At 36.6% G+C, this 52833-nt stretch overlaps 2 protein-coding genes and 2 long non-coding RNA genes across 5 annotated transcripts; 1 reads left to right on the top strand and 3 right to left on the bottom strand.

Moving 5' to 3' along the window:
* Positions 1-1062: 1062 nt before the first annotated feature.
* On the bottom strand, positions 1063-6785 carry LOC126370470 (trans-Golgi network integral membrane protein 2-like). 2 transcript variants are annotated; one of them, XM_050015341.1, is made up of 4 exons: positions 5586-6785; positions 5048-5194; positions 4228-4349; positions 1063-3395 (listed from the first exon to the last, which is right to left on the bottom strand). In XM_050015341.1, exons 1-4 carry the CDS (start codon positions 6640-6642, stop codon positions 3258-3260), a joined length of 1464 nt encoding a protein of 487 aa, XP_049871298.1. In that variant the 5' UTR covers positions 6643-6785; the 3' UTR covers positions 1063-3257. The 2 variants fall into 2 exon arrangements, with proteins under 2 accessions (XP_049871298.1, XP_049871297.1); XM_050015340.1 differs by having other exon boundaries at positions 4216-4349; positions 5586-6783.
* Positions 6786-7649: 864 nt separating this feature from the next.
* Positions 7650-9128, bottom strand: LOC126370490 (odorant receptor 94b-like). Its single transcript, XM_050015373.1, has 4 exons — positions 9097-9128; positions 8531-8638; positions 7942-8097; positions 7650-7830 (listed from the first exon to the last, which is right to left on the bottom strand). Exons 2-4 carry the CDS (start codon positions 8603-8605, stop codon positions 7780-7782), a joined length of 282 nt encoding a protein of 93 aa, XP_049871330.1. The 5' UTR covers positions 8606-8638; positions 9097-9128; the 3' UTR covers positions 7650-7779.
* A 26476-nt stretch (positions 9129-35604) lies between these two features.
* On the top strand, positions 35605-37935 carry LOC126370496 (uncharacterized). The gene is made up of 3 exons (XR_007566886.1): positions 35605-36680; positions 36772-36902; positions 37832-37935. It is a non-coding gene; the product is annotated as an uncharacterized LOC126370496 (long non-coding RNA).
* A 79-nt stretch (positions 37936-38014) lies between these two features.
* Positions 38015-40007, bottom strand: LOC126370495 (uncharacterized). The gene is made up of 3 exons (XR_007566885.1): positions 39360-40007; positions 38843-38965; positions 38015-38279 (listed from the first exon to the last, which is right to left on the bottom strand). It is a non-coding gene; the product is annotated as an uncharacterized LOC126370495 (long non-coding RNA).
* Positions 40008-52833: the final 12826 nt, after the last annotated feature.

Here is a 52833-nt window from a genome sequence, read left to right as displayed (position 1 = left end):
CCGCCTGTTTTTTACGCTTTATTTATCGCTACTTTATACTGAACACCTAATAAACGCCTTTTGACATATCAAATTCAGATGTGATTTTTGTTAACAAAACCTCGTAGACATGATAGTTTCAATTCGGATAAAAATTGTGATCTCAGTTTTTACCTGTATTAAAATTAATTTAAAGAAATTGAAGTTTTGTTGAAGAAAATCAGGGGGTTAAAAAGGCCACATCAAAGCAATTCACCTAAATAAGCAGTATTCCTATTTGAAATTTGTTTGCAATGCGCACTTACTTTTATATGCGCAAATGTCAAATTGCAATATTGCTTTCTTATGTGAATTGTTTTTATGTGGACTTTTTAACCCCCCTGCAGAAATGTTTTTTCAAAAATGCGCTTAGGTGACGAGGCTTTGACTAAGAGACGACGTTATGTCATAATATCATGTAATGTAATTATTTTGAAATTATGTTTCTCCTTGTGTTCAATAAAAGTATTATATTGTATTGTACCTTTTTAAAAGCCTTACGTTGTTGGTTGAAAATTAATTTGCTGCAACAATAACATTGGACAAAAACACACACACAACACACATTGCGGTTGCCTTGTTTGACATTACTGTTTAGCAATAAGGCCGCCTATTGTGCTTATTTTTATTCGTATGTATATGTCCTGTGTAGATGTTTTGTGTAATAAAGAATTATTGATTGACTGATTGGAAGAATTGGACAACAAGTGCAGAACACCCTTACTACTCAGTCGATTAATTAAATACCTATCAAAAACCATCACAATACCTATATTGCTATTTCACAACCAAACCATACGTGCGACTAAAACGAAGGTATTGTTAATTAACTTTACGACTTCTCATGCGCTAATAAAGGCGTCTAAGCCAAAACATCGTCAAAAGTCAGTGCTAATTCTAGTATTGTAGTTATTTACGAGTGGTAGTATAAACAAGAAATTATGAATTCATAAGACCCTACAACTTGGACATTTAAAAATATACCAATAATATACACTCAAAATATTAAGGCTGATTACATAAGGCAGACAGTGACGTCGAAATGAGATCGTAATCTACTTTATATTGATGGTTTGAAGGAACAATTAAATTAATAAGTTACCTTAGATAATGCTTAAGAACAAGTTTAAGTTAAAATAAGCAGTTTGAATTCTCGAAACAAAAAAAAATCACAGCTTTATCCAAAAAAATAAAGTACATCTTGATTAATATGAAATTTTATATAATTCCTATTACACCTAGTATTGTACTTGTTGCCGATTGTATAAGTGGTGTAGTTATTTCATTGAAATAAACAGAAGTGATTTTAGAGTCAATAATACCTCCTATAACTGGCAGTTAATAGGATCCATTAATAATAAATGACAACGGGCCGGCAGCGGCGAATCATATTTCCGCCAACAAACTAATGACTAGCAAGTATCTATAAAACTTGGAGTGTCAAAGTTTTATAAATGCTGCAGTCACAGCATATCGATTTTCTTAAGGTAGGTAGTATACATTTGGTGAAGATAGATCAATAAATGATATATTCATTTTGGATATTCGGCAATAATATTATCGTATTGGATCTGATGAAAGAAAGTTTAAACTGTTCTTCAAATATTGATCTCCAACATGTTTATCCTTGAATTAATAATTTTGAATATGAGGTAGGTGCCACGGACTCTTAAAAAGAAAAATGAGTCATAATACCAAGTGACAAGGCTTCTCTACTTAGTTAATTTACGCGTAATAAATTCAAGAAGAAAAGTCCCTAGATCAGTTCATTGTCCAAACTAAAGTATTCATAAGGGTCATATACTAAACTTTACAGACTAGATTTCATACAAAACTACAAATCTAAGAAGACATCACTACACCACTTATGTTCTTCAACTGTGGCAATCAAATTTATCCTTGAGGCTTCTTATGGTATGGAATTATTATTACAAAATGTTATGCAATAGATACTAAAGTTTAAAATAGTTGCACGCTTCCTCACGTTTGTGCCTTTTCTTAAAACAACATTACTTGTTTTGCGATTGTTCAATAGTTTTATTATTTATAAATTGTATGATGCAACAGTAATGCCCAGACTAAACCTGTAGTGTAATATGCATATAAACATTGGAAGCTGAGGTCATTCAGTTACCAACGCTTACGTATGCATACAATGATGTGTGTTGTGTCTAACGTCATTTTATAAACAACCACATATCAAGTTATTTTTTGAATATTTATAAACTTTTTGTTACGTACCTGTAGGTATAGAATGGAACAGCAATAATAATAGAACAACGCGGCCAGGTCAACGTAAGATTTCAAATTCGCAGATTCTCACCATATCTTTTTTGTTCTCAGATCATACTGGTGCCGGAAAAAACTGAATTTTATTTTGGTCCGGTAACACTAAATATAGTGCCGGTCTTTACTTACGACGAGTGTTTTAGAACTGAACACAGATAGTTTTAGAACTGTCTAACTGAATTAAAATTAAGTTTGTTATGCGCTGAAAAGTTATAATATCTCATACCTTATCAAACTTAATTAGTTTGACAGACAGACAAACAAAATTGAGTGCGCCCGAATAGACACTAATGTAACAGAACATAGTATAAAGAGAAAATCGAAAAAAATCTGACTCGAACGGGACTTGAAACCGTAGCTCTTGTCAAACCGGGACGAGTTTCACTAAGCAGGGGTAAGTGCTATAAAAAAAATATCATTTAGAACATAGTATTTATTACTAGGCAATCAGACTATCAGTGATCAATCTGACAGTTTGACCTTTAGCAGTGACTACAGTCAGCCATTTAACCTATTGCGCAACGCTTGGAGGCCTATCAGGTACGACAGACGTAGGACCGTAAGGTAGATTGAAAAATGCTTACAATAGGTATGATAAAAACGATAACCGCTCTTGCAGATTATACGTAATTAAAACATGAACAGACTTTATAAATACCTGGGCTATTTACTATTTCTTTGTTTCATTAAAACAATAGATCAATAGTAGGTACTATTGTCACTTTGACACGGGTGTACTAAAGTGGACGGCAGACGTGCATTTCTACTTTGTTACAGAACTTACAGATAAGTAACTTGTAGTAATGTAAAATATTTTTCTTTCGAATATAACTAATTAGTGTAAAACACTTCGGTTGAAAAACGCCTCCCTCGTAGTAATGCTATTGTCGTAAAATCTAATTCCATACCATAGGAGAGAAAGTTTTACCTACTAGCTAAGTTCAGTGGATTCAGTAAATGATTTTGCTTGGCGGCGCGCTTGAGTTTGTGCTCATGGCTTGTTCCAATGTATCGAGGCGGCGGTAGGCGTGCCCGCGACTGTTACGACGGCGTCCGGGCTGCCGGCCTTCTACTATCAATCCCAGGAACTGAAATAAAGATAACACAATTTACATGGGACAATAAACATAACACACTTTATGGATATGATCAGCTGATAACGCTACTGGCATGATTGACAATTTTATTTTATATTTCTGAGTCCTTCAATATAATGATAAATCAACGTAATAATGGTTTTAAAGACATTTTAAAAGGACATTGGGCTTTACTAGCCTTAAAATAAATACATCCCACTAACCAACTAAAATACAATAAAAGGAACTGTGACAATCATTACTTAAATTCTCGACTCAATGTCGAAGTCATTTTCAGGGAGAGCCCTAAAACTCACTGTCCAAGCTTTTTAACTAACTAATGATTCACAAAATAATAAATACGTGTACAAGATCCGCTAACCTTCAAAAATATATTAACGAAATTATAATTCAATATTCTTGTCTTCAAAGCACATTTCTGAGTGGTGAAATGCAGACCCGTACCATGACAGCGAACTAGATAGAAACAATTCAATGGAAAATATTACTTAATCAACGGAATAGTTCTATGCATGGCCAGGGATGAAAAGAAAACTTAGAACGGTTCTCGCTGCTTATGAACTGATTGTGTGACTCTGGTCTTCTCAGACAGAGGTATATTATAATGTAGAAGTGAACTAAGGTATTACGTTTAAATAAACCATTCTAATTCTATTTGCATAAAACATTTCTGCAGTAAACTATAACATACTCACATATTTTACGATAAACGTGAAATCCAAAATGTTTTATTACATATAAAATCTATTTTCACTCAACTATGACTAACAAAATACATTAAATTAGAAATATTTTTTATTGTATAACTAACCACTTTACTGACTTTGCTCTTGTTATGATAAAGCACATATAGCAGAACAACCAAGATGACCGCAGTTAAGAAGAATGGGAAGAAATGATCGTCGTCATCTGCAAACCCATCTGGGATTGTGTTCGGGTAGAACTCTGAAAGATAAAGAAACCAATTAGCAAAACACATACACAACATACCTAAATTAAAACGAGTCATTTCTTATTACCAAGGGGAGTTCAAAATAAGAAGTTTCATATTTTAAACAAACTTGTATGATAATGTGAATAAAGTTATTGTTCAACATTGGATGATAATTCTTTCACTTACACCTGAATAAACAATATTGTCTATAAGGTTGTCTTTCATTTAATAAACAAATAATGGTGCTAATTCCTGTAAATACCATCTAATTTTATTTTAAGTTATATCTGTCATTTTCTTATCCGCCGAAAAGGAAAGAGACGGGTAATTGACAAGCATAAAATTTATGGAACACACGTCAATTTTAAGCACAAATCTAAACCAACCGTCTAAAAATTTTACATCAGTCAATAATCCGACACATTAATTTACTCATTCTTCCTAAAATTAAGAGCTGTGAATCATCCGTCCCTTTCCTTTTCGACGGATACGAAAATGACGGATATAACCTAAAATAAAATTAGGCGGTGTCTGCAGGAATCGGGGCCATTGTGTGGTTATCTTGTCTATTCCAGAGATTTATGTCTTTCTAATAAAATTAAATCACCACAATGTAATCATGAAGTATCAAAGAAAATAAGTTAGTTTTATTCTTTTTACTTTGCTCTAGCATTGTAAACAAACACAAAAATAAAAGTGACATATTTACCTCTTTCCCCAGCAAAAGACATGGGAGTTTCAATCTTATTATTCTTAGTCTTGCTGACTGTATCGGGTTTGGTATCAACCTCTCCCAACATTGGATCGTCCCCATCTTCGCTTCCTTCAGGAAGGCCTTCCTTACCTTCTTCGGTATCTGTAAATATTATAAGTAGGTAGTAATATAATTTCTAAACTAAGTATAGTTATATAATAAAAAATAGTTTATATTTACTTTTTTTAGTTTTAAGTTATTGTTGGAATACTTTTGCAGTGCCCTTACAGGGTGTCACATGTTTGTACATTATTTACTTATAAGACCTGTAATACCATGTGACATGCAATAAATAAATAAATACATTTAAACACTAAGTAAGTACCTAATTCTATTTGAAAAGAGAGAAAATAAACCCAATTAACTAAATATAATGACTTCTATGATGTGTTAGAATAACTAAAGGAATATAAATTACAGTGCACACAGATTGTTTAGCAACATTAGTTAATTTTATTGAATGAAATGGAATACATAATAAAAAGCTACATACCCTGGTAGTCATCATCTATTTTATTTTTGGCTGCAACATCCTTAACATTTATTGCCGGTATTTTAGCTGGCTGATCATCCTCTTTTTCTTCCTCTTCATCTTTCAGCTCTGGATCAATTGCAGCAGCAGACGGTTTATCTAGACCCTCATTACTTAGCTCTACATTAGTTGGGGCAGATTCCAATGGTTTTAAATTCTTAGCCTTGTTAACTTCCACATCCGAGTTATCGGAGATCTGTTTATTATTTTCTATTTGCTTTATAGTAGATGATGGTTGCAGATTGTCGGGTTTCAGGATTGGTTCTTCAACTTTAACAGTATCATCCTGATTTTTCACTGACTTAGCAGTTTCCAGCTCTTTAGGGATTTTATTAGAAATGGATTCAACATTTGAAACTAAGGCAGGACTGACTTTACTCTCATTCCCTGGCACAATATCAGGTTGTGGCTTACCTTGAGTCTCAGGTGTAGGTTGATTAGACACTGTGGAATATACACTACTCACTGCTGATGGAACTCCTACTATTTTATTTTTCAGCATATCTGAACCCCATTTGTAGTACTTACAAAAGAAATTTGTATCTTGGCTCATAACGTCGTCGACGCCACATATTTTTACGCAAGTTATTTGGTTATTAAAAACTTTACTAGCAGTTCCGACATACTTTGGATACTCAGTTAAATTCAGGAAATTCCACTCTTTGGCGCCAGTACAGACGGTTCCAACCTCTACGGCCTCATTTATTTTATTCGTATAATCTTCGTTCAAAGGCAACTTTGAGACAGTAACTGCATCGCATAGTTGTTTGTTTATATCATAAAATATCAAGCATTCAAACTGTTTCTCATTGTACGGAGGTACGACAACTGTGCACTCTTCGAGATGAGCATTGATTTGAGATGATAAAAATGAATTTCCGCAATCTTTTGCAAGTGCAGTCAACGAGTCGAATAGTGAACCGTTATCTGTGCTTTGAGGAATAGTCAAGCCACGAATCACTCCTAAGCTTCCACTATACGTAATTAATAACGCTAATGCTAGAACGTTGCAATACATTTTGAAATACTGATTGCGTTCTAGATTATACAAATAATACACGATTAAGCTTCCTTGGAATCCTTGGACACACAGAATTCTGGTTTTGTTGGTTTTACGACTCGATTGCGATACTACGATTGACTGACAGTACTGACATTCACAACTGACGTTGACGTTTTTTTTTTTTTTTTTTTGGTTTGGTTTTCCCCGAAGGGTAAGGCAAAGGGAACTATGCCCATACAGCCATGTCTGACGTATTTTTTTTCTTGATGATTAATGAAATTATTATTATTATTATAAATGATGAAAGGTGATGATGATGAAACCTAAGCCCCCACCCTCGGAGTAGACTCCTACTCCGAACCCCAAACGAATTAACTCAAAAGTCCGCATAAACTTTTGAGTTATGAAGCGGCTTCCTGACACGAAGCGAAAATAGGCAGATACACTTTGTTTATTGAATACTCCAATATAATAACACTCGCGAATGTCTTCCGACTAACTTAATGCGATCATTAACCACAAAACACCACTTCGTATTAATTATTTAGATCATTCAATGAAGAAAGCAACTGTCCCGTTCCCGCCTCCCGCCAAAAAGCCTGACGTTGACGTTGTTGACAGCAATGTTGCCATGTATTTAAAAAACTACCAACACAATTTTTTAATTATTTTTTGGCCTGATTTCATAGATTTTTGTCTTAATTTTTAGGGTTCCTTACCAAGACGAGGCCTAGTTACTTATCCTACTCAAGTCGGCCTGTGTTCATAATTATGAACGTTATGGGTGAACCAGCTGCGAAGAAAATGCATAATAATTATATAAGATATTTTATTTGCATGTTAAAACAAAATGCTTAATGTAATGTTTAAACAAATTCATAAATAATTAATGATAGATCCAAGTAGTAAGCGCAACAATAATGTGTTGTCTAACTTCGAGTTTAAAAAAAATAAAGAGTCCGACATGCAATAAAAGTTTTTATTTTTTAGTCTACATTTTATTAAGCCAGTGATAACTTTGACAAAAATAAAATTCCATCTAGTAAATTATTTAATCTTCATTAAACTAAAACAGATAACAATGTATCGATTCTAAAGTGAGCCTAGACTTTACTGTCAAAAATATGCGGTTCAGTTTACTTTTCTCAGAAATTAGTGTGTATTCTTCAAAAACACAAAGAATGTATATGAACTGCGCATAACCTGTGAACACAAAATATAGAAAACATCTTTATTTATTTTTATTTTTTTTTTGAACCTACCATCGATAACATCATCATCAGCAATCGACGTTGGAAAAATTGCAACACTCACCGATATAAACGTGTTATTGGATAACGGTATGAAAGCTCCCGCCATGGGTTGTAAAGGTCTCTTGATTCTTTCCATGAAAATAATGAGATCTTTTCGATGTTTGACGGACAATTCAAGCCAATCCATTTTGTAGGCTGATTCTATGATACACGCGCTCTGTAGCAAAAACGAATTTAAGGTACTTAGGTAATTACAATAACTCATTTATTTTTTACTAATTGTAGCACTTAGAAAAAAATCGTAATAGTTCGACCGACGGATTTAATTGCTTACGGTCTTTCTACTTCTAGTGACTTCTATAAAGCAACCAAACTACAAAGTAACTAGATACCTGTGTTGGAGTGTACACTACAAATCACGCTATATGCTTGTGTTTCCTTGTCTTCTCTTACGGAAAAATCGAGGAAAAATCCTAGTATAAAATTCAAAAGCTACTTTGTCTCTCTAGTGGCTAAAATGCATTTCATACACTGTAGAAGTAACGCGGGAAATCAACCTTTTTGAACTGTAGTGCTGATTTTTTTTTTAATTATTTTAAGAGTAAAAAAGATTCTTATTTGATTTTCTTTTATTAGAGGTATAATATTACCTCCCAGTTCACCTCGTGACCGTAGTAGCAATATAGAAAGAGTTCTGTTATGATGCAGCTCATGTACATAAGCATTGATACTAACTCTATAGCAGAAGCTGGATCAATCTGAAATAAATATAATTATGGTCATGTACCTATACGAACATACATGAGTTGGTGTAGGTACTTAAATGCATTCGCACTCATGCCGTTTTGGCCACATACATTTAAATATTTTTTATCCGCATTTTTTCCTTAAATAATGATAATTAAATGACAGCGTTATTCGGATAAATACTTTTAAGAGCACCAAACTTCGGGTTCAAAACATTTCAACCACTTTACTACTTTTAAAATTTTTGAATTTTGATTTTTGAACGGAGGCCAAAGTTGGCGTTCGGAGAAAATTTGTAAGGAATAAATGTTATAAATGTCTCATAATTTCTAATATACATAAATATGTACCTAATATTAAATTTATGCTTTATTTTTATTGCTTTACGATTGTTTAATTAAGTATAATAAATATACGAAACGATAGATGGATAGGGTAATATTTGAAGAAAATCTACAATAAAACTCACGCTCACGGTCCTGTACGCCGTCGTGCAAATTATCCACCCACTTACTAAAAATTGGTACATTAAAACACCACTAAAAATATTCTGTTGAATGTTAGCAAAGCTGAAACACATTCGAATTAGTTACACATAAACATAACGTACGTAAACTCACACCCGCACTCCCTAATGGGGTGGGCAGAGCCACAAGTAATCTAAGATAACTTGCAGCCACTGTTGATACGATGTCGTAAGCTAGATATAATGAAGCTTAAGGTGATAAGGGATCAGCCTATCGCCCATAACATCAATAATTAGTTAGGCAAATGAAAAAGGTAAACTATACGACTCAAAATAGAAGTGTAAAAAGTTCCCTACTTTACAATCTCATCGTAATGTAACAATATTTTGTGGAAACGGTTCTCATACACTTCGCTGAACGGTATCGATAAACATTCTGCTTCTTCCTTACTGCTTTGTATTATATTCTCCAGTTCCAGTCTGAAATTTAAACAGATATTCTTTATAGTTTTAATCCCGTAGGGCCTAGCTCACTACATACCTACATAATGTTTTAAAGTTCACCTGAGGATAGACAGTTGTGTTTTGCATTGCGCCAGGAAAAACGATATAAAAGCGTCCATTGTAGTATTGTTAAAACCCAACCATGAATTGTGAATCCAAACGTAGATGACCACCGCATAAAAACTGTTTCAAATGGAACATTTCACTTTTACGTTTAAAGCTTTGCGCTTAGTACATTTTATTTGCTACTACTCTTATCTACTTTAAAATAGCCTCTAAAAAGCTCGTTTACCTACTCCTAGAATACAGATATCTACATGTAAATCGAGCAATGAGTAGGTACTATGCCAAGTACACTATAAATTCATGCCAAGTAGATTTATATAGCGAATAAACTCGTAGTTAATTTTACCTACTAATACCCGACTATATCAAAAGCACGATGACTAAAACTGGGTAAGTAATTAAAACATCAGCGAGGAAGCAAACGTTACAAAGTGCAAGTAAACCGCATATTACGGTAGTTATTAAGCGCCTAATTCGAGCGGACTTACTGCGGGCTCGTGTTGGCATCAAAGGGCAACCATATTTCAAATTCTACCGGTTGTCCCTGTGCGAACATTATAATCGGGTAGATCAACCAGAGCGCGGTTGTTGAGCAGGCAACACCGTTGAAAACTCTAAGAACTAGACGCGCCTGGTTGGCGGTCTGCAGGAGTAGGCGGTGATGTTCCTCGTGGTCTTTGTTGAACATTGGACCTGGGAACAATATTGCATAAAAAGCAGGAACAGGTTAATCCACTTTGATCACAGTATCTGTTTATAGAAATATTATTTTAAGAGTATCAGTTTAAAATGCTTTTATATGGTTAAACCAAGTCTTGAATCTTTAAATACTTTTAAACACTACATAGTAACTTTTAAGTTATCTGTGTTTCTGGTGTTACATTTATCACAGCTTTTATTAAAAGTTTTATTGAAATTTTAATTATAATTTTGTTCTGCCTGTACTTTAGTTACCGTAACGGATACTAAAAATGATAATCGGACACTTCGAAAACAAGTTAAGATATTTGCTCTAAGTGGGTATTGTAACTGTCCTTTATAGATATCTATACGGCCTATCATATTTTTAGGCCAAAAATTCGGGCGCATTCTGTGCATTAGTATATTAGAGAATGAATGATTATCAACTTCACCTACTTAGGTACAAAATTATTTGCAAAATATAATAGGTCATTATAAACTATTTTGAGGTATCTACATAGGTACGTCTTTTATATTAAAGTGGTTTTCCCTGTTACCTCTAACGACGTAGCGTTGTTGCTCGCAGGTGGATAGTGATGCACTATTTCATTAAAACTCACACTCATAAAATAAGGTTTTAGGAAGAAAATAAGTAATGTGAATGCGACATCGAGGTTGTAAACCCTGTATGAACATATTCATAAAAGGGTCGACAAAATGATAAAACTAGTGGAATATAAATTACTATGTTTCGTTCGAGAGGAAAATAACGTAAAAATAATGAAGATCTACAACTTTTCTTAACCTATTTTACAAATGGGCAAAGTAAGGACCTGTTTTATTTAATTTAGAGTTTCGCGTACCTAACTACGACAGAAAATATTTGATCATAAATGGGACTCATTAAACAAATTTATTCATCTACCTTTCATTGCGCTGAGAAGCAGTTCGACTTGGTCTGCTTTCTTCCAGAGCACTATTTCTTTGTAAATATAATCCGAATAGGTCAACAGCAAACACATCGTATATACCACTCTATTCAAATCACCTTTTACCTGAGGAAAAAAATCGGAATTATTTAGAAATGTTGGTAACAAAAAAGTAAGTACATTCATTGACGAATGATTAAATGAAATATTTTTTTCCATAATTTACGGTTTTCCAATATGTTACTTGCCGTCGTAAATACATCACTGTTTCATACTTATACATTTCATAGGTTGGTGTCGTAACCCCTAGATGAACACCTCTTTGCTGCCAATTAAATCCGCTGATTTTATGAACTACCTATCCCGCAACCAGGATAACAGGGTACTACTTACTTGATAAACCTTTATAATCTGTTGTATAATGTACAGGACGACGAGAAAGAAAACCGTGCGGCTATAAATTGTGTGAATTAATTTGTGCAGTTTCGGCGAATCTGTGCTAAGTTGATAAAAGCCACAGAAGCGTAAATTTTTTAAATGCGGCGCTAAGCTCAAATAAGAGAGCTTCTTCTCCATAGTAGGACTGAATGAAATCTACTCAAGAAGAGTCTATGTACTAAGTAGTATTAAAATGAAGTTATAAAACGCCACAGTGGCTCAAGAACTCTCATTATAATGCCTCAAATAAAAGCTTTGTATATATCTTATTTAATTTTCATCGACGAAAATTATTATTGTCACTTTGAAGTGACAATTACATACTAAAGGATAACGGTTTGTTTTTAATAAAATATTTTGAAGAGACATCATTTTGTTGTGAAATTTGTAAAATAGTAACTCATGTTTCATGACTAATAATTATTACAATCGTAACTCTTTCTTTATACGTCGAATAATAATGTAAACATATGCATGATAAAGTTTTATATTAGTTTAAGAGTATTTTTGTAGCTGCAGTAGTTAGGTATGTGAGTGGGTATGTATTTATTCACTTACCTACCAAGTTTATTTCATTCCAGCACCATCCGATTATGCGTCTAAAACAACAAAACCCTTCTAGCTTCCATAGTTGTGTGTTTTCAAGGTATAATAAATAATAAATCAGGTAACCCATTAAATAAGCAGTGTTTACATTTCAAACACGCCTACTGAAGACATTTTGTTATGACACCGGATAATTAGTATACATAATATCCCGCTACCCTACTATTAATGGAGTATACAGTTTGGCTTGAAATACATTATAACTGCTTATGTAACTATTAAGGTAAGTGCACGTTATGTTGGGGTTCAGCGGGCCGCATCGCAAACCTAGAGTAGGTACCGCAACAGCGGCGGGCGGCGGCGCAATAATGCGGCCCGCATTAGGTATATGAAATATTGCATTACAAGGGCTTGACATTATAATAATTATTTATGTACTAAAAGGACACACAATGAATATGAATTACAATCGATTTGCACAATAAATTATAATCGATTTGCAGCGACCCCGACACTAATCATAATCAGTAATCACACTGTGATGTGTCTGAGATTTGATTATAAATTATTTTTATTTAATAATCTTAATGATTTTTATATAAGTATATAAAAAAGAAATCATTTATTTCGGGTGTTTTCCCATAGCAATTGTTAGTAACAAAAGTCTTATATCTATGTAGTTACAATTAATTAATCAATTGGACGCGGGTCCAGTGCTGCATAATAGCGATATATATGTGATATACTCATATGCGAACATTTTTACAATTAAGTTCGTGTTTTGACTGATTTTCTATATAAACTTTAGACAAAAGCACTCAATCAGGTAATTTAAAATATAAGTACCTACCTATTAGTCTCTCTCTCTCTCTCTGTCTCTTATTATTTAAGAGCTGCGCTCTTGTCGGTGGAGTAATCGCCATTCCTCTCTTCTTCCTGCCAAATCCTTCACCTCCTGATTCGATACGACTTCCACCTTCTTTTTCATTTGTTTCTAAACCAGGTCTACCCCTAGTTTTTCCTTAAATTTTACCGTCCATGATGTTTTTTATAAGCGATTCATGTCGTGGCAGGTAGCCAATTCATATTTCCTTTCCGGATTTCAAGTCTCTATTATGTTTATTTTTTCTTCAACTCTTTCTAGCACTTTTTCATTTGAACCAATTCAGTCCAGCTTTTACCCTCCATCCTTCGCCAACACTATATCTCCAACGCTTCCAACCTCTATTTGTCTGTCTCTGTCATAGTCGCCGTGTCACTACCTATTGGAAGCAAATACACATTATTTCAAAAACTGTTTTAACATTGTTATATATATTCATTATGAATGATATGCGGGTCGTTTATTGATAGAGTTCAATGTATTGATAATCATGATGGTTTCTTCATTATGATTATCAATACATTGAACTCTATCAATAAACGATCCGCTTAATTATCATTCATAATGAATCAATCTTCCCCCTCTTAAGGGTTATCTAGCCTTATCTTCTCCTACTATGTTTTGTACATACATAGTTGATTATAAAAGAATATTAAATTTACATGTAGGTAGATCCCCTTGATACACCTACACTATTCGAGGTAGACTGCTCGGAGGAGGGATAAAGAGATGACGACGTAAAAGCTCTTCAAAACTTGCTAAGTATACGCAAACTGTGTAACTCAGCATATAATATGTAAGTGTAACAACAGATATTAAGGTGATAAAGGAAACGGGGGGAAGAAGCCTTAAGAGCTCGCCGGTTAAGGGGCAAACGCCGTGTTGCGTTACGTTGGCTGTAGGCCCGCCCGAACAGTCGTTAGTATGTGTTATTGCGCACTTAATTCTTTAAATGGCCTCGCGTTACTTGAAATGAACAACCCATTAAAACGTATCTGTATAAGTGCCAAGTTTTAATAACAGCCATATCGTGAGCCCTGCAGTTTGCAGAAATAAACATAAATAATACGTGAACAAGGGTTTGATTGCTTATGGGACTTTCCGTGAAAATAAACTTTATATATAAAACTATTCCTGTACATAAACTTCGTATCTGAATTTGAATGAATCCGTGATATCCCTGTTTTGGAGAACGCGTGACTTACATCGTAGTTTCACGGGTTCGAGTCCTGGTTTGGGCTATCTCTCTCTCTCTCTATTTAAGAGCTGCGCTCTTGTCGGTGGAGTAACCGCCATTCCTCTCTTCTTCTCGCCAAAACCTTCACCTCCCGATACGACACGACCTGCACCTTCTCTTTTATTTGTTTCATAAATGTTATCCTAGGTCTACCCCTTCCTCTCTTCTTCTTCTTGGTTCGGGCTATAAACCACTGAAATAGATTTTATGAATTTGAATCCATGATTGGATCATAGATAATTGATATCACGTGGTATCAAGAATGAGTTACTGTTAATGGCAAGAAGCTCGCCCCCTATTACATGGAACTTAAGCAGCGAGGAGTGGATGTATAATTATTATACTATACACCTCTGCCTACCCCTTCGGGGATACAGGCGTGATGTTATGTTGTGTTATAAACTTGGTTAGTGTTTAGCGTCCAAACTTCCTTTAAGACCGTGAAACTTGAATACAATAACGGTGTTCGAACGGATTCTGATAAAAGCAAGTAAGTATTAAAGCCGTTTAGTAATTTGCACCGTGCTGAAGTTACGAAGCAAAGATGAGCAGGAACAGTGAGAGTGGAGGCAAACGGCTAAATTATGTTTCAAGTTTGCCTCGCTTGTGCCATTTTATGGAGACCCGTGTCGCCGCCAGCGATATTTTTCCCATGTTATTGCTCCCGACTTTTGGATTAGCATAAATAACTGAAAATGTAAAAAGCTTTTAAAGAAAAATTAAGCATAATTCCGGAAATCGCTATTCCTGTTTGTTCTCATTCTGAAAGTCTTTTTTCTAATGCTTCGTGCCATGAAAGCTCCAAATTGTAACTTTTGTTTCTGTCATTGGAATTCATTAGGCGTAGTCGACGAAACTTTTGCTTTGAATCTCAATTAAAACGTCCATAGATATGCGATTGTTTCATTGAATTTCAATAAACATTAGGGGAGATAACAAATTGTTAAAGCGAGCAAACATGATACGAATTTTCTAATACTTATTATTATTATTTACGTACTTCCGCCACATCACAAGCTAGAATAGAAATTGCCTCAAACTCTGTAGTTTAGGCAGAACAATAGACTCGCGACAGTCGTATTTTCCATTTAAAAAGGCAAATAATTTGTGTTATCTTATGAACTGTGTTTGACATTCCGAGACCTTTTTTATCTCGATGGCAATTTGGAAGTGGTCGTCGAAACTCCTTTCAAAAGTCTCTAGTGGATGGAGACCGGATATTTTGCGGAAAAACTCGGTATCTTTGTTGTAGTGATTGTCTGTAAGGCGGCGTCGACGGCGGCGCCCCTCCCATTGTTATCGTCGCGTGAATTACGCAGGTAATGGGTCGCATTTACAGCGTACGTGCCCCGACATTCATTAAACTGGCTAATTAAAGCAGCGAGATTCCGACGAATCCGCCTTTTGAGGCGCTCTGCCGCCTCCTACATATTTCTTTCGGGGAAATTTTAAACGTCGGCATTCCTTGTTTCCCGGCTTTAATGAACAAGCTGGAACAGGCACGTCGCGAGGTATTGGCAATTCGACCACTTGAATATCGCTAATATGTTTTACAAGGTTAGAATTATCAGTATATTCTTTTTTCTACTTTAAGAACGAAGGAGGTTATGTCTACTTTATTTTATGCAGGTTAACCCTTGGGAGTTGTTTGGTTCCGGTTTGATTACATGAACCTGCTCTACTAAAAGTGTTCGGGAAGCTATGCTGTAAACTAAGTACCTACGTAGGTAAATATTAACTATGTATTATATTCCTTGGCCCACAACTTTCTGTTTCCTTTATCGATAATCAATCAATCAATAATACTTTATTGCACAGCGACATATACACAGGACATAAACATACGAATAAAAATAACCACAATAGGCGGCCTTATTGCTAAACAGCTATTTCTGCCAGGCAACCTTAGGGTGAAAGAAGTTTACGCATTGGAGCACGAGATGGTGCAATAAACATATATTATAATGATACTAACATATATTACTTTATATCTATTTAATTACAGGCCTAGTTAATTGCTAACTAATCATTATATGTAGTCCAAATTCACCATCTATCACAATGGTCTAACAGAAAGCTCAGTCAAGTGCGGCCACTTAGTTTATCTTGCGATCGGATGTACCTCTGACTACCCCATTTGGGAATATAGTGATATGTAGTCTTATGTTATGTAGTCTAAATTGTATTGAAGTCAAACGCGAACATTATCAAAATATATCCATGACGTTATTTAGACTAATCTTCAGTGCGAATGTAAATACATTGTTTTAAGTTTACGCGGTTATTATCATAATTCAAACACATAATAACGGGTTATTACCGCGTTTAAATGGGGATATGAGACTCCTGATATTTCGACACTGTCATCCCGTGATCATGGCACTTGCAACAGTGTCGAAATATCGGGAGTCTCATATCCCCATTTAAAAGCGGTAAGAACCCGTTATTATGTGTTTTAATTGCGAATGTAAATACATAGGTACGTAACGTAGGTACAGTAAAACATTGTAAATGCTGGCAATGCTACCAACAGAAGGAAGAACTACCGATCAATGAATCAAAAATGAATTTATGTAATGTCATTATTTTGTGTACAACGCGTCAATAGTAATAGACTAGACACGGAATAAAAGACACAGGATGGAAGTAACGGCCTCCGTGGTCCAATTGTTGAGTGCTCTGCTCACGATCCGGAGGTCCCGGGTTCAAATCTCGGTGGGGACAAATGACTTTGTTATCCCTAGTTTGGTTAGGACATTGCAGGCTAATCACCTGATTGTCCAGAAGAAAGATGATCCGTGATTCGGAAGGCACCTTAAGCCGTTGTCCCCGGTTACAACTTATTGATGTAAGTACGTAGTCGTTACTTAAGTCACGTCAGGGGCCTTTGGCGGCTCAATAATAACCCTGACACCAGGGTTGATGAGGTTGGTCATCCACCTCACAACTCACACAGGTAAATACTATTAGGTACTTATCAGCATTTGCCATTTGAATCCCTCCCTGCTGAGCAGTTCGGAGTGAGGTAATGCAGGTTTAGGCAGCCTACACGCGAGTGTTCTATCAAGCTTATTAGCTATTATGCAAACACGGAGTGCAGTAATTACGCGGTTTTCATTAGTTACCAGCTAATTACTTGCAGCTACGGGACTTCCTCGCTCATTATTCATGGTGTGTTGCTTCCGGTTGTTTATTTTAATAACAAAACTATTCGTCATTTTCTTTTACGGTGTACGCGTAGTCTGGGATGTAAAGGAATGCTTAGAACATAATTACCATGCCAATTATTATAATAATACTGTCCTTTCCGGAGATTACGCAGACGTTGTAGAGGTACAATTATTTTATTTTTAACCAATTTCATATTTATTCTATGACTAGCCTCGCGTTCAATTAGAGGTAACACGATTCCCCTTTTCTAATCTATCAATTTCTAGCTTCCTACCTTGAAAACTGCGAAAAGTCCCATATAAAATCTCATCCCCTCTTTGAAGGGTTGTTAATCACAAAAAGTCCGCATACCAACTTTTAGCTGTCTACCTTGAAAATTGCGGAATGCTCCATACAAACTTCCACTCCCTATTTTAGGGAAGTGGGCCCTTTCTATAGTCTCTGCTTACCCCGGTGGGAAATAGGCGTGAGTTTATGTATGTGTATGTATGTATGGACTTAGAAAGAGACAAAAAATAGCCTAGGTCACTGTCCATCCCTTCAACTATCTCCGTCCCATCAGTTTTGCCGTGAAAGACGGCCAAGCAAACAGACAGACTCACACATACACTTTCCTATTTCTAATATTAGTATGGGTTACGTAAGATATTGTTCGAAGTAGTCAACAACATAGTAAGTAAAATTATCTCTTGAAGCTTTGTAACTAGGTAGATACGTTTTCAGTCCGGTTCGTGAACTCGTAGCAGACGAAACCAAGTTAAACCACGAAACTTTCTGTTAGTTTACACACTGACTCGTTTACATAGCAATTTTGAATGCGCAAAGCTCAGACCAATAATTACCGCTGCCGTGCTCCCAGAGGATCAAATGTGCCTACACCGTCGCCTTTCATTTGCCCTGCCAAATTAAAGCTAGCAATCGGAGATATGTGACCGAGTTTGTTTTTACACTACAGTGAGATGGGATTTCTAACAGAACGAACAAAATGACTCAGGTTTTTTGCGTTTGTTCGAATAGGTATACATCTACTTTCGTGTTTTGGATGTTGAAAATTGATAGGTTGTGTTAGAATACGCGTGATTTCATTCGGTGGTATTTAAGTACCTTATTATATGAAAAATCTTAGTGATAAAGTAATCAAAAGGACGTGTATGTATGTGTGTGTGTGTGTGTGTGTGTGTGTGTGTATTTGAGTAAGTACCTATAAGAGTTTATGTGCTATTTACTTTAGTGATCTTGATATAAGACTTATTTTGATATTAGTAAAGAATCTCCGTGGTCCAGTGGTTGAGCGTTGGGCTCACGATCCGGAGGTCCCGGGTTCGAATCTCGGTGGGGATATATCACAAAAAATTACTTTGTGATCCCTAGTATGGTTCGGACATTACAGGCTGATCACCTGATTGTCCAAAAAGTAAGATGATCCGTGCTTCGGAAGTCACGTTAAGCCGTTGGTCCCAGTTACTAACTGATGTAAGTAAGTAGTCGTTACATGAGCCATGTCAGGGGCCTTTGGAGCCTCAATAGTAACCCTGACACCAGCGTTGATGAGGTTGGTACTCCACTTCACAACCCACACGATAGAAGATCTTGAATTCAGATTGTCAATTCTTAATATAGATACCTAAACATTAGACGCTAGAATAGCTTTTAGTCTAAAGAATATAAAAATAATTAAATCCTTGTACGTGTACCATATTAACATAATACGTATATTATAGTACATCAATACCCGACATGTATGGTCTAATAATGGTATTTTATTTTTGAAACAATCGAGGTAATAAGTATATCCAATACGCTAAAAATAAACGCTATGAACTTGCTAGAATTTAATTATCTTTTTCAATACAGCTCATTGAAATAAATAGGCCTATAATAAGATATTATCAAATTCATTTTTATTATAAGAACAATATAAAATTTCCCGTTTTTGTTTCTTAGACAGTAGGTATGTTTCAAGAATAGTGTTTCAGATATAATTTAAGAGGAATTTACCATCAATATGACAATACTGTCCTTTGTTTGGTAAGGACTTTTCAGGCTTGAATCACCTGATTGCGCGGCGGTTGGGGGCACGTTAAGCCGTTGGTCCCGGCTATTAGCTGTAAAAAACACACCTCCATCAACCCGCAGTGGAGCAGCATGAGGGGAGGCCTGTGCCCAGCAGTGGGACGTATATAGGCTGTTTATGTTATGTTATGTATGATAATACAAGTAAGTATATTATAAAGTATGTTACACCTGTATGCCTCAGGCCTCAAACCTACTGGTTTCTAAGCCAAAGATTTTTACTATTATCTGGAGATATTACATGTACTTTAATGCCAATAAGAGAGTACAGATCCATATTATACCACCTATATGTTCTGGACCCATCCCTATTGGTAGCTACGCCAGAGTACCTACTCGTCTCTACGTATTATTTGCAGTATTATGATTTTACATAATTAGGTACTTAGTGTATAAGTGACAGACAGAGTGAAACAAAAGAAACTTCGCCAATAAGGCATAACAAGCGGACCCGGACTGGCCATAGGGCAGATCCGGCAAATACCCGATGGGCCGGACGTCCAGAGGGCCTATCGCCGCCGGCTGGCTCGTCTAGCTGCTAGCTCGCTCGATCATCCATTGTTAATCAAATCAAATCAAATATACTTTATTGCACAGAACTAGAATTATCAAAATTAATTATTAGAATAATTATTAGAATTATTTATTATTTCATTGTTCTGCTATGATTATAAAAAATGCAAAAAATCCATTCACGTCGTACTGTTATTTTAGAAAATCTATTCAGTAAATAGTAGTCGTATTTTTTTATCAATAAATGATGAATGAAAATTCGGGTGGTTTAGGTACTTTCTAACGGTCCACCCCGGACACGGCACTCAAACTCGTAGAACAAATGTTGTTGTTTATGATGTCAGCTATCTATTCCTGCGAGGTTATTGATGTTTCAAAAATAACCCTGTATACTATATACAATTACTAAAACTAATAAATACAATGCCAATTATAGTTTATCGCAAATACAGTAGCAAATATATGTATCACAATCCTACGTAGAGGGGTCAATCGTCTCTCAAATGGCCTAGCCGGTTTCAGATGTCAGTCCAGGCCTGATTACAAGTAATAAGACGATACATTATACAATCTCTGTTACAATGTTACGTGTGTGTGTTGCTCCAACCCCACTGGCCACTAAGCCAAAGATTCGTCTCTATTATCTGAAGCTATTGCAGCGAAACAACGCAACGCTAAAACCTTCACCATTCGCGTGATTTAAAACACCGAGCTTAGATTTACTACGGTGTTTGTGGACACACGCTATTTGCTTTGTACCAATAGGTATGTAGGCACTACGCTTCTTTTTGACTTTTTATTTATTTTTAGGGTTCCATACCACAACAATGGAAAAACGGAATTGGGGATAAGCTCCCCCTGTGCTTTATGTAAAGAGTATACAAACAAACAAACAGAACCTAGATTCACTTTCTTGTGCATCCGTCTGTATGTTTGACTGCCTGTCTAGACCCTGGTTTTATTATTTATGTGTCCCTTCTGACATATTGGACTATTAATTATAGACGATGATGGTACCTAATGTGTATTGAGCTGGTTTTCCCTTCGCGGGTTGAAAGGTCAGACAGACAGTCGCTTCTGTATAAAAGCGGACCTGTCAAATCTTCAGGTTAGGTAAGCGGACCCTGTAGAGACGGGATAACGCTAGGCAGATGTTGTACACTTTCCATCATACTTGGATGGTTAATCATAAAATATGCATTCTTCGTACCAAAAGCATCTGCAAGTTATCTGCTGATTACTCGTGGCTCTGCCCATCCCATTAGGGATTACGGGTGTGAACTCATGTATACAAGGTGTTAGTGACATCGTAACAAAAAAAATGGAACGTCTATTTGATTGTACTAAAAACGATGGTGGGTGTTTTTCTTGTCGCAAATGCTTATTTAAGATTATGAGTTTTTACTGCGCCGCAATGTAAATCGAACAACATTATGAAAGTTGCTCATCAGATCTTTATTATAAAAAATCGGTTGCTGGGGTCAGTGTCTGTTTATTCCCAAGCTTATCATTTACTCAAAATCGTGGTATCAATTTATAATCTGTTCAACGAACTCTCAATCCTAATTCCAAAGAGGGTTTCGCAGTTGAAGATCCTACGACCAGACCGACTAGACTTTCAAGGCTTTTCAAAATAAGAATAGTACCACATGTAAAAAAATCACGTGGTTTCCAGGATTTTTGCCCGGTTAATGGCTATAGGTTCACCCCCTATTACATGGTAGTATATACTACTACTCGCCAGTAGTATGTATATGAGTAGGATGTATATACTATACACCTCTGTCTACCCGTTCGGGAATGCATACGTGATTCTATGTATGGTAAAAAAATAGGGGATTTATCTAAACAAGAGCAAGTGGACTTTTTCTCTCGCACCATATTGTGTATTATTTTAATTTTTTCGTGTTCCATGCACGCGATGAAAAGAGCATTGTAAATACGGGACGAGTTGCAACATTCACATCTGTTTGTTTTGGGAATAGTGAAAAATAACAGTTCATGAAGCAAATAAACGGAAGTGCGACATCACAGTTCGTATCCCAACTGGAGAAAAGTAATTTTTATTAGTTTCCCCGGTTTTATTGTGTGTTTTCAAAACTGTCACAGTTGTTTATCTTTTTCAGCTTTTTCAAAAGCTTTTTCAGGTTTAAAACAATTTTCCTTTTCAAAAATCTCAATATTGGGACAGTATACCTTTTGCTTTTGGTTTTAGTTTCACACAAGACCATTAACCCGGCCCCATGGGAGACAGAGTCACCTTTTCTACCCTCCACTGGGGCAATTCCTGTTCGGCGCGGGGGTGGGTGCCCCTTACTCAGTAGGCCGGCGTGAGATGGTGGCTGAGTTCGGATAGGTACCCAGACCTACGGAGTATAACGTAGAACCCTTGCCCAGGGATACAAGTGAAAACGTCAACGGTTACAGAGGCGGAGGCGGGAGCTATCGGTACGGCAATGCAAGACGGAAGGGGCGCGTCACAGGGACTGTAACCTGGGACCCGACAGAGTGCAGCAGTAACTGTCAGTAGTATTCGGAGGCAGAGGACTGGAGTCCTAGTAGGGCTTTGAAATAGACTACTCTGGGCGCCATCCCACTCGCGTCAGAGAGAGTACTGCGGGGCGGAAGGCAAGAGGGAAACCACTGCCCTATTTTCCCCTAAAAAGTGGCATGAAGAATGCTACACCGACAAGAGCGTGGCTCTTAAATTAGTGATGTGATGATTCAGTATACACTTTATACTACCCGATTATTGTAATCATTTTGACAGACAATGTCAAAAGAATATAAAAGTGTGCTTATTAATGTTACTATTTTAATAAGTTTACAACGGCTGTACGCACACTCAGTCCTTTACCTGTGTGGTATTTCCTGGAAATTATCCTATGACAACCCTATGACCGTCAATAAGTGCAATTTTATTCAAAACTTGTCAATAGTTTAGTAGCGAAGGTAATATAGACAGATATAGTTACATTCGCTTTTAATAATATTATTAATAGCTTACTCATCCTATGCACGATCAAATGCATATTTTAATGAATATCAAACTTTATTGCTCTTAATTTGAAACAGACCAACAGTGTCAGAAAAAGCAATAAAAAGTATATGTGAATTTTTAAATTTTCTTTTTATGGCAATGCAAATGTTTTTATTGGTTTGGCACTGGTGCATTTGTAAAGCGTAGTATAAATTCTCATAAAATATTTCGTTCATATTGCACTACCAGTACATAATTAAATAACATTTCATACAAATGGACTCGTTGATGTATTGTTGTTGTTACAGATATATGCTAGTATTTCATGCAGGGAGTAAAACTAGGATTATCATTATAATTTACAGAGTTGTAATAAACCGTTACCCACAACCCGTTCCAATACCGTTCCAATTGGAACAAAACGTGGAATGCCTAGATGTCATTTGACTTTTCTTACAAAAACCTATGATGGACTTACTCATAAGAACTATTAATTTGTAAAAACTATAAAAGTAACTAGGACTCGCGATGGTCGTGTTCGGAGAACGCTTGACTTATATTGTAATGTCACTGGTTCCAGACCCGGTTTAGGCTCTTAACCTCTAAATTTGAATTTATGCGTTTGAATTCGTGTTTCGAACATAGATAACTGATATCGCGTGGTTTCCACGATTTTTATTTATTTATTCATTTATAGTAAAGCTCTGCCAGTATGACGGCCCCACGTAGTAAATCCTATTATAATTTGATTGAACCATTATGATATCATTAGTATGACATACCTATTATTTAGTTCACAGGACTACACTCTGTTATAATGAAAAGCTCTGAGTGCTACTGGCTATTGTTCGAGCTTCGTTAAACGCTGCAGTAAATTCATTTTATACAGGTAGAATATTGTGTATGTTTATAATTAATTAAGTAGCTATATAATAAACGACACGGCAGTGACACAGCTCACCACACATCACACTGGTCTAACATGAAACTCGGTGAGGTGTGGGTTCTTGCGTACTGCTGACTATCCCACAATTGGAATATCATCGTGAACTTATAAATAAATAAAGTACTTACTTACCTTTGTAAAATATAATTACTTAATTAAGTAGATAAAAATCTACGTAAATTAGACACGTATTATAAAACAGAACGACGAGTTTAGTACAATCAATGATTATATTACAATAACATTTTACAATCGTCTCAATGCGCGGTAATAATTAGATCTGTCCAAATACGTAAGCTAGTGTTGTGACGTTCATTAGCATAGTGATGTGTCAGTCGATATTAGGTCGATATATCTTTTTCTATTCAACAGTATAATATGATAACTATTACTCTGCTCTACGCAAATGATTAACAATAATTGGTGAAAAAAAATATTTTTTTATTTTCAGACTCTGGACTCACATTAAAATGATACCTACCTTATAACTTCTGGCATAATATAATCAATATTTTTTAGACAATTTATTTTAAAACCTGGCAACTTTGACTCAATTTTTGTTCGCCAGGGTAGGAAGGTATTTAGGTATACTTATAACATATTGGCCCCGATTCCTGCAGACACCGCCTAATTTTATTTTAAGTTATATCCGTCATTTTCATATCCGTCGAAAATGAAAGGGACGGATGATTCACAGCTCTTAATTTTAGGAAGAATGAGTAAATGAATGAATAACCCGGGCGAATCAAAAGGTACGTTGCTGGTATGCAATCCGTTTGACCTGCTGTCTACTTACTATGTCGGGTTATTGACGGATGTAAAATTTTTAGACGGTTGGTTTAGATTTGTGCTTAAAATTGACGTGTGTTCCATAAATTTTATGCTTGTCGATTACCCGTCCCTTTCCTTTTCGGCGGATAAGAAAATGACAGATATAAGTTAAAATAAAATTAGATGGTATTTACAGGAATTAGCACCATTGACTGTTTATTTTTAACTACATACAAACTTTTATCGTGTGGGTGAGGTGGATTACCAACCTTATCAACCCTGTTTTCAGGGTTATTATTAAGCTGCCAAAGGCCCCTGACATGGTTCATGTAACGACTACTTACTTACATCAGTAAATACTTACAATAAAATGTAGATAAACACTCGTAAGAACGCGATATATCCCTACAAGACGTTGCGTGTCCTACATCCGTACGAAAATGTAATAGTTTTCGCTAATATATAAGTTGACTTGCGCAATTCGTTACCGGCGCAGTTATCTACGTTTTACTTTTGAATTATAAAACGCTATTGCCTCGGGGCCTTAAAATCCATCACGCACGGCGATCTTATTTAGATAAGTGGACTAGAACGGCTGTCGGAAGCCCACCCTGCTTACTTCACTTGACTGATTGCCGCTAATGAATGTCACGCTCTAATCTTTCCGTTAAACCCCCTTTTCCGAAAGCTATTCCACTAAAAACAATTTCAACTGAAACTCGACTAGGTTCTAAAGCTCCCAAGGAAATTCTGACAAAAATGCCTTTAAATTCGTTCTCTTTAGTTATAACAAACAGTTCTTCTTTTTTTCATAAATACAGGGTGTAAGTGACACCGTAACGAATACTGAGGGGGATGGTTTAGACCGTGATTCTGAGTTGATATCAAGTGGAATTTCTTGTCGGAAAATTCCTGAAATTTTTTGTATTTTTTTAATTGTTTTCAGTTCCATACTTTAGCGACCACCCACTTGATATCAACTCCGAATCATGGCCTGAATCATCCCTCAAAGTTTTCGTTACGATGTCACTAACATTCGGTATAATGTTGGCCGAAAAAGATCGCGTGATGATTTTGATAGGTGGCACTTCGCCGAACAGCGTGAAGAATATGGAGGGGAGGCCTTTGCACAGCAGTGGGATAATAGACAAAGCATAAACTAGAACTAGATAACTCTTTAATGAATATCGATTAGAATTATTTATTTATTTACCCACCAGTAGCCATATATTTTGAGTGCGGTCGTCGTGGGTAGTATGTAGGTGTAAATAGTTTTAAGGATGTTATTTTTCCCAATGGCTGAAATATACTTAGTCACCTAAGGATCCTCTTTGAAGAAGTTGAAAAACTTCTGTATAGTTTGAACAGTCCTTTCAAGAACTCGCATATAAGATCACCATTTGTAAGAACGTCATAATCGAGATTTCTAATCGGCGTATACGCGTGTGCCTCGTATTTGTAGGTAATTTCATTTTGCATACGTAAGCCTACAGTCGTACCGTAAAATTTAATACGCTTTACGATGTAAGTACTATGAATATGTACAGTACAAGGAAAATTCAGATTAAACGTGACTGGAACGTCCCGGGGCTGAGTCTTAAGGGTAATTCGCAATAACACGGGCGCTAATGACCCCGCATTCACAAGGGAGAATTCTCAGCTAACTGCGACATTAGGACCTTCTTATTTGGCTATTTCACTTCGTTAAAGGCCCTTTGTGGGTGTTGCGGAAAAATATCCAGTTTACATTAAGAAACTTAATAGAAACTGGACATGTTTGTAAAGCGTTTGTTAAACGCTAGGTTATGGCTGAGGAAATATTTTTGGCTTTTATTAATAATAAATGTCAGGTAAGTACAACCCACAGGGTCCATCAATCCATTAATCTTGATTTTTCTTATTTTAGTGACATCATGACAGAAGACAAAAAGATTTTATTACAAGAAAATCTGGTAAACCTGAAGCACCAAAACGCAAAATTAAATTACAAAAATATTTTTTTATTAAAAGTTGAATTACTTTGTGATTTGTTTAGGACATTACAGGCTGATCACCTGATTGTCCAAAAGTAAAATGATCCGTGCTTCGGAAGGCACGTTAAACCGTTGGTCCCGGTTACGACTTACTGATGTAAGTAGTCGTTACATGAGTCATGGCAGGGGCTTTTAGCGGCTCAATAGTAACCCTGACACCAGGGTTGATAAAGTTGGTTATCCACTTCACAACCCACACGAGAGAAGAAGAATAAGACCAAAAAGTTAGCAATTTATTAAGTACCTAATAATTAATAGAAGCCTGCTAAAATAAGAAACCATAAAATACATAACTTTTAAAACGCTTAACTCTTGCTTTAAGGTTGCAAATTCAAATCCTAGCACGGACCTAAACCAATAATTTTATTTTCGATTTAAGTATATAACAAATTCATGTAAGGATCGTAAATGATTATCACGTGCTCAAGAAAATATTATGAGAATACCCACGTTCCGGAAAAATACGTTTCGGAGGTGATGTGACCTGAACTGTATCTTAGAAAGTCAGATAGGCAATCGTTTCTGTAAAAATCGAATCTCCATGTTCTTTAGGTATGCGGACCATATGATAACGGGTAATCATGATAAATAAAAGATCATGATATGACATATCTACATGATTTCTCAAAATATACATATCTACATGGTTTCTTCAATAATACTTATCCAATTATTAATCGAAGCCTCTCCGCATTTTTATCCAATACCTAAGCATTTTTAAGCGGATTCAAATAAATATTGTAATTGGAACAGTAGTAGGTAACCCGGTTAAATTAATTAAAAGCAGTTTGAAATATAACCCCGTTTGTGTTCGGACCTAAGATAAATATCGTTAGCCCAATGAAGCAATAAATAATATTGTAATGTAGTTTTTGCAAGAGCTCAGATATATTATATCCTCGATTTCATTCCAGAGATATCCAGTTCTACTTTTTGTACTACTTAATGAGTTTTTGGAAAGCGACGTGGACACGTAATACTCTCATACACATACATAAGATCACGCCTATTTCCCATTCGGGTAGGCAGAGACCACCGAATTCCACTTACTATGATCCTGACTTGAGGAGCTCGGTGGCGCAGCGGTTAACGCGCTCGGTCTGCGATTGTTGAAGTAAAGCAACTTTCGTAAAGGCCGGTCATAGGATGGGTGACCACAAAAAAAAAAAAAGTTTTCATCTCGAGCTCCTCCGTGCTTCGGAAGGCACGTTAAGCCGTTGGTCCCGGCGGCATTAGCAGTCGTTAATAACCATAAATCCGCACTGGGCCCGCGTGGTGGCTTAAGACCCGATCTCCCTATCCATCCATAGGGAAGGCCCGTGCCCCAGCAGTGGGGACGTTAATGGGCTGGGGATGATGATGTAGCCTAGGCCTTCCTCTTCCGACTGTACAACTGACACCCGCATTACAGCTATAAAGGTGGGATTAAGAAACTAATCTCAGCCTCGAGACTGCCCTCAAGATCATGTCAATGTGACAGTTCTTATATAAAAACAGGGACCTGAGCATGATCTTGAGGGCAGTCTCAACTGAGATTAGTTTATTAATACCCCTTTAAAAATAAAAAACTCACTCAATAAGTAACGAAAACCGATGTATTTTTTTAAACTTGAATAAGTTGTAAATAAAGAACATGTACAGATGAATAAAATAAGCACAATATGCAGTCTTATTGCTCAACAGCAGTTTCTGCAACCTTAGGGTAAAAGAAGTTTATGCATTGGAGCGAGGGATTGTATTTCCTGCGTGTGTAAAGTTAAGTACTTATTTGTTACGTTATGTTGCTGGTTACTTCGGAACTAATCACTCAGCAAACCTCTACCCATTGTGAATCCTTAGTAATTCCAAATGATGGATTTATTGAACAAAAAAACTATTCGTATTGTAATCGAATTCAATGCAAAGTTCAAAAGCACTTTACTATAAACCCAACTCAAAATAGTTATGGTTACGGTTATAGATAAAACTTTATTGTGTTTAGCACTTTTCACTATCTACCCTGCAAAAGACATCGCGTCAACAATTACGCGCTTTGCTTTAGATTCGATTTCAATACTTCTTTGTTTAATAAATACGACTATACAAACTTTTCACCAGAAAAACATCTAGTGCTTTCAAAGTAATGAATTGGTTAATTATACTGTGATAAATCGTGGCTTTAAAACTCAAAGTGATGTATTAACTGTGCTTAATCAACTTCACTATTACGTTTCTCTGCTTGTTGTAAATTAATAGAGTACTTTTAAAAGTACCGTTGGATTTACATATATTACGTTTGTTTGTTGTTACTCTATAGGCATTTTGGAAAAGAGCAGTTATTGAAATTAGAACAAATAGTGAATGTTATCATCAGGGTCTGCATGACAAATTCGCCGCGCGCGGTTTAGTTCTTAAATTAATCCCGTCCTTTACTTTCAATAAGGATAAGAAAGAGACAGCGTTAGTTTTAGTACTGACAAGTTAAGATAAAGTTGGTGGTTACCCGAATCGGTACTATTAAGTCACGTAAAAAGGTATCAACGCCATTCATTTTAAGCTTTTAGTGCTCTCCACTTGTAACGCCAAGAGGTAATTGAATTCTATCCGAGGGAAATCTACAATACACCATACATAAAAAAGACATTTCAATCACGTACCTTTGCTGTATTTATTAGCGCTTGTAAAAACCTCGTAGTTATCCATTTCCCGGTATAGGTATAAAACTCCTTTGTGCTTTTGCAGTGCTGCAATCGTCGTAATCTCGTCGACCCACTTGACTAGGTACACGACCTAGTTACCCTTAAGCCTGACGCACACAGAGCCGAGAAAGCGGGACAAGCGAGCCTTTGCGGTTTGTACAATATTTAGCACAAGCTTTCCGTCCGCGTCTCAGTCCGCGTGGACTTCGGTTATCGCGCGCGACACGTCATGTGTCCATCCCCTTTTCATCCCTTTAGGGGGCGATTTCCGAGATGAAAATTATCCTATATTCTTCCCTAGGTCTCAAATCATTAATTGCAAACTATCTTCATACCAAATCTCATCTAAATCATTTCAGCAGTTTAAACGTGAAATGTAACAGACAGATAGAATTACTGTCGCATTTATAATGTGGATCCTAGTAGGAATTGAATAGGACTTACAACCTCGCTTCCCGCTCGCGGTAGCCACTTCTGTGTGCATTGAGCTTTATAAACGTTTACTCTCCCCGTCACCTATTTCACTATGCCCTAAACTCGTTACCGATGCGGATTGGGTCACCACGATAGATGGTTGTCGAATGCTGTCGACTTGCGGACTTGTGGAGTGAAACGTTTAAGATTGACGATTTGGTACGCTATTCCGAACACTTTTTTAACACATTGTTTGTGATTTACGCGGTTAGCGTTTAGTGTTAAAATATTGATAATTACTATGAACTTACTATGAATGCATGAAGATTGTATATTTTTATGCGGAATTAAAATTCAGTTATTATTTTTATGCCATTCACGCAATTCCGAAATCGACTATTTATTAGGCAATATGGGTATAATTGTATTATAAAAGGTGTTAATTTATAATACTTATACGTACGTGCTAAAACTAACGAGTAGGAACCTACCTTTGATCGAACGGTAACAAGCTGCACCTCACCTAATAACATACAGCAACTCTGATTTCCAGGTGAATCAAAGACGAACATCGTCCTTAGAGTTTGTGAACTCTAATGACAACAGTGTATAATAATGAACAGTGTATGAAGTGGTTATCGGTGTAAAACAAGACAAATAGAAGTACCTTATAATTCTATTAACAGTTAAAGTGCGGAGATATTATTTTTAAAGTGTCTAAATACCTGTCATTTTCTTATCCGCCGAAAAGGGTACCTAATCGACAGACATATTTATGGAACACACGTCAATTTTAGGCAGAAATATAAAGAACTCCCTCAAAATTTTACATTAGCCAATAAGCCGACAGAATTAAGTTGACAGCACACGTTCAACGGGTTGCATATCAGCGAGATACCTATTTGATTCGACCGAGTTATTCATGCATTCCCTCTTTCATTTTAAAATTAACAGCTGTTAGTCATCCGTCTCTTTCCTTTTCGGTGGATAAGAAAACGACAGGTATAACTTGAAATAAAATTAGGACGTGTCTGAAGCAATAAAGGCCAATATAGATCTAATTCTAACTAATAGGTAAGTAAATTAGACTTAAAATTCGATTGGTGCAGGTCACGAGTGCAGATTATAGATTATCAGTTAGGTGTTTGAATGGACTTCAGACACGGAAACTGCAACTGATATAATGGCTATATGAATTAAATTTGATAAACCAGGCGCTAGATGATCTTGTAGTAGCTTTTGTTTCAAGTCCACTTTTCTTTATTTTAACGCACCTGTCGATAACTTAAGGTGGCGGACCCCGTGATAAACCAAAATGTCTATTTTAAACGAAGTCGTAGGTATTTGGATCCGTGGAACTGACTACATGACAACAAAAAAAAGTAAAGTAGTAAAGTGCAGTGGATGGCCTTACCAGTGTAAATACGTATATGAAAGTAGACACGGATTCAATTAGTTCGGAGGTGTGGAAGCGTGTTACAGCAGTAGATAGGTAGCTACATGCTGGGCTGAACGCTGTGGCTTCCTGTGCACACTTACAGCTGACAGTAGCCCGAGTGAGGGACAGGAGCGGGGTAGACATGATCTTTTAACACTTTCAAGGACAGAACGTCTAATGACGCTCCGATTCCAAGGTGTCATACTATCTGTTATAAACCATCAATGACCCATCGTCTCTGCCCGTGAAAGGGTTAACGTGATTTAGTTGCCCGAATGGCATTCACTAGATTCGCTTTCTACTTTATCATTGGAATTGGTAAAGAGTGAAATACTCTCCCGGCGTCTTTGTTCCATACGTATGTATACTACCTACCTATAATTTGGGGTTTTCAACTTTTCAGCTTTTTTCACGAGTGAATAGGGCTTGCGTGCTCCACCTTAGAACATATCGCTGCTTAACATCAGGCGGGATCTTCGTCAGACGCACTCAAATCTTTGAAAAAAAAAAACATAGCCGGATAAATGGAGGACACTGAGGACTCTCATCTGGTGCAAAATTTTCAATAACAAGCTTAGGTAAGCTTGATTATCTGCGTCTAATGTTTAGCTTAATTAAAGTAAATATTAGCCCACTTGGGCACCTGCAGGCCTGTGTTAAACATTGCACCAGATGAGAGTCCTCAGTGCCCTCTATTTATCCGGCTATATATTTTTTTCAAAGATTTGAGTGCGTCTGACGAAGATCCCGCCCGATAAGTGGGTACTTATATTCCCAATATCTGCTATGGTTGCGGCTTCAGTCAAGTGACTGCAGCCTCACAACCTAGAATTTGCCGCACACTTTGTAACAGTGCCTCCGACAGGTGGAAATAATTAAATAATAAATGTGCGTTAAGCCTGAAGTTTGAATTTTGTGCCATACTCGTAGGGCCGCCTCCAAATTACCTGACTGACAAGCCTCTGGCTTCCATTCTACTGCTAGTTAGCGCTCCACCACAACATTAGATCACATTGACTGCATTACCTTGGCTTTTAACATCATTTGCCAAGAGTGCTCCCTCAAACCTTATTCTAATGAGTGTCATTTCCAAGAAATTATCATTAACTTTCCGAAAATGTTTTAGTACTGTAATTTATGTGAAATATTGTGTAAATTATTTGTAAAATAAAATAAATTATTTCGTGAAATATTGTGTGTTATTTAAATTATTTTAATATATTTTTCTGCAAGTTGCAATCAAAATTAATTACAGGTACTTACTGTATTTCAAATAAAGCTTATCCTAGACTCTGATGTACAATAAAATATTACCTTGCGATGATATTGATTTAGATCAATATGATAACATTCAACATTAGTGTTGAATGTTATCAAATCTTACTGGAAAACAGCAAATAATCGCAACTCCAAATTTGACACGTTTAATATAATATTTTACCACGCTGCTTCACTGCAGGTCTGCTTTCACATTTTTCGAATAATGTTTTTACGGTCTTTATTTTTAGTACAACGTCCTAAAATAGATATATAATAGGTAGAATAATCATTATGACGCCTGGTGACAAATGGTTAAAACATCGCTCGTAATAACAGTTGAACACGTGAGAAAAAACACAGGCCCTGTGTCGATTATTACTACAAGCTACGAAAGATAAGCACCTAAACGTATTCCATGGTTTTTATTCGCTCCCAATCCAGAAAATAAACAAATTTCGATTCCACTTCCGTTCCCGACCTCTGACACTGACAACCGAATCTATCATCAACCTTTCAATGGTACATGATTACGCTCCGTTAATGTTAATTACTGTTGTATTTTGCGGTTTGCAAATCGATAACGTATCATTAGCGCTTGCCTGTAATGATGTAATTTACAATGACCACATTGCAGTGAGCCGTTTATAACCTCACTATTATGTTTCTCTACTATTAGTAAATAAAAGGATGATATTTTATGATTCATAGTAATGGAGTATTGTTCATAGTACGTTGTAGTGTTCCCTGTATATGCTGGTATAGGACTGAATAAAAACAAAGAACTCTTTCAGGTGCTTGTCTTCTTGGGCATGTTTCAAACCCGATTGATTGTGTGCTTAGTGAGTGTTAGTGAGATATATTTACCTAGTTGGCCCCAAAGTTCTGTCACTGGCACATCATTTTTAAAATTCGAACATGATTTATGAAAATATTATTCAATACTATTTTTTTTTAATTTCACTATTTTAACCTCGTAAAGCCGAGGTTTCCAGACACAATAGTAAAACAATGGAGTTTGGATTTTAAAAGGACTGTCGGCGTTACGACTTTAAAACAAAAAAAAAATAGTCATTTACCACGATTTTTCACGATGAAGTGGACGTTAAAGAAAACTGTATAGCTGTTATAACGTTGTATCTCTGTGGGCACACGCCGAGTACCATTTTCAAGTGGCTCAAAAATTTGAATATTACGTTCAGGTTGGTGTACCGTACTATTGATAGATACAATGAAGTATCCAGTGTTGAGGACAAGAACTTTAACACACAAAAACATAAGTGCAAAAGTGTACCAAGAGACGGTTTTGGATACGCTTGTCAATGATCTACCTAACACGTTATTTTGTGGACATCATTTCGTGTTCCAGCAGGACTCTGCGCCTGTACACAAAGCCAAGTATACATATCATTAAATCAATCTGCTGGTGGGTGCTACTACCTATTAAAAAGTTTTTATTGTTCCAAAATAGTCACTAAGCTTAATTATTATTCACTTACTACTATGGGTTATTTTACTCAAAAATAATGATTATTGATTACCATTCAATACATTAGGAAAAGCCGATGGTTTATATCTGTGTTATTTACCGCTGTTTTTTCAGAAACGGACACAGTTATAACCCTAGTGGGTCTTCTTGAAGTACTGAACCAGTCATGTCCTGCAGCACCAAACAAAAAAGTCACAGAAAACAATGCTAAAAACCTTATTTACTTAGGTAGTTAAACATCAAGTTGAGAGCGGGTCGCGTCTCAGTGCGACTGATCGGAGAGGGCTGGAGGCGACTGTAATTCTGTTACTTCCAGCTAATTGGATCCAGCGAGGATCTGACACGAGTGTGTTGTTAATCCCGTCTCCTTACACGACTACCTACAATTATAGAGGATAAGTGTACCCTGATTCTTGCCTTTATCTTGGTGAATTTCTATCTAATTACTTAGATCACCCGCTGCATTTTAGATAACATGACATTTCTTGTTAGGTGACTCGTTGTTTTTCTTGGACATGTAATTGTAGACATCACAACGATGTTTTAAAAAATATTGAGAAAATAATCATATGAAAGGGAAGCTATCTGAACCACGGAATAGCAGAAAGAGGTTGAAATGGCCAAGTGAGCGCAACACGCACGCCATACAAGTATGAGCAAATAGTTCATACTTCAACTTTGCGCTCAACTCATTCCCAAACTTTACGACGCACGGAGCTCCGCGAAAATATATAAAAACGTCGTCTTGCGTATTATAAGCTGCAGGACTATAAGTAAAATATAGACTTTCATGCAAGAAAATCCCTCCTTATCACAAGAAAGCTAAAAACCTTAGTATGATCGGTTATTTATCAAAAAATATTTTTGTATCTTACGAAAAGTAATCACAAAATGGCAGCTTATCAAATAAAATATACATTACTTACCGGTAAAGTAGCTATGGAATTTGAGAAGCAGTAGAGCTATCGTAGTTAGGTATCTATTCACATGAGTAACAGTAAAAGAGAGTGGGGTTGAACCGGCAACGGCGGTTCTCATACAAAATGCGCGTTAGGGTCTTTTCAACCACTTTCTTCTATTCCGTGATCTTAATAGTTGAGTTTTTATAAATTAAACCAGTTGATGTAAGTTAATAAAATCCGATAACCGTTTTAATCTTCTTTAATAACAGTTTCAATAACAGTTTTAAAACTATATAAATATCGTTGCAAAACTTAGTAAAAAATATAAATTATAAACAAAATTTTGAAACAGTTTCAGGAATGGAGTTATGACCTGAACCTGATGCCTAGTTTAACTCACTGCATAGAATAAGGAATAGTAACCATACGGCAAAATATATTATATTATAATCTAAAATTAAATACTAGCGGTATAATATTAGATCACCAAATATAATGTTTCTATTAGCTAACAGAGAAACATATTATCAAAATTAAATGAGCAGCAACATAATAGTGAGGCAATGGTGCCGATTCCTGCAAACACCAACTTAAATCTAAATTTATCTTAGAAAACCTAATTTTAATTTAGTTTAGCAAAAAGTGCAATTCTGGCTTTATGGTCGTCTAAATTTAAAATATTTTATCAGGATGTTTGACACGCTTAAATTTAATAGAACGTCTACGAGGTCTATGGTCAACCAGCTGGTGTCGTTTTTTTCGTAAAGAATTGGTAAAGAAGAATGAATGGAAGTGAGTGAATGAAATCGTCATTTGAACAAAAAAAATACATGTTTTTCTTATAATTTCGTACGAAGGAATACAAAATCGTAATTTATGTGTGTTTTAGCAGCAAATACAATAAATAAATGCAATAAAACATTTTTCTATGAATTTTAAAACATACATCTGGCATTATTCTAAACCATAAAAAACACAGCGTCAAGATCATACTTAAAAAAAAAAAACGTGTTGAGATTAGGTATCGTTAGGTTTTCAAATCAAAAATACTTAATAAAACACAAAAATGACTAAATAAAAGGACGTCGATGAAGAGGAAGACCAAGGCGGAACTAGTAAAAGTGGAAGTTGTGTTGTATCAGAACGACGGAACTCGCTGTGAATGCATATTAAAAGTCCTCAACCAACAAGACTCCTATCTTCTTCTTCGTCGTTCCCTCACTGCTGAGGATCGCGACCACAGGTTATGGTTTTCCACTCGGTACGGCTATATGCAGCGTGCACCGCCCTCTGTATGCTGCCGCCCACCGTCTTCTTCACGATGTCAGACCACCTCGTAGGCGCCCTTCCTCGCGCACGTTTGCCATCCATTTGCCCAACGATGATCTGCTTCTCCAGACTGTGCTTCGGAGACCGCATAATATGTCCGAAGAAGCTTAGGGCACGATTCCGGCATATTGAGGAGAGCCGCGTCGTGATCTTGAGCTCTTTTAATATGGACTCATTCGTACACGTAAATAGCCTTAAATTACCAAGTAGAGAAAGTCCAGCATGAGGTGAGCACGAAGTTTTGAAGACAGGAGTGATTGTATTAGATTTCCTCCTGAGCAGTTGCACTACAAATTTAGTGATGAAGAGGTGAGTGATCGAAAAAATGTCATAGAAGAACTTGTAGACATCATATTAATCTGAGTTACTTGTATTAATCAGATTTTTTACTAATTTTCAGGCAATACTTGACAGAAACCTTAAGTGGGATGACATAATTATAAAGAAAATCAATAAGAGGATGAACTATTTTAATGTTTATAAAACAATAGTATGGAAGAATTTTGATGCATCTTGGAGCAATGGCAACATGTAAGCATATTCCTAGTTAAAAATATATTTAAGTGAGTGTTGCTCGTTGTAAGTGGATTTCCTTTACGGCTGATTAGGCTCAGGCCTAGGACGGCCAGATATGAGGAACGGCTAGTCCTGTTTTTTCTCTAATGTGGTTTGTAAGATCAATGACCAACCTCATCAACCTGCTGCTGTGACTATTCGGGTGTCCCGGACTAAAGGCCCTTGACGAAGCTTACTTATCTAATGAAATGACTATGTAGGTACTTAAGTAATTAGTAATGGAGTCAAGACTCTCTGTGAATTTGCCTCTTATGTATGAAACCGTTTTTCATGACGGTCATAGTAACTAAACACATAACGGCCTCCGTGGTCCAGTAGTTGAACGTTGTGCTCACAATCCAGAGGTCCCGGGTTCGAATCCCGGTAGAAAAAAATCACAGAAATCATCTTTGTATTCCTTGTTTTGCTAGGACATTACAGGCTGAACACCTGATTGTCCAAATGTAAGATGATCAGTGCTTCAGAAGGCATGTTAAGCTGTTGGTCTTGGTTACTACTTACTAGAGTAAATATGTAGTTGTTACATGAGTCATGTCAGGGGCCCTTGGCGGCTCAATAATAACCCAGACACCAGGGTTACCAACCTCATCGGTTGGTAATCCATCTCATAACTCACATGATAGAAGAAGAATAGTAACTAAGGAAGGGATCTTCTTCAGTATTATAATGGCCTAGGTAACAGACTCCAATGCGGGTTGGTGGAGGTGTTTTTTTTTGGAGCAGCATGGTGGAGTATGCTCCATACCCCCTCTGGTTGATTGAGGGGAGGCCTGTGCCCAGATGTATATAGGCTGTTTATGTATGTATGTAGGTAACGGACTGGTTATCTATCTTAAAAAAGTGACTGCATGTTGTCTTGATTATAATATTTGTTTTCTCTTCAGATTTGGGAGTTGTGAGTGACAACGAGCAGATTACATAACAATGGGAGGATAACAAGGGCCTTAACTGAAAAAACTGGGAATGTTCCCAAATAAACCTCACAGATGTAGAAGAATGACAAAATAAATTTGTTTATTTTATTTCTGTTCCCTACTAAACTAGTAATAAAACATACTTGTTACAAATACTTTTTGATTGTATTTTATTTATAACATCAAAACTTGCACAGAAAAAAGAAATATTTATATTTGTGATGGGTTGCTTATCTGTCACCACTCTGGTCATTATGTCCATCACAAGAGGCTGCAGTTGGTCTTCTTGGTAGTGCACGGCTCAGTCCATCCTGGTATGGTGGTGTGACTATGTATGTATGTACAGCACCACAATGGTAGGTATGTATGTAAGTATTTTTTTATACTCCTGGGTTCTTCTTTCTTTATTCATCACCATCTAAAACAAGTATAATGCTTAGATAATTATTCTAATAAGAAACAAACATAAATAGCCTATTTATTATGTCCCACTGCTGGGCTTAGGTATCCCTTCAATCAACCGGAGGGGGTATGAAGCATACTATATTCTGCTCGACTGCAGATTAGTGACCGTGTTTGGGCTAAATAGCCTGGGAATAACTGCTTGACGTGCCTTCTGAAGCACAGAATCATCTAACTTCTTCAGACAATTGAATGAATCAAGCCTGCAGTTTCCTATACATACAAAGGACCTTGACAGCCTCTAAGTGATTTTGACGATGTCCCCATTGGGTATCAGACCCGGATCTCCAGATTCTTCTTCTTATCGTGTGGGTTGTGAGGTGACGTACCAACCTCATCAACCCTGGTGTCAAGGTTACTATTGAGCCGCCAAAGGCCCCTGACATGACTCATCCATCATGATCCGTCATGATCTCCAGATTGTGAGCTATGGTTAGAGAACCATTAGACCAAAGAGGCTGTTATATATATAACTCATAGGTAGACAGATTTGCATTCATATTTAATGTACTTACATACCTGAGAGAACATTAGGGATCCATGTCACAGAAGTATTTTTTGTTATTGGTGGCTCATAATTACAATTCAGGATGCAGTGGCTATTAGGACTACTTGCAAATGTCAAAATCAAAGATTTATCACCTGAAATAAAAAAGGATTAATTAGAATACATACATACATCAATTCATGCTTACATTTCCTAACGGGTTGGACAGAAACAAATATAATGATCAGAAGGATGTAAACAAAAAATGTGGGTTCCGTCACATTCCCAGTACATTTAGCATGCCATGATATTCGTGGAAACTGAGATAAAGCAGTAAAGAGCTTGTAAAAGAAGTTTTTTAGCCCACCTTTTGTTACTGCTAACTGGTGATTTTGTTTGGTTCACATCATAAAGTATTTTGAAATAATCTAAAGGAATAAACCAACAAGTAAGGTATCTACCCAGAGCGGGATCAAGTGTGTTAGTAATTTGACTTGGGCAATAAACTGTTTGGTTGCTGCCATGTTATTTATACCTGATAACATTTACCTTGCTGTGGAGGCCTTCCTTCAGTGTACTTCTGTAGTTCCATTCCATAGATAGGTACATTACTTTTGTAGTAATTTTAAGTCCTTCAGGTCAAAAGGATAAGAAGAAGCAGGCAGTGCAGCCTGCACTGCGCGCCTGGTAGGAGTCATTACAGTTTTGACACACACAGAGCTAGGTATGTGTTGATGTTACACGTTAATCGTTAATATCACTGGCACTGCATTGTTTCAAGCATCCACCACACGGTCCAGTTGAAAGTAGTGTTTAAGATTGACACAATTAGATTGTCCTCTTAGATAAATGTTTGGATTAACTTTGAAGATGATACTCATGCCAGAGACATCATCATACCGGCTAAGAGTCTTTTGTTTCGATGTGCCTCCTCGCAGTCTTCTTTCTTTTACTGGTCTTGGGCGGTAAACGACGTAAAACAAATATTTCTCGTTGACCCTTCTATTCGTATATTTAGAAGATTCTTTATCGCTATTTAAGCTATTTTGAGAGCGGCAAGGTCTTCCGAATGATCTGCAGGTGAAATCAGTGGCCGGAATTCACAAAAAGCGCCCAAAAAGTGCCGAAAAACTGATTCATGTACTTAATTTTAAGAAGTTTAATTTTATCCGGCAAGTTTAGAAAACCGTATAAAATTAATTTAGCATAAGAGTTTAACGTCAAATTAATTTTCGCTAGAATAGCTTTTTGTCGCCTAAACCTAAATTGAGTAATTTAGAAACGTCATTCCTAAATTTAAGATTAGGCGTCAACTAAAATGTGCCGCCAGAATACAAATCCAGTTTTTGACATTTAAACCGTAATCTTAGCTAACTTAAATTTAAGTGTGCCTGCCGGAATCGGCACCAATATCGGCTCACTGCAATGTGGTTACTGTAAATTACATCATTACAGGCAGGCGTTAATAATACGTTATCGATTTGCAAACCTCAAAATACGACAACAATAATTAATATTAACGGAGCGTAATCATGTAAGTACCAATGAAAGGTTGATGATAGATTCGGTTGTCAGTCCCCAGGTCGGGAACGGTAGTGATCGAAATTGTGGATTGGGACAGAATAAAAATCATGGAAAACGGTTAAATCTTATCTTCCGTAGCTTCTCGTAATACTCGACACAGATACTGTGTTCTTTCTCACGTGTTCAACTATTATAACGAGCGATGTTTTAACCGACAGAGGGATTGTGTCCTCTAACATGATGGACTAATGTTATGGGCGATAGGCTGATCCCTTATCACCATAAGGTTCATCATATCCATCTTTGGAATTCGTATCAACAGTGGCTGCAAGTTGTATTTGATTACTTGTGGCTCTGCCCACCCCATTAGGGATTACGGGCGTGAGTTTATGTATGTATGTATGTTTTAACCATCTGTCACCGAGCATCATAATGATTACTATACTTATTTTAGGACTGTGCGAAAAGTAATTGTAAATTGTTTTATGGTTACTTACTTAATGATTCTGCCCACTCCAATAGCGCTTGTTTTTTAATGTACACATGATTAATATCATGTACCCACTTCAGAACCCTGTCGCACTATCATATTTGACATTTAATGAGATATTTTTTTTTACTTTTATTTACTTTAATTTGTCAAAAAAGTTAATGTGACATTGGTATCAAGGTGTATACATATTAGTACTCGTGACCGTACGTGTATATACGTTTAATATATTTTAAGAGACATGGCATGTTGCGTAGAGACTAACACTGATTGTAAAACAGCAGAGCCGCGTCCCTCAGAAAGCTTTTAGCCTCAGGTTTACTGCATTGTTTTACAACAATCGCCAAGATAAAGGCGAATCTAGTTTTAGTTTCAACACTTTGAGGTCTATTGTTCGCTAATGCAACGTCAAATCCATTTTCTTAGGCTTACGGTCGTTAAACATTAAGCAGGGGTGCCGCTCGCTATTCATTCGTATGCTCTACTATCCATTTGGTAAGCTCTGTATTGTTTTAGATGCCGCGCCCTCCTATGGCTATTACAATAATATATATACATAGATTCATTCCTGTAATCCCCATTGGGGTGGATAGAACTACAAATACTTAGTCAGAAGACAATCTTGACATTAGTGTCCCTAACATAGAATACCGAGGTCTAGATACCTAGAATCTAGATATTACAACGCAGTCATGCAGGTTATATTCTGACAATTTGTTGCTCTGCCTATCCAGGTTTCGGGCTAATTAACAGCGAAATTCTGGGTATTTATAACTGTTATGAATATATTGATAAATCTATCTACTCTGCCTGTATCCACCCACTGCTAACAATAATATATCGATACGGAGATACATACGATACGCCTTCTAGCTATGTATATAGTAGAGTATCGCATGCCTGTGTGAGACTTGAGGGAAGAACATTTTTTTATCCCGGAAATCACCCCATTAAGGGAAGAAAAGGGGATGCAAAAAACAGTTTCGGGCGAAAAGCTGCGTAGTAGCTCTTGTAGCCTACTGAAGTTATGCATGTACCTATTGACTTCAAGTGCTATTGTTTACGAACTAGCCCAGCCCCATGTTGGCACAAGACGTCAGTTGTCTGGAGTCGGTACGCGGGTGTAGTTAATAGTTTTCTGTGTGGGGCAACAATGAACGGAGTGTGGTGGTTCGACGGGTGCCAAGTCCCGCTAGGGGCGGCCGGCGGCAATTTTCGTTGCACCAGACCCTGTTAGCACCACCTGTGCCTAGACAAGTAACTTGCATAAAAATGTTATTAAACTCTTACGATGTCTCGTATCTATGAAGTTTGGATTAAGGCTCATAACTTGCGTGAATACGCCTAAACTTTTCTAGTATTAAGTTTCTACCTTATCATCATTTAGCATTAGCATTCTACATGCTAAATTTTAGGAAAAATAGGGCCGTGGTTTCCCTCTTGCCTTCCGCCCCGCAGGACTCTGAATGACGCGAGTGGGATGGCGCCCGGACACCTTACCTTATATCTGACAAAAACCTATCTAAGACTTGACCTCTGATCATTTCTAACTACGTAAGTACTTAAATATTATATTTACAAAGTATAGCAGGGAGCTAGGGATAATTTTTAACTGGGCCTTAACTATACTTATATACCTATAGTTTGTTTAGTTATAATGGAATTAGCTTTCAGTATTTCTCAACCATTGTTATGTCATTCATTATTATTTATCGTTACTCAAATACGTACGAGTTTACAAAGTAAGTTCAAAATATTGTAGGTACTTGTTTTTACAAGAAAGAAAATCTACTAAAAAATAAATCATTTTATAATATATAATTCAAAGAAACATAAACTGACCTCTAGACGAGACAAAGACGACGCGATATAAATATATTGCAATCCATGTTAGATGTATTGCAATATATTTATATATATATATATATATATATATATAGTGTTAGATGTTTGGGAACATCTAAATTCTTCCACATTCTGTCAGATTGTCAGTATTATATGGAATAGGGTAGTTTCCAACTAGTCAAATCAGTTACATTTTTCTAAACGTCAAAACACGAAATTACTATGGAATTCGTCATAGAAAAACGTGACAAAATCTGGCACTTTTTATTACAGTTTTCTTTATTAGACAAAAGAATACGTTTTTTGTCACCTTCATATCTGTCTTTATTTAGTACTTAATCAGAATTTCATATTTTTTCTTTGACCTTGGAAACTACCCAAATTGGGTAGTTTAATCACTATGATAGAACAAAGATGGTTGATTATTGTTTTGTTCATTCAAAAATTTCGGAACCTATCCTTTACATGAGAATTTTTGAAAGTAACAAAATAAAAAAAGACCTTACCTCTTCTGTATGTATTATTTATACAATTGAAAAAAATCTGACAGAGCGTATGATGTGGAAGAATATTGGTATGCTTTCATTATTCAAGTCGCTACATCTAGTTACTACGAGTTGTTAGAAAAGTTTATATTAGACCTAGCTGAAGAAGTTTTGAAACTATCTAAAAGGCAATTTGGCGTAAGTACAACCGACATGTAAATACGAAAGTCCTTTACTAAAAATATTTCCAAGAAAACTTATTCAAGTTTTTTTTAATTTTGCTCTCGAACATGATCTGGATGAGAGAGAAAAAAATAAAGTAAATAAAATACTATTAGAGGGCGCTACAGTAACAATAGATACAACAGCAAAACTCCAAGTGCCAATTATACTCGTGAGCTACTAACCTGAATATATTCAAGGCTATGAACACTTTATTAATGAATAAATCGACTATCAAAGTACGCAGTCATCACACAGAAACCGCAATGGGAATTGCAGGTCTGGTTATATTTTAATTACAATTGCATATTTGGAATTGAAAGCGTTGGGGCAGGTGTAGGAGGAGGCAGCGAATGTAGCTTTAAAGGAATTACTGCGAACCGTCTGTGGTGAGAGTTATTGCTGCTTTAGCTAAGGCAGGGCTCGGAATCTAATTTATAGACGGCGAATTTATCAATTGCCCACACTTTATCTCGATAGTGGCGCAATCATCGTTTTAGTCAACCGCTTTGGTGTATTTATCGCTCTACATTACTATTTATAATTATTAGGCAGGTACTATAAAAAACAATGTACCTGCCTATCTTATTTAATATCTTCTTGTAACGAGGTCGTTACTTATATCACTAACGTCGACTATCAAAATTGGCTACGACTACTGCTGACGTTTGGTAGCTCTGACTCATATAGACGTTTGTGTATTTATAGATGATTTTATGCTTCTCCGAAATATATACTAAATACTTGTAAGCCCAGGATAAGCCACTCTCTACAAATAAGAACAAACGTAATGCCAACATTTATATAAAGTCCCGAAACAGCTGCGTATAAGTTAGCTGGTAAGCCGCGGCCAAATTGTGGCGCTAAATAAACATTAGCATAGAGGTAAATCTGCACAGGTTGTGTGCAATAACTGAAATCGCAGCCGCACCCGGTCCTTAATGATGGTATTAAGTAACCAGATGTGGAATATAAATGTCAAAACTTGCCATCTTGTTCACCAAGCAGGATAAGCGCCGTAATCTGTTACAAACCTAAGTGTAAATTTTTACCTTATTATTGTGTCAGAAAAGTATATAAGTTGTTCTGTAAAGAAAGTTTTCGAAATTCCACAATGGACTCTACTTTTACTTTCAATTGTTTTGTAATTGGGTTTGTAACAAAAAAGTTTAGTACTTATAATCTTTCAAAATATATGAGGTTCCAAGAGGTGGTAGTACAACATAATTATCTGTTATAGTATACGTTATAATTGTCTCAAGCTCGGCAGTTTCCACTACAGTGCCGGTAGTTAGCACCACCTGCGCTGTACCAGATACATTGCCCGCTTTATGTCGCCATAACAATAACATCACACCGCTCTCCCACCCTCTGGCCCGGATCCGTAAAATAATAGCCTAGACGCGTCAACAATAGGATCGCCTCACTATTATCATAAACACACCATTAAAACTTACCGCCACTGAGATTACAACTTCCACCAAACCGGGCTCTGGATTCAAAACGAAAAGAACAAACACGTAATTTAAACATCGCCACGGTTGAAATTCTTCCAATACATTAAATCTGTATGAAAAGGTAAAAGTACGTCAAGAAGGAAAATTTATTCAATAATACAGAAGACAGGATTAACTGGGCTTGATAACGCTTCGCTTGAGCCGAACTCATCTGTGGAGCTATTGCTTTTTTGAGCCTGTGAATTTCTTATGTCAACAAAGACTACAGGAGCTCCGAGATTGACTTCGACATCTCTTTTATAACAACCTTGTGTTTACCGTTTGACGGATGGGCGGAATTGATTTTGTCCAGGCACGTAGCTCGGAAATCCTAATTAAACTCTGTTTTGGGTGTTGTCTAGTAAGTACACAGTAAGTGAGTAGAGCTGCCGGTAGAGGACAGCGAGTTAGAGCTGAAGTAATAGAGTTTGTTGCAGTTGACGTATACCGGTTGCGAGGCTTGTTTGTTCTTTAAATTACGCAGGCTGTGCGCAAACGGCTCGGTACCGTTGTTCCCGTCAGATTGCTTCTCGTCCAAGTTTCGATCTTGTTTGGTTTTCGACGCTACGGATCGCATACGATTTATTTTACCGTTGTTTATGCTCTCCTCTGTAATCTACCTGGGCTATCTTACCCAACTTCGCAACAGATTACGTCTGTGCGTTTAATTGTGTCATTTACACAACATAAAGATAATGAACAAAAGGGATTGCAGATAAAAATAAGAGGACTGTCATAAATAAAAATGAAAAATATTGTTTATTGCGCCGACTTTTTCGTTCCCCTTCTTTCGCAACATTTTATTCGCTTTATATTCCTGGCTCACTTCTAAATTATATCTTATTTGTCGAGTACTTAAAGAGTTTTAAAGTCAGAGTTTTAACGAGGACCTTACGTCTTTGATCTTTGACTTGCGTTATTATTGCTCGAATCACAGCAATTATTAAATGTCAATTTAGGCACGTTTACGCCTAAAACGTTAATCAAGTCACGTAAACGCTGACTATAACATCTATAGCTATAAATATACTTACAATGTGAAAGAATATCCATCGTAAGTAGGGAGGTTAGATCGGGTATCAACAAAGTAAAGGAATAAAGTGCACGGGTGTTGATGGCGTCGGAAGTATAAAATGCAGAATAGCCGCTCCACTGAACGATAGCCGTAGCGCTGAACAGAATTTTATTGGCCTCTTTATTCTCGCTTCGAACAGACGGAGTGGAACGCTTTATTATTTACCTACCAGCTCTTTTTCTAAAGTTTAGTTTCCACAACACCACAACACAAGTCACCCATGCTGAATCAACAACAAGAAAAATTTAAAAAGTTAAAAAACGTAAAACGTGCTTCAGATTCATGAATTTTTATTAACGGTTTTACAGCTCTCGGAAGAGAATGTAACGGTAAAAGGGAAATACCGCAAATAGGAGTTTTCAAGAGAATGCAGAGCGGTGTTTAAATACTTTTTGTGTCAATTGACTGGCACTTGCAGTGGAACAAGGAACAATGACCTGCGATTCGAGTTTGAAAACTATTTCCATAATAACACGTTGCCGGCACCTGACCGCCGCTACTGCTGCATGCAATTATATTTCAATAATTCACCTCTCTCTGTTATTAAAGTGGAAAAGAACAATAAGTTTTCTTTAAACAAACTAGAATCGAAATGATTCTCTACTTTGTGAGAAAATCAAGTTCTTGCTTTTAAAATAGCTGCGATGGGTAGAAACTTAAATGAAAGAACTCCAATTAATCTTTATTATGCTCTTATTTTGCTGAAAAATGTATTATTTTATTTAAAATCTTTAATTTATCACTGGTTTTCCTTTGAGGAGTAAACATTATATGGATGCAGAATCTGAAATAAATATTTTATTATTATTATTTATTATTAAAAGGGGTGCCATAACAATTCCATTTTCAAATCCAACGCTTGTTTGCTACTATAAATTCAATTGAATCTACTTGAGACACGAACATGTATGAAAATTGAAACAATAGCGAACATGAAATATACGTTGTTATAAATGTGATACAAAATAACCACGTGATAAAGATGTCCCTACCGGGAATATGTAACTGTAGAAATATCCTGTTGAATACTACTGTGCGCAATACACATTGTCCGAGGACATTTACATCTCGCAATAAACACCTCAACGTAAACCTGCCTTCGCGCATTTACGCTTTATGCAAAATAACTGAATAATAAAGGGTTTTTTATTGTTACCTGTCTCAGCCCAAAAATTCGCACCTCATATTATCCTGTTTTAATTACTCTGCTTTCGCATAATCAACGCGTACTTTTATGAATTTCTGTATCAGGTGCAGGTATTTGTGCATGCCATTGTACTACGATTATTTCTACATAGAGCCGTATGATTTCATAATAAAAAAAATACATTCAACATAATATAACTTGGGATTACGCCTGTATCTCCGCAGGGGTGGGCAGAGGTGTATAGCATATACGGTCACGAGCATTAATATGTATACACTTTGGTACCATGTCACATTGACTTTTTTGACAAATTGAAAATGTCAAATATGTTAGTGCCACAGGGTCCTAAAGTGGGTACATTATATTGCTCATGACTGTACACCCACTCCTCGACAGCTATATTTATCCATTATACTTTACTATTACTCAAATTATTTTTTAAACTTAACAACACGAGCCTACATTATTCATATACCTTTATTTCGAAGGTCTGCTTTACGCAAAGCAATACGCCAATAATGCAATATCTTACTTTCAAACAGAATGTACATCATTTTCACCCAGTATTTCATGCCGTGATCCTGATCAAATGTAATTACGGAATCAAAATTAACGTATACGTAGGGAAACTAACGTCTGTGTGTGTTTGTAAATCGAAACTTCTGCGAAATTCTAACAACGTTGCATCGCGTTGTTAGCAACGGGAATGCGATGTAGGTACTTGTATGGCAACGAAGCGGGAATTGGAAGGCGTTCGAAATTCCAAATTTTAATTACAATGGTACGTATTTCATGTTCAATTTTCCTACTTGCCATATTGTTACACGGCTTTTGATTGACTACTAAAGCTACAAAAAAATAAATATAACATTTGCGGACTGACTTCTGAACGATTCTTTTTGGCGCTTTATAAGTGTTTTAACATGTTTGTTTATTATTATGTTTTTATTTAAACCGAATTGAAGGTCGAATGAGTTTTTGATCTTGGTTAATATGCAGCCGTTTTTGTCCGGAGTCCGAAACACGACCCTCTCTATTTAGCTAATGGATATATCAGCGAGATTGGTTTCCTACACAAGCGCGCATGTTTTCTAGTTAAAAATACTGTGAGTGTTTCAACGTCCCATAAATTCAAAGCCTCTATCCAAAGGCGAATATATCTCCCATCTAAAAGTATCTATATATTTTTAAACTAGATTGGACGGGTAATTTTTTATCAACGAGAATTGGGACACAGTGACACCAATTATGTTATTTGATGTCTTCATGGTCATTTACCAAGCCAAAGTATTTAACTATGCCGTATACGGTCAGTCTACCTTCCTTAAGGTAAGGTCCTATAGGTCCCTCGGGCATAGCGTAATAGGACATATATTACAGGTTGTTATTACCACAGTCGTCTTTTTCCAATTGACCCCATTTCCTTTTTCAAATGGCGTCTCCATAATATATCCTCAAAGACATTAATGTGCAGGAAAAGTAAACTAGTTAACGTCCTAGAATAAATAGCAATTTAATATCCGCACATCCACACTCCGGCGACGTTTGTCTTCCACGAGTAAACATTAATATGGATCTAATTTCCCTCAGCAAATATACGTATTTTTAAATAATATTATGAAACAAAATAAGCACAAACCACAGTAACCGAAAAAAAAGTGTTTGGAGACATGTACAATTTAATAAAAGTACGACAACATAGACATTAAATAAATAAAATCACAAACATCAGCCGCGATTCATCATTAGACAGAAACGTTACGTTTTCCCAACTTTTCTCTGTAGCACACTTCTGCAAAAGCTCTTACCGTTTACATAATTCTGTGTAGACGCTCGATTTGGGGAATCTCGTTTATTAGTGCAAAGTGCGAGGGATGCGAACGGGGGAACGTGACGAATTCCGCTAAAAACGCACGTAGACAATTAACCCCCGGCTGACGTCTGCAGTGATACATGAACCGCCCCTGGAGGTCCCGGCCCGAATAAACACGACCTCACTTTCTTAACCTTTCCCTTTTCCACAATAAATGTATCTGATTTCGTACTTTTTTACTGTGTGGTAATTATGACAACATTTTTTGGTAGGTAAATATGTTAAATTGAACAAAAAGAATTAAGACAGAAATGTTTTGAAATATTATATATTATTGAGCTTTAGTTCGACTAATATTATTTTGAATATTAAACATAAAAACGAAGTTCTCAACGACGGTATACCTGTCGGCAAAAGGAGCGTGTCGTAGCCAAAAAATTAGAAGAATTTGGAATATTTCATAACATAAATCTCCGCGGCGTCTAATTACAAGGATCCAGCTCTCCGCTCTTTCTGCCCAGACTTATGGCAGTCATGTGTCATCATGTTTTTATGAAAAAATAGCGCCGCCGCAGACCCCTTGCAAGAATTATGTAGTCGGTAACTTACCGTGTATTTTAAACGTGTTCCAGATTAATATTACAAGAATGATATGGGAAAATTGCATTATTTGGCAACGATACGCAAAGAGGGCTTAGCCTGAGTTATTGGACGAAATTTTATTAGGAACAAAAATGTTGGGTAACTTTATCGTAGGGTGAAGCGAGTTCTAAACCAGAAGCAACTTGGTGTACAACCTTCATACGACAGCTTTCAAAAGTGCAAAAGTCGCGTAGCATTTAATATTAGCTTTGATGCGGAGCTGGGCTGAGTTGCTCTCTTGAACGCAGCCTGTGTTCGGATGAAGAGCTCTCACAGAGGGAAAAATAAACTGAGCAAATACTAGCCTAGCTCTGCGCCGTGGAAATTATTTCGAGTGCAAAGTTTCAAAAGTACTCCTCAACATGCATAAATAGCAGAAATGAAACAATGAAGCGCACTAACCGCGTCAATGTTGCTTTTTGGAACCGAAAGTAAAGCTTTTTGTTTTGCGTTTATTTTATAATTACATTATCTTTGTAACTTTACCCAACTAAGGTTATATTTGTTAGATAATATACATTCTGCTTGCTTTAATTTTGGTTCATTTGAGTACAAAATAGGTTATATACCGGCCTTCTTAATACATTTTCTGTGTTTATAAAACACCTCCACCTACCCACTGTGGAGCAGCGTGGCGGAGTATATGTAGTTGATAAAGAGAATGTATAATAAAGGCTACCTATTCATATTTCGAATATATTTAAAATCAACGCTCTATTTTGTGATAACTTGGTAAACTAATCCAGCTGCATTACTCTGAGCTTAGTAGGTACTGAATTTTGCAATAACTAAGCGATTTCCGAAGAGTTCACAGCTGCCGTGTCGTTAGCACGTGCTAATCTGCTAAAAGACGTTAATGTTACTACACATCTAATGTTCGAACGTGCTGCACTATTCAGAAAGGCGTTTGAGCTAGCCAATTCCGAGAGATCGCAAGCCCAGGCGTGAAGTGTGCAAAACACGCCTTTGAGCAAAATGTTCAACCTTTGTAAGCTGAATGCTCTATCGACGTGCCAGAAAAATATTTTTAACCTTCTAAACCAATCTAACATTAAAACATCAATTTGGAAATTGATTTTTTTAGTTGTAAACAATTATACGTCTCCTAAACTTTGTCTCTATTTTCGTTGTATAAACCTTACATGACGCACTTATTCTTTCTTGACTTTATTAGCTCTCGCGGGAGTCGTGAAACTTTAGAGCCGATCCTAAGAGATTATCTGTCACAATAACTTTTTAGGTATAATAAATGTATTACCATCGCTGATTTATACTCTTGTACTAGACTATTACGTATTCATTTACTCATGATACTACTCTCTCCTGTTGGAGTGTAATTGTCTTTCGGCTGCTATTCCGTCAAAAGCAATCTAGTGAAACCTGCCATTATAGTGAGCGCATATTGCATTGTCACTTGACCTATCCATATCTTACCGTTGCCTGTCAGCTTTATAAAGCGCTTTGGCAAACCGATTCCCTTTGTGACACCATATCGACGACTTCCATCTAAAAACACATAAACGCAGAGATATTCCCCAAAATTAACTGCAACACAACTAATCTACTGTTATCGCTCAGAAATCCCTCTTTTGTGGACAAACGTTACATCACAAAACCCCGAGGTCATAAAGTATAAGCCACAAGATGCCATAATATTCAATAAAGAGAGAATCCATTTCTCTCCAGAGAAGCGGTCGAATAAGAAGACGGTCGGCGCGTCGGTTACAATCACTATTGTCACATTCAATCAAACCATTCAAACAGTGTGTGCCCCGACAAAATAAAAACGGGGAAGTTGGTAACAATCCCCGGGATCCATACAGTAAAAACAGTGGGATCTCATCCAATTTTGCATTCAATCTACGACCACGAGAATTGCTCCCTCCGAGATGACCCGCCACTTCCACTCGCCGTAAAGCGATGACCTAATCCGGTTTATTTGATTTGGGTTCCTGACTTCAGACTTCTTTAACAATTTGATAGAATTATCTTAGACATGGACATCTGACTATAAGTGTAACAATGCGTTACCATTATTTTTTTTTTTTTGCTGCGTAAGCAATACATAAATAAATACTGTTATTGTTAGCACTTATTCAACCTCGTCGAGCGAAATTTTTATGCCACACAAATGAACTATACCCGCAAACGTAATACGTAATAACGGCGAATAATTTTCTAGAGAGCTTACAGCGAGACAACTTTCAGTTTTTCACTTAGTGGTAGCAAACCATCTGGGTCTTCTCATTTTGTAGAGTTCAGATGTTCAAGCCGACTAATAATTATTGTAAATATTATGCTGTCTCATTTAACATATATCATCGTGGTGACGTCCACAATGTGAATGGGCGAGATATTCATCAAGTTTCTATAGAGTAAGTTGACTCGCTGAGCAGAAACCGCCGCGCGTTTGTTCCACTCAAAACTCGCAAGTTGTCTGAAACCTTGTGTGCCTGACACAAGTTGCTTTGATTCTCCTAATTTTACGTCTCGCTGAATTAACTCTGAAATTCTGCAACACAGAACAAAGAAAACTTCAATTTGCGAATCTTGATTAGCATGTTGAAATTGCCTCATTAAATACAAAGACAACTTTTAAATGGACACATTTTCGTCAGGAAGTTTCATGTTTTGCGTCCAATGTCCAAAATACGCGTTATTTTGAATGTAGCAATTTCACAATGAGAAGTAGAACAACTGCGGTGTGCAGAATAATAATTCACAGTTGAAATGGAATAAAGAAGCTATCAAGGAGGAATCGTGAGGGCGCGAATAAACAAGACTGTAGTGGGGCATGTGATTAATTTGAGAGAACACTTTCCGGCCACAAATGGCTTGTCAGAAAGTTTATTGCAGTAAAAAGCTCGAGTTTGTACCGGGAGAATGACGCGAGGCTTACACTAATGGCCCTTGAAGTTTCGCCCATTAAAACAAGTTTTTTCTCATAACGTTTCGGATATGAATGTACTGAAAATAATATTATTCCCGCTCAGCCACTTAAGCTGTTGATAAGTTTTATGGTAGTCGCGTTCGAAATCCAGTGACATTTAGTAAGTACTAAGAATGTTAAAGGTGTTCTATAAAAGATTTATCAAAAAGGCAGACTTGTGACAGTTGTGAAAACAAAAGAGCAGAAACAATTAGGTAAAGTCGACCGGGAAAGTCTGATTGTCGACTTCTAGAGCTCGTGCTGAGACAAAATGGACTTAATGAGGAAGAATTTTCAGGTCAGTTTATAGACGGGACTAATTTGCATGTTATCGGGGTGTGGACAGAAGGTCGCG

Source organism: Pectinophora gossypiella, chromosome 10 (assembly GCF_024362695.1).
Source record: "Pectinophora gossypiella chromosome 10, ilPecGoss1.1, whole genome shotgun sequence".
Taxonomy (NCBI): Eukaryota; Metazoa; Arthropoda; class Insecta; order Lepidoptera; family Gelechiidae; genus Pectinophora; species Pectinophora gossypiella.
Note: the sequence above shows the minus strand (reverse complement) of the source record. Positions and strands in the feature narration are given on the sequence as shown.

Bases quoted from the DNA above. Each gene is read 5' to 3' on its own strand.
- LOC126370490 (XM_050015373.1), bottom strand. From the start codon at position 8,605: ATGCTTATGTACATGAGCTGCATCATAACAGAACTCTTTCTATATTGC. The intron at 8,098-8,530 runs GTAATATTATAC...TTTTTGCTACAG, and splicing joins GTCACGAGGTGAACTGGGAG to AGCGCGTGTATCATAGAATC. The intron at 7,831-7,941 runs GTGAGTGTTGCA...TTGTGTTCACAG, and splicing joins CCAATAACACGTTTATATCG to GTTATGCGCAGTTCATATAC.
- LOC126370470 (XM_050015340.1), bottom strand. From the start codon at position 6,642: ATGTATTGCAACGTTCTAGCATTAGCGTTATTAATTACGTATAGTGGA. The intron at 5,195-5,585 runs GTATGTAGCTTT...TAATATTTACAG, and splicing joins AATAGATGATGACTACCAGG to ATACCGAAGAAGGTAAGGAA. The intron at 3,396-4,215 runs GTTAGTTATACA...TCTTTATTTCAG, and splicing joins AGAGCAAAGTCAGTAAAGTG to TTCCTGGGATTGATAGTAGA.